General features: G+C 35.0%; 3 protein-coding genes and 1 long non-coding RNA gene across 4 annotated transcripts; 3 read left to right on the top strand and 1 right to left on the bottom strand.

The window, feature by feature from the left end:
- Positions 1–14,120: 14,120 nt before the first annotated feature.
- On the top strand, positions 14,121–23,100 carry LOC145571251 (F-box/FBD/LRR-repeat protein At5g53840-like). The gene is made up of 5 exons (XM_081630317.1): positions 14,121–14,255; positions 14,870–15,274; positions 15,376–15,825; positions 15,903–16,055; positions 22,900–23,100. The coding sequence occupies exons 1-5, from the start codon at positions 14,121–14,123 to the stop codon at positions 23,098–23,100; spliced, it is 1,344 nt and encodes a 447-aa protein (XP_081486443.1).
- A 1,354-nt stretch (positions 23,101–24,454) lies between these two features.
- LOC145571250 (uncharacterized) lies at positions 24,455–25,027 on the top strand. The gene has a single exon (XM_081630316.1). It carries the CDS (start codon positions 24,455–24,457, stop codon positions 25,025–25,027), a length of 573 nt encoding a protein of 190 aa, XP_081486442.1.
- Positions 25,028–36,431: 11,404 nt separating this feature from the next.
- LOC145572497 (uncharacterized) lies at positions 36,432–38,364 on the bottom strand. The gene is made up of 5 exons (XR_014096869.1): positions 38,149–38,364; positions 37,001–37,083; positions 36,869–36,920; positions 36,702–36,782; positions 36,432–36,612 (listed from the first exon to the last, which is right to left on the bottom strand). It is a non-coding gene; the product is annotated as an uncharacterized LOC145572497 (long non-coding RNA).
- A 1,612-nt stretch (positions 38,365–39,976) lies between these two features.
- Positions 39,977–44,875, top strand: LOC145570566 (GATA transcription factor 8-like). The gene is made up of 4 exons (XM_081629691.1): positions 39,977–40,203; positions 40,461–40,528; positions 41,355–41,654; positions 43,689–44,875. The coding sequence occupies exons 3-4, from the start codon at positions 41,424–41,426 to the stop codon at positions 44,424–44,426; spliced, it is 969 nt and encodes a 322-aa protein (XP_081485817.1). The 5' UTR covers positions 39,977–40,203; positions 40,461–40,528; positions 41,355–41,423; the 3' UTR covers positions 44,427–44,875.
- The last annotated feature ends 23,062 nt before the right edge of the window (positions 44,876–67,937 follow it).

Raw genomic sequence — 67,937 nt, 5'->3', positions numbered from 1 at the left:
CTGAATTCTCATTGGGGTTTTGCAGAGGGTTTTGCAGAGAGTTTTCCATAGTTTTATGCTAGATTCAATTCCATTATTGCTAAATATGGCTACCAAAGGTATTAGATGTTCATATTTCGGGTGCTTCTTGTTTCTTTTTTTAAGAATTGTATTCAATCCACATATCTAATTGATTTTTTTTCTCAGATGACCTACACAAGTCTTTAATCAAGCATAGAAAAGATTTATTCATATTCATGCGATCTTTGATAATTCATTTAGGAACGGAGAAAACGCAACAACTGTTGGATGGATGCGCTCGGGTACTGCCTACCATTGAAGCAGTATTTAAAAGGCAATGTTTTACTAGTGTGAAGATGGAAAAAGATGAGGATACCCCTAAAGAAATGTCGTCCAAGAAGAGAAAATCGATTTACCTTGATATAACCGGAGAGGAGCCTGTTGAAATAATAGATTAATTGTGTTAAGCTATGAATATATTTTTCTTTTCTAAGTTATTTATGTTCAATTTACCAATTTTCTTAATCTGTATTGGTAGCAATTGCAAGTTGTTATGGCATGAAATTTAATTTTTATTAGGTTGTTTCAAATGTACTTCCCTCCACCTGTTTTAAATGTTTTTAGTTATCATTTATTTAGACTATTCGAGCATCTCCATTATTTAATTTTTTCTTTTTACATTCATAATTTAATTTATTATTATATTGTTTGTTTTGAAGAAATATTAATGCTGTATTTTTTTTTTTTTGAATTAGGATGACACCACACAATATATATGTTTCTATCTATGTCTATGTTAATTATTAATATTTAATCTTAAAGAGAAGACCCTTCTTTGGTTGGGGAAATTTTCCTTTTTGAATATGTCCTTAAAAAAATTCATATTTACTAAAAATATTTAGTAATACAGTTAAGGAAGTAAACAATTATTCAAAAAAAAAAGGTTAAAAAATATCAATGAATGCTACTATTTGTTTCCCAGTAATTAGGCTAGATTGCATGCTACTATTATGATGTTATGTGGTATTAGGTGTCACTCAAACTATATATTGACTCTAATGACAATGATGAACTTTGAGGAAAATATTATTTCCACCAACGTTCATCCATGCAGAAAAAAGATAATAATTAGCCATTAATTTGTTTGCTTTAAAAAAAAAAAAAAAACACAAACCTAGCCCTTGACCGTGTTTTTTTTTTTTTTTTTTTTTTTTTGTCTTTTTCGTAATTTTTATCTTCATAATTTTTATTATCTCTTCATAAATTAATAAAATCTCTTCATAGTTTTGGCAAAAAGTATCAATATTTTTCAATACATGTATTATATAAATAAAAATATATATAAAAAGTATACCTCTTATTTTTATTTTTTGTAAATAATATGTCACTCAAACTATAATATACTTGTAGAAGATACGAAGGAATTACAAGTTGTATAAGTCTATAACACTAATATCCAAATCACTTATGATATGATTGATAATATCAAGTAAAAAAAAAAATTAAAATATATATATATATATATATATATATATATACATATACATATATATATATATACATATATATATATATATACACACACACACACACACACACACACATATATATATATATATATATATATATATATATATATATATATATATATATATATATATATATATATATATATATATATCAAGTGTTGGGATAATTACAAGTTGTATAAGTCTATAACACTAATATCCAAATCACTTATGATATGATTGATAATATCCCTACCTTATAAAAAGTAGGAAATTGTTCTTATGAACAGTGCATGGACCATTTTGCCCTTCAAAATGTTTATTTACCTTCTTATCCCTATTCATAAATGAGTTTTAAGCTTTATGCCTTTCTCCCTCCTTTTCAGTTTTCATCTTTGTTAACCGTGAGTAGAAGAAAACCCAAACAGTAGGAGACAAAAAAGATGAACAACCAAGAGTCTCCAGTCCCCTGCTTGCCGAAAATGTCGCAGGGCTCACATCTCAGTGCCATCGAACGTCCGTCGTGTAATTATGAGAACTCCACTCTCCGGCAACCGATGAAGTAAGCACAACTTCCGAACAATGCCTATGTGCAAAGACGATGAAGTCTTGGTTGTTCGTGATACCTCATGGTCGCTTCTTGGGAAGTCGATATTCAGGTATTTCTCGCTTTTCTTTCTAGATCTATCAATTTTTTTCTTTCATTTCGATGTCAAGTTCTAAAATTCTCTGTATTATTTTGATTATAATTGTTGATTCTTTGAACTTTGAGTTTTTGTAAATTTTCTAAAATTATAGATTAGGTATTTCGTGTTGTTGATTATTGATGAGTTAATTATGCTTTCAAAGCTTTTTAGAACCCTAATCACTGAAAACTTTGATCAATTATTAAGTTTATCTTTTGACCTCTCTTTTCTTTCTCCTCGGTTTTGTCTGGTTAATATCTTCTTGGTGAGTTTTGTTGATTATTGTTATTTTATTCAGAGAAATGAATAGTATGATGATTAAGTAGAGTATTTTTTATTAGAGAGGACATTTACCGAATGAAGGTGGACAATACAAGGAAGTATATATCTGATCTTTAATTTATTAAACATTTGCTGGAAGCTAAAAATGTAAGACTAATTAATGTCCACAAGGGTGTCCTTTCTAATGTTAAGGAAGTTGCTCGTTAGTCTCTTACATCTGGTAGTGGACAGAGAGGGTGCGAATTTCAGGCATAAGTTGGAATTGTTAGCCAAATCAATCACAAATCGTGTTTCTTTAGTTAGATATTGAAATAGTGGTGCACATAGGTTGCTAGATTACGAGTTCATTCCAAACGATACCATGGAGTTCTATCTTCATTGTAAGCTTATTGCCATTAGTTCTCTGCTTTTATATGTGTCTGCATTGTCTCTCTTTAAATGCAATCACTGCCAGCATAGTATAACACTCATTTTGGCTTTTATGCTTATAATTAGTGATTGACATTGATTAAACTGAAATTTTAAATGGTCTAATCATAGGTAAAGGGCAGCCCACCATGGAAAGGCCTGCAAGACTGAGGCTTGCCCTTGGAGCTGCAAAAGGATAAGCATATTTGCATGAGGATCTCAAGGGGCTAGCTTACATGGATGACAAGTTGGTTGATTGGGTATGCAATTTCTCCATACATTGAGTTGTTCATTGTATTCCTCTTGTTTTTAACTAATCAACCTAACAATTGATAAGATAAATCAGACAAGTAATATATTTTACCCTCACCTAATTTAAAGCAAAATACTCTCTTAAAAGTTCTTTAATGATGTTCTCTACTTAGTAAAATGGTCTCTTATAAATAAATTTGACCAGTTAGACGAGTCTATCTACAAGAGCTATAAACTGGAGGTTACTACATTTTCTCTTTAAAAACTCTTTTGTATTACCTTGGGTTTATTCTTAATGTATTGTTACTAGATTTTCTCTAACAATATGTTTTGCTATATTCAAAATTCAAAGTTATAATTGAGCTGCACTAAAGCTAAAGATGATCATTGTGGAAAGCTTTTAATCTTTAGAATGGAGGTTGTATTTAATTTATTGCACATCCTCTTAATTCTCAATACTAAATTTAAATAATTTCCAATAATTATTGCCATTCACAATTTATTGTAATTCTTTTAAAATTCTGTGCAATCATTTTCGGTCACAATTCAATTCAAATCAATTCTAATTAAAACCCACCCAACGCAAGAACTGCAGAGTTTATAACTGTATATTGCATTTACAACTTAAAACTGTTCTGTTCTCTATTAATCCCTTGAGGCTTTCCTATTTCTTCTTAAAAAAAAAAAAAGAAGAAGTTAGTATTGTTCATTAAGATTTGTCACTGTAAATATTGCCTGCTCATTTAGTGTATCAGGTTAGTTTTTTCCATATCATTTCTTAACTTATTCTTCCTTTATTTTCCATTGTATTTGTATTATTGTATATATATGTTGATGTATAGTTCAACCATGCCACTTCAGTTTCATATCACCGAATGAACATTGTGTAATAGTAGTAGCTTGTTAGCTAAACTCTTGTGACTTTTCCCCTAAAAAATGTTTTTAGCATTACCGGACAGGGTGATTGGCCAGAATTTGAAGCAATAGCTACTGGCTTGGTGACTAAGCCAATGTACTTGGAGATTGCTCCAATGTCCCTGATTAGAATTTGGGTTCTAAAATGGCAGAGGAAAGCCATTTTCTTTGCCTGAACGCAACTATAGCAGCAACATCAAGTGGCTTCTTACAAGAGCACTGACATAGACAACACCTTTTGGTTAGCTTTTGATACCAATGTAATTTGTACTAGCAAGATTAAACTACATTGATGGGCCATTGGTTGTAATTTTTGCTTCTGAAAATACACAAATCATCTTTGAACTATTTTCTGGTACTACCAATTGCAATTCATGTTGTTAATCAGCCCAAACCGTTTGGATAAATGCTATAGTTTAATGGTTATGTTTAAAAATTTCAAACCTCTAAATATTTTTGTTTTTGCATTACACATAATAACTATGGCCTAACTTCAAAAAGCTTCAACTAGAAAAACTTTTATTACAAAAACACAACTGTTGTACAGAGTACTTGGTTAGAACTTAAAATTGTTGGACTTTTAATTTATGTTTTTCGATAAGCAAGTATTGTTGGATGTATCACTTATGAAAAGTCATTTATTGTGCACCAACTTTGTGTAAGTAATTCATAATCACTAATGCGCCAATTTAAACACAAGTCAAGATAACTTCATCGTAACGGCTAGCCACTTCGCGCGCAACGCGCGCGTCGGCCGCCCTAGTCAAGTAAAAATTAAAAGAGTAGGATAATATATCAAGTGTTGGGATTTCTTAAAAAAAAAAAGAGTGTTGGGATAATTTGTCAACATAGGGTTGTCAAAGTTGTCAAATAAATAAAGATATCATTTTTTTAAAGATAGATATCATACTCTCTATACGACTGTACTTAATATTGGATTATACTTTATAGAGATGTCACTTTTTTGATAGAAGAAAACATTGAAAACTGATACACCAAAAATGAATGCTGAAGAGTGAAAACCAGTGAATTTATAGTAACAATACAACTCCGTAATAAATAATAGTACAAGGCTGTTTTCATGACTTAATAGAAGAAAGGCTACAAACTAATCTTGTAGAGAACCAAAAATAAAAGAACTATTTATTTGGCAATTTAAATAAGATTTATTACCAAAAGACAAAAAAACACCAGTACAAAGCCACAAGAAGCAAATAAAGGTTGGCTCAAACCAGCCTAAGATACATAAGCTGCTTCTGGACAGCATTAGCTCTACACGCTACTGTATAGGCTAATCTACGAAAACAGTAGCAGTGTCTTCATAATTACTGTGGAAAATTTTCTTGTTTCGTTGCAGACCAAACATGATAAAAAGGCTAATTCAAGATGGTTAGAGCTTGATATGGAAATAATCTGGACCAAAGTGATGTAACCTCACATAACCATCTTCACCTCCACTAGCAAAGCTGCATAAGTGCATAGCACAACAACAGAAATACTTGAGAAAATTTTCCATGAACCCTTATTATAATTTCCAAAGGAAAAAAAATATATAGATAAATAGATAAATAAAAAAAGCTCTGCTCCACCAAAAGCAAAATTTAGAGGTATCCTTAAATATCACCATCGCCCCTAATACCTCTTCTAAAAAGATTCCCACCTCAAGCATGATAATTAAAGTCGGATATAAGCATTCATAATCCCGTCCAGTTTAGGCTTAAAACTCATTATCATAGACTAATCTGCAAGACATTAACATACACACACAAAATAAAATAAAATTCAAAATTAAAAGAAACAGAGAAGAAATATCAAAGCCAAGAGGATTGCGAAATTCATCACAGATGTAGCTGCCACTGTAAATAATGATCCTGAAATTGGTGACCTTTTGAAGTTGTTCATTTACAAGTTGTTCATTTAGACACCACACAATATATATGTTTCTATCATTCATTATAAGTTGTTCATTTATTATTCCAATCATTCATTGTTTTTGTTCATTCTGCATATGCAGTCACATTATCATATAAACATTAGACAATTAGACACGCAGTACTTTTTAAAGCTCCCTGAACCTTGATACTTGTGGATTTTACAAGCTAGATCATGCAAGGGAGTTTTCAATAATCCTTGCCGCTTTAGCTTGTGAAAATGCTATATGCTACGGCATCCAAGGTCATAAATGACAAGTACATATTCATATTAATCTTATGAGTTTATTGGCCTGTGCTTTTGGATTATATGTAAATATTTAAAAATGGATCATTATAGTGTCCGTGCTTCTCTTTTTGGAGTAGTAGATGCACCATGTTTGACAGGTAAACTAGAAATAGCCTTACTACTATTACAGGGATGAATTATGCTCATCTGACCTTCCCTTCACCCAGCCCAAGGCAGAAGCCATTGGGATTTGGGATTTGGGATGATGTAGTATAATCTTGCACATTGGCAAACTGGCAGTTCAAAGTCAATAACATAATGGAAACAAGAGGAGGAAATCCAAAAAAAGGGTGGTGTGCTAGTGTAATAATTCAATATCTTAGCTGTACTTTTCATAAATACTTAACTCTCATTACTTACATAATGCAATTACAAGGAAAAATGTGAACGGATACAAATTATTGAGATTAGGGAAACTTCAAAAAAATGATACTATCTCCATCTAACAATAATTTTCACAAAGATAGTGTAACTTAATCAATAACAAAGCAAACGATGACGCAGGGTAATGTAATATTTCTCTTTTTGGGGATCAAATCAAAGATATATATTGAATACTATGTGGATGATTTCTGAACAAAGACTAACTGCATATGTCCAAAATCAAAACCCATAATCAGTGGAGTGAGGAAAATACACTGAACTCTTCAAATCAACCAAAAGAAAATTGACGCACAATGTTAGCGATTTATCTGAACTCTTCAAAACCCAAATAAATTCACATTAAAAAATTCTTGAATCAGACCATAGAAAAACAATGAAAGAGGAACCATTACTTGTTAATAAACCTCAAATTCAATTGATAACTCTTGAATCAGACCATAGAAAAACCCTTATAAATTATCACTTAAATTCTATAAGAATTAAACACCCAATTGAACAATTGATGTAGAAAAAGTGAAATTAAGAGCTATACAACACCGAGATCATAAAAATCTACAGTAACAATACTTTAAAACAATATTCGAATCATAAATTCAACCAAATTTGAGAGTTGAAATATCCTAAAATACGACATAAACTTACCGAATAAATTCCAACCGATTTGAAGAGATGCCATGCAAAGTGGATGAGAATTGAATTGAAGCAACACAAAATTCAGGAGAATGTACTGAAATCAATCAACAGTAGAGAAAGGATAAAGAAAACTATGAAATATGGAAACTGATTGATAGTGGGTTAGAACGTGGTTGGATTTTAATGCTTTTTTCTTTTTTAATGATCTCCAAAAATAAAATCCGAAAGTCAACTATATTAATGGTTCATATTAGTCAAAAAATATAAACGGCTGTGATTTAATCTAATACAATGGCCACAATTTTATTGTGGCTATTTGAAAACTGTCCCTTCTGATAATGGATTGATCAAGATCATGAATGGAAACTAAAACATGAGATATGATCAAGTTGATAAAGAGAAAGGAATTCCTTGAGGAAGCAGAGGTGTAGAACAAGAAAATGACACCATTTTACAGATTGGTTATATTTATTTTGCTTATGATGATTGTAATTACCTTAATGTAGTTGCTTAGTTTGTGATATTTGACCGATGAGTAGAATTAGTCTGACTTTGACTAATGAACTGCAAGCAATGAAAAAGATGTACGAACAATTCCTTGTGAAATAAATATGGTTTATGACAATTTTATGAAGAAGTGACTTACCATTATTGTAGCCATTTTTGTAAGTGTAAACTCCCATTCCTCTATATTGCATTGGTAAATTCACCAGAGTGTTGTATTCTGCCACTTGTTTTCCTTTGGATCTGTTTGCAGACATTGTTTTTTTTGTTGTTTCTTAGGAGGTTAGTGTGTTGTTGGTTAACTCGACTCTCCAATTTGTGTGGACTTAGGTGGCCTTCCTGTAGTAGTGAAAGTGTCTTGTAGTGGCACAGGAAGGGCCAGGCTGTCCACAATTTGTGCATTTGTGCAATTCACCCTACTTATACACTTTGCACCCTTCAACCTTAACAAGCTAAGAGAAGGTCAGGATTTCTCTTTGTAATTGGTTAGTTCCATGATTTTTTAACCACTAGTGGTGTATTTGGGCATAAGGAGATTATGGCCACTCTTAGGGACCATTTAATGGCTCAAGACTTAAGAGGATAGTTATATGCCTTTAAGTATGTTTCCTTATTAAACCAGGAAGAAACATAATGTTCTGGGTGCTCAACAACCTTCCATGTTCGGGTTTTTGGTTTTTCGAATAATTTTGCACAACCCTTAATTTTACCTGTAATATTAGTGAATATACTCTTAGAGAAAGAACCTAGAGAACTATATGACAAACAAAAAATCATTGAGCCATTACTCTCTATGGAAACAAAGCTAAAACCCCAATATAACACTAACCCAATTGATTTAATTACTTGTGTTGTGTTGTATCAAATAAACCCGTGTAATAATTAAATGTGTCATAATTCATAAACCTAGGGATATTAATGGGGCAGGACGAGGCGAATATTGGCTTTTGTTGGTCGGGGTAGGGGCGGCGGTGGTCGGGCTGGTTTTCCGGTGGTGTTGGTAGGTGTGAAGGTGGTGATGTGGTGGTGTGAAGGTGGGTAGGGAAAGGGAATGGGAAAGTCTAGGGGGGGGGGTGGGAAATGGAGTTGGAAGGATTTGGGGTAATGGGGAGGGTAATGGGAATGATTAAAAGTGCTAAACAAACATCAACAAAGGGAATGGGGCCAGTTGATTCCCATTCCCTTTCCTGATTACCCCCAACCAAACGGCCCCCAATTATATACATACAAATTTAAAACAAAATGATAAAAATCTAAAATAAAGTAAAAAAAAAAAAAATTCCGATGGTTGACCCGAACTCGACAACGATAGTGGGTTTGGTGAGTCGTGAAGCTTGAAACGACCGGTGGAGGTTTGTGAGCGTGAGATTGTGAGACGTTAAAGGAGATCTAAAACTCTAAGAAATCTGGTGAAGAAGATCTGAGAAAGTGAACCAAATATTATAAAATTTGAGAATTGAGATGATAAGAGGAGAGAGAAAGTTAGAGAGGATAGAGAAGGTGACAGAGGAGAGAGAAAGTGAGAAATTGAAATATGAGATGAGAAAGAGTGGTGTGGTGGGGCGTAGGGGTGAAAGTTCGGTGTTCGGTTTGGATTTTGTCCCAAACCGAACACGAACCGAAGTAATTTGGTTTTGAAATTATCAATCCAAATCCTAACCGAATTAGATTTCGGGTCAATCCAAACCAAACCGAAATTCAAAGTGTCAATCTGAAACCGAATCGAAAATCGATTTTTTTGCGAAAATTATATATCTGTAAAAAAAAAAAAAAATAAAAGAACAAGTTGTAAACTACAAGATTCAAGCCTTCACCAAGATTTTGGAACAGTTTTGCCATTGACGCCACATTAAAGAGCAAGAATGGGGAAGTATTTAAAAAAGAAAGAAAAAGGATACAAGTGTTTTTGAATACCAACAATCTCAAAGTATCACAATACCATGAACATTCTCACTTGTTTTTCTTAGAATCTACGAATGCACCTCTTATTCAAGAACTTTGAATCAATATAAACTTGATATTACCCTGAAAAAAGTTAAAAAATTTGAAAAATTACCACTTAAAGTAAATACAGTATATAGATAAAAGTTCATTGAAACAATTGAAAGGTGAAAGTTTGAAAGAGGAGAGAGATGACAAGGGAGTTGAGGGAGGAGAGAGAAAAACTTACATTAGAGGATAAACAAGGGGAAATGATGGCAGAGGGGAGAGAATAATAGGGTTTTAGGATTAAGTTAGTACTTGGGCTTTATTTTTGAGCCTGTCTTTTAAATTGGGGTATTGAACATGATTTTATTTCATATGGGAGGGGATAATTCGGTTTTCGATTTTTTAAAACCCAAAACTGAATCCAAACCGCAATTCGAACTTTTTTTATTTTTTAATCAAAACCAAACCGAATTATTAAAAAAATCCAATCTGAATTAATAATTCGGTTTGGATCGGTTTGGTTTACGGATTTAATCCATATTACTTTCACCCCTAGGTGGGGCTAGGGCGTGGGGTAGTTGAAAGAAAAAGATTTAGGGTTTGGTGACTTGGTGTATTGTGTCAGAAGTAACATTTTTAAGATTTAATGAATTTTTTCAAATACCATTCAGATATCGGATATACGAAACCCTAGAGTTAGATATCTGATCCGATAATCAAATTCAATTTTTTCGGATCGGATATCCATAATTTTCGAATCAGATGCAGATTAGATCTTCGGATTTTCATATATTTTTGCTCAGCCCTACCTACTACGGCTACTAGCTTAAGCTTTCACAGAGTACATACTTCTTTTACTGCTTCGCTTAAAAACATAAAGGAAAAAGCAAATATCAAGAGAGCGACGACTGTTCTAGTGTTCTCCAAAGTCCAAACCGGCCGGCCGAAGTAGCTGCTGGTCGCCTTTTCGCCTCGTGCTTCTCCCTCCAAAGTCCTTCCGGCCACCCTACAGTTGAAGGTCAGGCCACCGTTCAACCCATGTCCAGCAATTTAGTCTGAAATAAGCTTTTAAACTGCAATTTTTTATTTTCTAAATTTTAGTACTGAATATAATTAATTAATTTGTTGGTTGAAATTGTGTAAATTAGTCTAGTTGTAATCGAGCAGATGGATAAAACTTGAAAAGCATTGCAATTTTGCAGTTAGAGTGTTAGATACTTTGAATCCATTTTGGTTTGTTTAACTTAATGACTATGAAATTATCACAAGTTTAGTGTTGAATTATCACACAGATTATATGGTGTTGAATTATCACACATGTTTTATTGATTGACACAGTGGAATTGCAGGGCTTTTGTGAGAACCTGATTATGCCTTTCTCCCTGAAATTATCACACTTGTTTTATTGATTGACACAGTGGAATATGCCTTTCTCCCTGAAATTATGTGATTTTTCGAACCTGATTTAATAATTGAATCAAATTTGGTAGCTGATGTGTTGCAGAACCCGTTAATGTTAGGATTGAACTATAAAATTAGACTTATTACGTATGTATGTAGGTATGTTTCTTTATTTCTTTCGCTCCTCCTGCCTTGGCTCAGGGGCGTCCTGCTCATATATGCATATAGGTGTGTATGTATGTGTGTAGGTATGTTTCTTTGTTTGTTTCATGAGAAATCTAATACTATGTTACATCTGCTCGTGTGTGTTTCACTAAATCAAATCAATTTTTTGAAGTTTCTTATGTATTTTCTCCCTGTGTTGTTGTAGTTGCTGCAGTATCATGTTTTGAATTTGCTGTTTTTAATTAGTAATTCGTCTTCTGTAGTTGATACTTAAGCCAAGTAAATCTCAAATTTGAAATTATCTAAGACTACTTGATCTTGGTGCTTGAATTAAATTGTGATGATATCAAATTACTGTAATTTCTTTCGTTTCATATCTGGAAGGAGTGGAAGCAAATTTGAAGTAGAATGAAATTCTTAAATTGATAGAGAGTAGAGGAAAATGAAGGAATCATTAGCCCGTAATTAACCTTAACAATTAAATACACTCATGTGTTGAGGATGAGTTATTATTGGTTATTCTAGTATCAAAAGTTCATATCTTTATTAAAACCATGCTGTAACATCAATATGGAGTTTGGTAATCTACTACCCAAGTTTGTTGGAGCTGGAAGGAAAGGTTATCTTGTATGTATGTGCAATCGCTTATCGAGGGTTTCTTAATATTTATAAATGTGGTTAGGTCCATATTGAAAAAGTTAGAGAGGAATAACATTGGAGTAAAAGGGAAAGGATGGATAGGGGAGAATAGGGGAGAATGAGGTGACGGAATAATTTGGAATATGTGGCATACGCCATACCTTTAGTTCTAAATACTTAACACCTATTTGGAGAGTTATATAATAGGAATATTATCTACCATACTTTTTAAATCAAGCAAAGTTATACTTCCTCCGTTTCTATTTACTTGGCCCATAGCTTTTGGCACAATATTTAAGGAGAGGAGAGAGAAATTGCATTTGGTGCACATGCTTCACCTTATTACCCACACAAGTTATCCCCACATGCACTTTGTAAGGGTATATTAGAGAATTTGTTTAGTAAAAGCTTACTAAATATAGTATGGGTCAAGTAATGTGACATTTCCATTTTAGGAATGTTAGTCAAGTAATGAGGAAGTATAGTATAGCCACTTTCTTAAAAAATGTTTTCCTCTAAACCATATGCTTACTAGGGGCAATGTGTCATTAATGTTCAAGTTTCCAATCGTAGTTCGACCTAGTTATGAAGCTATCTATATTTTTTAATTCAGTAAATCTTGTTTAGTCACCAGTATTCCTCCATCATTATTCCATCCTCCAACATCATTATTCCATTAAGTATATAGGGTTGATGATAATCCTTGGTTTTATAGCTTCAAATCATGCATTACTTTACCTTAGATTGCATTGGTGTATGATAAATTATCCACAAGTAAGCTAATTTCTTACCATTAACCAAGCATCAAGTGTGAAATGAACTATCTCATAGATCATTACAGTCAAGTGGGGCAGAGTAGTATGCAATACTTACCCCCAAATACCCAAATTCATTTTATTTATTTATTTATTTATTTTTACACCATTGTTGATCTGATCCCATCATCCCAATGTGCATCATGCTCAGATTGAATTTTTCTTCTTGATCTAGCTATAAGTCACTTCTTTATGAGTTTCCTCTTTCAATCATCTTGCTTTAAGTAGTTTAGTTGACATAGAACTTTTGAAATTGTTTGATTCTTTTAAGTGAGAACAATTGAATACTCTTTGGCAATTGAAAACATAGCTCTAAGTATTATCAAAATAGTGTTATTTGCATATTGTTTACGATAAAAACTAGCATAACTTACACTACTTTATTTATCTATGCATATATATACTTTGTATAAAAGGTTCACCAAATCAAGTAGTACTATACTAAATGATAGGATTCATAGGAATATAACTATTAATCTATTATTATGGGAGAAAACTTTTATTCTTTTCTAATGTTTTCTTTTCTTTTTTAATAATCGGGTACATGGGTAGGAATAAGAATTATCATGAGTTTTTGATTCAATGAGGTATGTTTGGATACAATTACAAAGTATTTGGTCATATGCTCAAGTCTTTTGTCAATTAGGTTATTGTGATAAAATCTCACATCATTAGATTTAGACCATTTTTTTCAGTTTAGATTATTTTTAAGGAAAAAGATGGGGCTGGTAGGAGAACCATGTTTTAAATAAATCTATAGCATCCAAATTATACATTCTATGACATCAATCATAAATTTATTTATATTAGATTACATGCATTCTAAAATTCGGAAGGGTCGAAAGCTAGTTATATGTATAAGGGACTTTTGGGCTTCACTTCGCAACACACAATGAAGAAAGTGTAAAGAATATTGTGACAAATGGGGTATTATACTATAAAGAATGAAGATCTAAGCTTCACTGTATTTTGAGTTTCAGAATATTGGCTAATTCACCATGGAAATGATGCCAATGCTAATCATTGCTATAGCGGCTTGCCTGGATTCTTAGCCAAAAGGTTCAACTATTCTACACCGAGTCGTGTAAACCATTGCAAGGTGTGTTTCTTTGTTGCTTTTTGTTTAACAAATTTTGATGCATCTCTAAATAGTAATGTTTTCGTAAGATGATAGGAGCGTTTGTAGTTTGCTTTGAAAATCACAAATTTTACGCTTTGACATATTGCTAAATCAAAGCACATCGCTTTTTTGTTGGACAAGCTACATATCATTAATACAGCTTGGTGTGATTTATTAAGAATCATAACTTTGTTTTAGCACGCTATATATGTAATGCATTTGGCATGAACTCCTACAGAGAATTAGCTGATGACATATTATGGATATGATTAAAATTGTGAGGAAAGAGAAAGTGAAGAGAGAGAAACCATCATCTTCATCGCACCAATATATGCTTTTGGCACGAAGGGTGGGGTTTCAAATGGCAGTGACTTTGAAGGTGGAAGTGTTGCAAGTAATTTTGGAAATTTTGGCAGGTAATTACGGCAATCTTAGTGGGTGATTGTTTTGGAGTGGGGGTGATTTTGAATGGTGGAAGTGTTGTGGGTAATTATTATGAGAATGAAGGCTAAAATGAGAACTAGGAACTAATCTAGGCTCTTAGATAATGTTAATCGGACAGTCTATATGCTTCCCGTGTCATTAATGGCATTTTCGTAATATTTTAACTTACAAAGTAAATTCCAGTTTTATTTCTAAAAAGTAAATGAAAAATTAATAAAAGTAAATGAAATCAGTTATAAAGTAAATGAAAATAATATAAAATTGCCCCAAAAGTTAAAAAACTTTATACAAGTTTTAAAAGTTGCAAAATTACGAAAATGCCATTAATAAGGGCGGGTGAAACGTGAGCAATCAGATGAAACGCCATCAACAGCTTAGTTTGGTTCTTAGTTCTCATTACTCACCTAGGTTCTAACATTATATATATGTATGTATGTATATATATATATATATATATATATATATATATATATATATATATATATATATATATATATATATATATATATATATATAATATTTATTTTTTTCATCATTGAATTAGTTTGATGGTTTTTTTTGAAGGATAATCACAACACAATTGATGAGTTTCCTCTTTCACACAATGAGAAGGATTACATCAGTGAGTTACCGGATGAGATTTTGTCTTATATTATTTCACATTTGACATTGCGTGATGCAACAAAAATGAGCACATTGTCTAGAAGGTGGGCAAATGTGTTGTTACCAGGTATCGATCTCGATTGTCGCATAATATCTGGATTTTCTGGTCTCGCTCATGATAATAGGTGTAAATTGCTTACACAAGTATACATAAAGAGTGTGTATCAGGTTTTACAAAGGTATGTAGAGCATGATATCTCATCTTTTCGTCTTTTGTTTGGTTATGCTAAGGAATATGCTACTCATGTAAAGTTGTGGATGAACTTTGCAACTAAAAAGCGCTTGGCAAGTTTGGAGCTCCGATTTGTATGTAGAAATGATCGTATACCTATTCACCTAAAATATGATGAGTTATATACTTATATATTATCCGTAGCTCCTTTTTCTCCCATTTTCCTTATCTGAAGGACCTGCGATTGGACGCATGCATCTTGAAGCTTAATCATAATTTTAGGCTTAACAGATTAGTTACTCTGAATTTAAATTATGTTGTTCTGGAGGGGGCTCAATGGCAGTGCATTCTTTCAAGTTTTTCAACCATTAAATGGCTACAATTGAGAAGGTGTAATCTTCCTGAAAAATTATGCATTGGTGATAACTTAAAGTTTTTGAGCTTTTTGATGATCGACCATTGTCCAGATTTGCGTGAACTTGAACTTACTGCTAGAAACCTGCAGTCCTTGGAGTTCATAGGTACTGTAGCACCGAGATGCTCTTTTTTGAGCACTTCAACACTGGAAAATGTCTTCGTGTCTCTTAGGGAAAGGAAAGAAAATGGAGCAGAATGTCTCTTGAGCAATTTTGCTCATTCTCTCCCTGTTCTTAAAGTTCTATTCCTTAAAGGACATTATTCTCTGGTGCGTAAAGGACTTTGTTGCTTTAATCTATGAATCTGTTCACTATAGGCACTATTCAATACATTTTTTTTTTTCAGATACACAAACTACCTACTCATCCAGCCACAATATTTCAGTTCGTCTTGAAGTTAAACTTGTTCATGATATATCGTGTTCCTGAAGTTAATATGCTAAAGTTTCTTCCTTGCCTTCTCAAATCCTTTTCATTGTTGCAGAGTCTTTATGTGGAGGTGAGTATAGTTCTTTCTCCAGATAGCATTTAAATTTTTGCATTTTTTTATCACACCTTTGCTCAACATATTTTTTTTGTTGCCCTGGCTATCTATATAATTTCTATTTGTAACATTAGATCTATGTTGTTTTTTGCCTATTTATTTTCTTAGATATTTTGTTTTTTTTTTCCTTTGATTTCTTTTCTATTTATTAAAACAAAACAAAGGCACTTAAGAGACTTTCTTTTAGAGAAGTTATTATGTTCCAATTCTTGTCTTGTCCTCAAGTATGTCTTGTTGGACTCATCTTTTGTCTTCTTTTTACAAATTTGTTTTTCTATTTTTATATGTTGTTGCTCTTTACCAAATCTATCATTGGTGGTAACTTCTAATGTATCATTAGTAGCGGGGTTTTAGGTTTTGTTTGGTTCAATATTAGTAAAGGAAAAGAAGTGAAATGAAGGGAAGGGAAAAGAAAGAAAAAGAAGGGAAAGGAATGTGATTTTAATTTCCAATATTTAGTTAATGAAAGGAAAATGAAGGAAAGAGAAAGGCAATTTATAATATGTACTTCTTCTGTTTTTTCATAATTGCGACGCACACTTTATCATAGTATATAGGAAAAGTGGACCTCACATGATAATATACACTTAAAATGGGGTTAAGAGGTTATTAGAAGTATAATCAAGTGGGCCATGATGAGCTTTATATAAGGATATTAGTTACAATTTTCACCATAAAAACCTTTCTTTTATAGTGTGTTGCACCTATTGTGACATTTCCATTTAGAGAAGTGTTGCAACTATAAAGAAACGGATGAAGTAACTTTTTTTTTTTTGATTTTTTTTTATTTTTCCAATCGAATTCCTCCAATTTTGGGAGGAAACAAAAGCTAAAAATTTATATAAGGGACTTTCCTACTATTTCCCTTCTTTTCCTTTGAATTCTCATGTCATTAAATCAAACAAACATGGGAACATAATTAAAACCATGCCATGGACTATGCTCGAATTGCATCCACATAACAATAATTTAGTTATGTACCGGCTGTCATTTTTGTGGCCTGATGCTGGCAAAGTGGCTGGTCGTTGGTCGAGTTGCTGCCGGGCCGGCTGGCCGCCTAGGCATGCTACGTGGGCGATAATACCTGGGCGAGTTGCTTGGGCGATGCTGTATGGGCATGGCAATGCTGTCTAGTGAGCTGGTCTGGCCTGCTGCTGGGCACACACTAGCTTGGCTGGGCGATGATATGCGGCAGCACGCACACGCACAGCCTCGCTGGGCGATGATGTGCGGCAGCACGCACACGCACCAGCCTGGCTGGCCAAGCTAGTCAAGCTAGGGGATAACGTGCGGCAACACATACCAGCACACCAGCACGCACCAATCTTTGCTTCTTGGCTTGGGCGATGACTTGTTGTGCATTGCACCTCCTGGCGATGACTTAGCCTTCGGACAACGGCTCCGGACCTTTTTTATCGCGTTAGCACGTCTTTTCAACTTGAAATTAGAGGTGTTTTTGACATTCGTGTGTCTTGTGGGCGATGAAGTGTCTTGGGAATCTTCTATCATTATTAAGAATGCTTAAAAATGACCCACTTCGTCTTTTGCTGAAAGTAATGTTGCCCGTTACTTAGTAAATTTTGACAAAAACTTCGGAAGGTCATAGCAAAAATTGCCAATGAAATTGCGAAAAAAGGCCTCTGGCATGGTGAAAATGCCATTTTTCTAATTATGGTTTCACTTTGAGGCATGGTATGGAATGGTGTCGTGCTTGAACCACCCCATAATGAGCCCCTAAGATGGGCGATGACATAATTAATCCTTTCTTGGGACTAAGCATGGGTGGGCGACGATAAAAGTTATTATTTGTACTCTTCTGCATGAGTAACAAGTGTTTATGACATCCTCCTTCTGCATGAGTGACAAGTGTATGTGACACCTTTCTTCTGCATGAGTGACAAGTGTTTGTGACACACTTCTGCATGAATGACAAGTGTGTTTTTTTTTTTTTTTTTTTTTTTTTTTTTTAAATTCAAACATTTCTCTTTATATAGCCAACTTCTCGCACATTTCTCATCCACATTTTCATTCCCAAAAAATTTCTAGTGAGAGAAAGTAATGAGATAAAGTAGTGAGGGATGGAGCTTGGTAACGCGAGTTTGTAGAAGGAGGCTTGCACGCTCTTGTTCGGATGAGGCGGCGTTCATGGTTTAGCATTGGCAGGAGCTCCCTTTAGTTGAAAGACGCTTTCTTTTAAGGTACGCCCTTGTTCTTCTATGCTTTCTTTCTTTAATGGCTTCATTGTCAAGTTCTTCTACAATTAGATTGCCATGGTGGGTTGAGGAAGGCGAACTTACCGTGGAGGCAACGGAAGATTGCTTTGCTACTTTTGACATTCCTTATGTCGATGTGTTGCCGGATTTTCCTTGCGGGTCTCCATACTTGTTTTATGAGGAGGACTATGGCTTAGGTGAGGTGACCGTGGCCTTCTCTCAGAGGGAGATGGTTTATTTAATAGACACCTTGTAAATGGTGTAGTTACAATAATGGAGGCTGGGGAAGACCAAGACAATGAAAACCAAAATCACCGGGTGACGTACAACAATACTAGGTTACACTGATACGGATATGTGTACAAAAACGGGTACGGGGACGGGGACGGAATAAGGCAAAATCGTAATTTCAAAAAACAGGTATGGCATGGATACGGCAAAAAAAAAAAAAAAAAAAAAAGAAGAAAATTATAAATCCATAAATTGTTTCAAAAAAATCATACAACACAAATTAAAAGAAAAACTACAGAGTACTTAATTCAATGTCTTAAACAATACAAATAAGAAGGTCGATTCAATCTTCAACGATCAAACTGTTTTTCAAATCTGGCTTAGGTCGCAATCTCCAAATAAACTAAGAGCTAGGGTTCAAAATTAAAAAGAAAAAATAAAAAACCAAAATCACCTACTAACCTGTGGGCTGTGGCTACCACAAATTGAAACAAAAAAGAAAAACCATAAACTTAAAAGAGAAAGAAAAGAAGAAAAAACAAAAAAAAAAAACAAAACTTGTTTAAAAAAAAAAAACTTTCAATCAGATTTATAATGAAGAAAAGTAAAGGGGAAAAAAAAGTGAAAGAGGAGCTAGGAAGAGTGAGAACAAAACTTGGTTGCCGGTCTCCAGTCGCTAGTGTCGGCTTTAGGTGTCGCTGTTGGTCACTCCTCCAACGAATCGTTAACAGCCTTATTTAATTTTAGGGTTTTATTTCCAGACTAATCGAATTAGGTAAGTAAAAGAAGGTTTTTTTTAATGGGTTGGCTTTGATTTTTGGGTTGGGTACGTCAAAACGTCCCCGAAACGTCCTCAGATCTGCTCTTACTCGTATCCAAAAAGCATTCCCATACCCAAAATCAAGGGGACGCCATGGGGACGTATTTGGATCGTACCCGTACCGTACCCGTCCCCGGTACGGGGGACGGCTCTAGTCTGGCGTACCCGTGCATCATTGCAGCAATATTAGCCGATTGGAGGAGGCCTGCAGGCTTATGGGATGAGGGCGGTGTTTAGACACAACCTAGACCAATATAAAGTATGGTGTAACCGACCAATATAAGGGGTACTCTCTTAATGACTGAGACAGCCCAGCGACTCCACCTCCTAGGTGCACCGCCGTGTATTGGTTTTTATTGCAGTAGGGAATGCGCTTCCCCCCCCTCCCCACCTTTTTGTGAGGACTCTGCTAAGAGAGTACAACATAGCCATTTACAATTTGACGCCCAATTCTTGGCTAAAAGTGTACTCCTTTTTAATGGTGTGTTCCAAGATAGGACAATCTCCAACTCCGAGTCATTAGAGAAACTTGTTCACGTTGATCCCCTCCAAGGATAACTTTGGTCTCGGTTGGTGGGCATTTTGCATCCGCAACGGTTTCAAAGTAGTGCAGGACCAAAGATCAAACATCAACAACTAGTGAGGTTGCTAGTTGCTAACCTCGCTAGTTTTTGACGTTTGATCTTTGGTCCTGCACCACTTTGAAACCATTGCGGATGCGAAATGCCCGCGAACCGGGACCAAAATTATCCTCAGAGGGGATCAACGTGAATAAGTTTCTCTAAAGCCTCAGAGATTGTCTTATCATGGAACACACCACCATAAAGGAGTACATTTTTAGCCAAGAGTTGGATGTCAAATTGCAAATGGCTATGTTATACTCTCGTAACAGAGTCGTTATCTGCAATAAAACCAATACACGGCGGTGCACCCAGGAGGTGGAGGTGGAGTCGCTGAGGTGTCCAGTCATTAGGAGCGTACCCCACTTATTGGCCGGTTGCACCATACTTTTCAGCCATTGCCTGTGAATATTGGTCTAGGTTGTGTCTAAACACCGCCCTCAACCCATAAGCCTGCAGACCTCCAATCGATTGATACTGTTGTACGTCACCCTGGTTATTTTGGTTTTCATTGCCTTAATCTTCCCCCGCCTCCATTATTGTAACTACATCATTTACAAGGTGTCTATTAAATAAACCATCTCCCTCTGAGAAGGCCACAATTACCTCACTTGGGCCATAGTCCTCCTCATAATACGACTATGGAGACCCGAATCCAACAACACATCGGCATTAAGGAATGTCGGAGGTAGTAGAGCAATCTTTCGCTACCTCCACAGTGGGTTCGCCTTCCTCAACCCACATGGCAATCTAATGCTAGAAGAACTTAACGATGAAGCCATTATAGAAAGAAAGCATAGACGAACAAGGGCGTACCTTAAAAGAAAGCGTCTTTCAACTAAAGGGAGCCCCTACCAATGCTAAACCACGAACACCGCCTCGTCTACCTCTAAACAAGAGCGTGCAAGCCTCATTTTACCAACTTGCGTTACCAAGCTCCTTCCCTCACTAGAAATATTTTGAGAATGAAAATGTGGATGAGAAATGTGTGAGAAGTTGGCTATATTAAGAGAAATATTTGAATTAAAAAAAAAAAAAAACTAAAAGACACTTGTCATTCATGTAGAAGAAGTGTGTCACGGACACGTGTCACTCGTGCCGAAGAAGGGTGTCACAGACACTTGTCACTCATGTAGAAGGAGGATGTCATAGACACTTGTTACTCATGCAGTAGAGTATAAAGAATAACTCTTCTCATCGCCCACCCATGGGGCTCTTAGTCCCAAGAAAGCATCAATTATGTCATCGCCCATCTTAGGGGCTCATTATGGGGTGGTTCGAGCACGTCACCATTCCATACCATGCCTCAAAGTGAGACCATAATCAGAAAAATGGCATTTTTTCACCATGCTAGTGGCTTTTTTTCACAATTCTGTTAGGCCGATGCTTCTACAGATCTTCGTAGGTGCGTAGAGCTTGAAAAAATACACAAGTTTAAAAAAAATTTGCTCAATTTGGACACCTGAGGACCAAGTTATGACCTCTTGAAGTTTTTGTCAAAATTTACTAAGTAACGGACAACATTGCTTTCAGCAAAAGACGAAGCTGGTCATTTTTAAGTATTCTTAATAATGATAGAAGGTTTCCAAGACACTTCATCGCCTACAAGACACACGAATGCCAAAAACACCTCTATTTTCAAGTCGGAAAGACGTGCAAACGCGATCAAAAAGGTCCGGAGCTGTTGTCCGAAGGCTAAGTCATCGCCCAGGAGGACAAGGGACTGCAATGCACAACAAGTCATCGCCTAAGCAGCATGCCTAGGCACACAACCAGCCCGGGCAACAGCTGGACCAACGACTAGCCACTTCGCTAGCATTAGGCCACAAAAGAGAATAAAAATAAAAAATTATTGTTATGTGGATGCAATTCGAGCTTAGTCCATGATTCTAAATCGGTTAATTTCATTCAATCGATATTTTTTCGACAAACTCCTAAACCGCGGAGTGTACTTTACGACTTTCTCGTGGGGCTAAAGTTTAGACCCCTGTGGGCCCACGTTCATTAAATATGAAAATTACCAAAATACCCTTATTCCAAAATCGTGCACAGCACGCATCCCGAGAAGCCCTAATCCTAACCCTAATCGAGTTAGTTATCTTCTATAGATACTAATTTACACAAATTAGCGAGGTAATCAATTTTCTCCACTCTCTCTATGCAAACTTTCTCCCTAAACACAATTGACTGACTTGACCGTCGGAGGGGCTTTCTCGGGAACACCCCCTTGAGGCAGTTGACTTTCTTCGTTTTGCAGGACTCGGTTTGACCCGACGAGTAGGCTCCCCCGCAACTCAGATCCCGGAATTCTTTGCAAAAACACCTTTCTTTTCTATCCAAATTTGTATTTCTCATAGGAAGGCAGCGACGCAGCGTTCATTTTTCCTTTTAACTTATATGAACCTTTCAGCCTTTAATACATAAAATTTCTTATCCTAAAGCTAGGGAGATTCCTCTCTTGTTGGGCCTCTTGGTGAGACTCACCAGTGCTTATAATGAACAGATTGATAGATACAATGGCAGGAGCTCCTACCATTAGTGAGTTTGATAGAGTGTCTATCAATCTGTTCAGAACATGACAACTAAAGGCACTCTACTAGTTGTGGGTGAGTTGTGTCTATCAATCTGTTTAGAACACAACAATAGATGTCTAATAATAATTGCTTTATCTTATTAAGCTAATTGATAGTAGACCCAAATTCGACCCAAACCAAACATGAGACCAACCCAAACCAAACATGAGACCAACCCAAACGATTAATTCCTAGTGAATCTGATCTTGCATTGAGTGATAAAGATTTTGTGATGAGTAATAAATGGTCATTTTGTTTGTTTTGTAGAGTCAAAGATCTGTCTAGGAGTCGTGCTTGTGCATATTCTTTTGTTTGATATAATTTGTTTCCCTTTTGTTGCAGATGCCTTTTTATAATCCATTATACGATAAAGGATTTATGGATTCAGATAATACTCCAGCCCCTTTTGTACACACAAACTTGAAGGAGGCTGAATTAGGTTGTTTTGATACACAATATATAGCTTACTGTCACGGGTCATCTCCCACACCAAGGATGGGCGTCAAGAGGGTCACTAGGCAGCAAGGCAACAATCGGGGCTAGGGGTCTGCCTTGGTGCTCAAGTAAGCACTTCCCCCTAAAGAGCTTTATATTGAACCTACTTTATATTTCTAGTGAACACCCACTTGACAATAACACAATAATGGGCCATTTGGACGGGCTAATGGGCTCAAATTGTAGGGTCCACCATATTTTGGGCCAACGAAGACCATGGAGGTGCCGGTTTTCCAAACGGAGGCCCGAAATATGAGTTTGGGCAGCGAGCTTCCTGAAAACGTGAGATGCTTCTAGAAGGTTCCGGGCTTCTCTAAAGTGTTCTTTTGGTGGAGTATTCTAGAGGGGATGTCTCTAGAATATTCAAGGGTCATCTTGTACACAGTAGAAGTGTCTAGGGTCTTCTATGTATGTATATAAGAGTAGTGTGTTCTACAATGTTGTAGGGTGGTCTTGGACATTCTAGCTAGGAAAATACAACCTCCTTGTATGTATGTATGTTCCTTTGGAGGTGGGAACGTTCTAGAGTAGAGTAAAGGATTGTAGTCTAGAACCCTCCATTTGAGAAGGTTAGGAATTCTCTAGAAACTTAGGGGTAGAGCTTGGATGCCTATAAATAGGTCATCCTCATTCATTTATACATTCAGCCAACACATAGCCAACACTTAGCAACAATTGTAATTTCTCTCAAGCAATCAAAGTATTCATTTGAAATATCTTGTGAGCATCTTTCTTATCTTACTTAGCAAAATTCATAGCACACTTAGCCTAGCAAAACAAGGGGAGTCCTGACTAGGAGACTAACGGATACTGTCGACTAGTGGACCGCGTTCAAGGGGACTTAGGCAAATAAGTCAGCACGTGACAAGTGGTATCAAAGCAACGTCGACCGAAGGGCGGTCTGTTGCGTCGGGTGCTAGCTGTTGTGTGGACGAAATACTATGGCATCAGGTGTTGGTCAAACGGGGGTCGTCGATGATTCGACAAGGAAGAAGAAGCAATCGAATGCGGAGTTGGATGGTCGTATTGCTAAGTTGGAGGGTAGCATTGGGGCTATCTCCGACGACGTCGAGGGGATGAAGGGGATCACCTCGACAATGGGGCAAGACGTCGAAGCGGTGAAAATTCTTGCCAAGGATCTGGTGTGTGGTATCGATGGGATCGATAGCCGCATCCAGTCTTGGAGGTAGGGGCCGAGGCAGCGGCATCGGGAGCCTAGGAGGCGGCCCATGAGCTCGTCTCACAAGTGGCCAGCGCGTTCAAGGGAGAGTTGGCCAAACTCCAAGAAACCCTTCAGGGGCAGCTCCAAGCGATGAAGGAGCAAGTAGAGTCACTCAAGGGTGATGTGGCTTTATGTAGGGCGGCAGTGGCCGGGTGCGCCATATAGGGGTCGGGGCTCGGGATGAAGGTTCCGGAGCCGCCAAGATTCGAGGGGAAGCGTGACCCCAAGGCTCTTGACAACTTTCTATGGAGCGTCGAGAGATACTTTGAGGCCATGCACGTGGAAGATGATGCCTCCAAAATTTGCACCGCCACGATATACTTATCGGATGATGCTAACCTTTGGTGGAGAAGGCGACAAGAGGACATCAAGAAGGCGTTGTGCTCGATTGCAACATGGGACGAGTTCAAGAAAGATTTGAAGAGGCAATTCTACCCGGAAAATGCCGAGGAGCTAGCTATGAAGAAGCTACGTGGTCTAAGGCAAATAGGGTCGATTCGGGACTACATCAGTGCGTACTCGTTACTCATGCTCGAGATCCCCGACATGGAGGAGAAGACTCGCCTGATCTTTTTCATGGATGGCTTACAAAGGTGGGCCGAGCAGGAGTTAAGGAGACGTGGAGTCAAGACTCTTGCGGAAGGCATTGCTGTGGCGGAGTCCTTGGTCGAAGTTTCGAGTGGGTCGAGGCGCGACAGGGGCAAGACGGTCGAGGAGAGCGACCAAGAGTGGAGGAGGCATCACTCCAATTAAGGGTCAAATACGGCGCATATGGCAAGGACAAGGCCCAATCCAAGGGGGATAGTCGCAACGAGGAAGGTAAGTCTCGCAAGCCATTTTCTTGTTGGTTGTGCGGAGGGCCGCACACAGCGACAAAAATTAAGTGCCATCATCGTCAATTTCGGGGAGGAGCCCGCACCGGATAAGGCCCAACTAGCCAATATGCGGCTCCTCAATGCTGCGGTAGTCGAGGATGAAGTGCCCATGGGAGAAGCACACTCGACAAGTGAGGAGGCAAGCATGAAGCAACAAGGCAACTTTGTGTTTGTCAACGGTGAGGTGAACGGGGGTTATGCTAAGATACTTGTGGACACAGGGGCATCACATAACCTTGTGAGCTTAAAGGAAGCCAAGGACCTAGGCATAAAGTTCACCAAGGTAGATGGCGAATTGAAGGTCGTCAACACCGACTCCACGCCAGAGCATGGGAGAGCGTGGAAAGTCCCTATCCTCTTAGGGAAGTGGAAGGGAAAAATCGACTTCTTGGTAGTCGACTTGGACGACGTGGATGTGGTGCTGGGCATGGAGTTCATTGACAGCGTCGTGCCCGTCAAAATGGATCGTGATATGATGACCATCACACACAATGGGTGCAAGCGTGAGATCAAGCTTTCGAGGGGCGAGGAAATTGGAGCAAGGCTCACTTCCATGAAGGCATGGTGGGCGCTGGGCCATAAGCGTCAAGGGTCGGTCCGACGAAGGGTCGGAAACTCGGTGCCAAGGGTGAGGCATCAAGGTGCGTCTCAAGCATGGGACAAGGGGCTCAAGTGTGGAGTCCAATGGAGGGATGTAGCAGCGTTGCGCGGAAACATCAAAGGGACAGGTGGTGCGCTAGACCAGGACGCGGGTGCATATTCCAAGGGTCGATCTTGCCGAGATCGGCAAGAAATTGGGTGGGGGAGAATGTCACGGGTCATCTCCCACACCAAGGATGGGCGTCAAGAGGGTCACTAGGCAGCAAGGCAACAATCGAGGCTAGGGGGCCTGCCTTGGTGCTCAGGTAAGCACTTCCCCCTAAAGAGCTTTATATTGAACCTGCCTTGTATTTCTAGTGAACATCCACTTGACAGTAACACAATAATGGGCCATTTGGACGGGCTAATGGGCTCCAAATGGGCTCAAATTTTGGGGTCCACCATATTTTGGGCCAAGGAAGACCATGGAGGTGTCGGTTTTCCAAACGGAGGTCCCGAAATATGAGTTTGGACAGTGAGCAGTCTGGAAAACGTGAGATGCTTCTAGAAGGTTCCGGGCTTCTCTAAAGTGTTCTTTTGGTGGAGTATTCTAGAGGGGATGTCTCTAGAATATTCAAGGGTCATCTTGTACACAGTAGAAGTTTCTAGGGTCTTCTATGTATGTACATAAGAGTAGTGTGTTCTAGAATGTTCTAGGGTGGTCTTGGACATTCTAGCTAGGAAGTATGTACAACCTCCTTGTATGTATGTATGTTCCTTTGGAGGTGGGAACGTACTAGAGTAGTGTAAAGGATTGTAGTCTAGAACCCTCCATTTGAGGAGGTTAGGAATTCTCTAGAAACTTAGGGGTAGAGCTTGGATGCCTATAAATAGGCCATCCTCATTCATTTATACATTCAGCCAACACTTAGCAACAATTGTAATTTCTCTCAAGCAATCAAAGCATTCCTTTGAAATATCTTGTGAGCATCTTTCTTATCTTACTTAGCAAAATTCGTAGCACACTTAGCCTAGCAAAACAAGGGGAGTCCTGACTATGAGACTAACGGGTGCTGTCGACTAGTGGACCGCGTGCAAGGGGACTTAGGCAAATAAGTCAGCACGTGACATTACGCTAACTTATTGTTAAAAAGTGCTGTGAATCTGGAACGTATGGTTATTACTATGGCGTTGAAGTGTTATCAGGGATGCGGTGTAGTATGGCACAATTCTGATAAGTTGTTCACTAAGAAGGAAAGTGAATTTATTGGTCGTGCATTGCGAGGAGTTGTTGCAGCTTCTAATGTGGATTTGATTATCCCTTGTCAACCTTGATTATCTAGGCTCGTGTTATTGGCCATTCATTATTTTTGTCAATGGCAGATCCAGGGGTACACAGAGGTACAACTATATCCCTTTAAAAAAAATAAATAAATAAAATAAAATAACCTTGTTGAGACTTGAGAAAAGAGAGCGGCTGAAAAACTCTTAATCAAAAAGACCTATTATGTGTTACATGTCTCTTTTATTTATCAGTTTTTTTTTTTTTTTTTTTTTTTGAACAACAATATTTATCAGTTTTTTTTGCCCCTTTTTTAATACCCATTTTTATCTTTTTTGTTTTACCAAGTTTTGCCTCTTCACTTTTGTATTATATCCGAATATCAAACTATGTTTTTTTTTTTTTTTTTGAAGGGATATCAAACTATTTGTATAGTTGTATCAGAAAGACTTGTGTGGACCTGATCCACAATAATATTATTGTGGACCCGAGATTTATACACACGCAATTGACATTATATTGAACATAGTGACCCTTATTTTTAACATAGTAACCTTTATTAAAACTTGAATAACGTTTAATATTATTGTGAACTTGAATACGACGTTATGACCCTAATTTTAACATAGTGACCTTTATTTTTCATATTGACCAGTATATAAAATATTTCATTAAAAAAATTAACTACTTATAGCCTTGCTATTATTTCAACATAGTGACCTTATTTTTATTATAGTGACCTTTTTTTATTAATAAAACAACCATATTTTCTCTAATATTAGTGGTCCACGATAAATTAGTGTGAACTAGGTTCATTTAAGAATTTGTGTAGTTGTATTGTATATATTCTTTTAACAGGTTGGTACTCCGTATATAACATTTATGAGGTATTCTTTTATTTCTTTTCCTATGGTTCTTAAAATTTTGACTTTGATAAACTATGTTATGATGATCATCGGTAGACTATCAAGAATCTATACTTTTGATTGTAAATAATTTTATTTACAATATACTTCATATACATTACTTATTACAATGTACCATGTTAAAAAAAATAGGTATGTGATTAATCATCTGATTATTAAATTATTACAAGTATGTTAAATTTGTAAAAAAATCACTGTAATAATTATGAGTCTTATATTAAAGAAAAACTTTTATATACACCCGGTTTACACTAATATTATTGTACATTGAGCAGTATATGGGTAACTTTTAGCTAATTTTAGGGTAACTTTTTGCTTTTTTTTGGGTAACTTTAAGCATAATACAATATTTATAAAAATAGACAACAAGAAAAGTTTTATAAAGGTAATTTAAGTACATTCAATCACTAATAATTGATTTTTAGCCATTTAAAATGTGATTCTTTATTAATAAAGTGTAGATAATTTTTATTTGTATTGGGTTACTTTTATGCATATTGAGGAAACTTTTGTTCATTTTAGGGATAACTTTTGCTCATTTTAGGGTAACTTTATAGCGGATGTACAATATTTTATTGAACATCCGATTTTTTTAAAAGTTTGTCTATATTAAATTATTACAAGTATATCTCTAAAATATTCTTTTACATATTTGCCCCCATTGAATTCAAAAGACTTAAATTTGTCTCTTGAATCACCAAAGATATTAATTATTTGTGTTTATTTTAATATTTAGAGCATCTTTTAGTCTCTCCTTTTATTTTTATTTTTTTTTTCTATTTGGAATATCAACACTAAGGTCACGTTCACTTCACCGTATTTTTGCTGAACTGAAATTATTTTTACCGGAACAAAATTATATTTGCTGAACTTAAATTATTTTTACTGAACTTAAATTAATTTTACTAAACTAAAATTATTTTTGCCGAACTGAAATTATTTTTACTGATTTTCTATTATAATTTTTCTTTAAGAAAACTGAATTTTACTGAACTGAATTTATTTTTACTGAACTGAAATTATTTTTTACTTAATGTTATTTTTTTAAGGTGAAGTAAACAGGGCCTAATTAGTACAAAAGTATTCTAAATTAATTTAAATTAAAATACAAAAATTCCGAAGTATATAATTATATGATGACTTGTTTAATTTATTCAATTCGTCTTAAAAAGTGCTTAAAAGTTACAATAGATATAATAAAATACCATGTAAATATGCCTATAAGACATAAAGGTCACTAATAATAATTCTCCTCAAAGGACTAGTCATATTGCGCGCGTAAGAATCCCTATTCTTAATAGAAAATTGTTTAACAACAAAAGCTTAAATTTAAATTATATTATCCTGTCAAAAAACAAAATTATATTATTGGCTTTTATTTTATTTGCCTTAATATATATCGTGCTAATTATTATTAGAAATAAAAACTTATTTTATTTTATTTTTTTATTTTTCTTTTGGATAATTTGATTCTAATAATCCAACCTTTGTGAGGTTTGTTTTTATTAATCCCTTTTTGAATATTCCACAATAATCCAAGCTTTGGGGATGTTATATTCTAGGGGTGTCTATACGGTTTTCGGTTTGGATTTAGGCCAAATCCAATCCGATCCGAAATAAAATTCGATTTTTGATTTTCAAATCCAATCCGATCCGAATTTCTCATCAATCCAATCCGAATTATAATTCGGTTATTTGGATCCAATCCGAAAATCCGAATTGAAATACATTGCAAATATTTAGGGCCTAAAGTGATCATAAAAATAAAAAGTAATTATAAAATTTTAGTCTTGAAAACATAGTTGTACAAGATTAATACAGTATTGAAAACATAAATATACATAATTAATAGGAAAAATACACTTTAATAATCCCACCTATGGGCGATTTACTTTTAATAATCCCAACTAAGGTTTATTATCTAATAATCCCAACTATGGGGTCAGTTTACCTCAAATGGTCCCAATGACCGATGACCTACTGAAAAGGTATTTTTTTTATATTTTTTTATATTTTTTAAAAGACACGTGTCAGCACGTGATTGGTTTAATATAAAAAAATTAAAAAAGAAAAAAAAAAAGAAAACACAAAACACAAAACACAAAAAGAAAAAAGCAAAAAAAAACCATTCTCAGCCACCCCCTCCCCCACCGTGAAACCCTAAACCAACCCCCAACCCATCGAAAACCGGCGATTGACCATCTCTCACCTCCCTAACCCCCCAAAAACGACTGACCGTACCTTGCCACCCTCGAAACTCGCCATTCGACATTCTCGATCCCCGAAACTCCGGCCGTACGTCAAACCCAGTCAAGGGTTTCTTAGTCCCCAAAACTCCGGCCACGAGTCAAATGGGGGTGTTAGGGAGATAGAGGGGGCGAGAGGAAGAAAGGTCGAGGAGGGGGGTCTCGATGATCTTGCGATCGAGATGTTTTCGTCAGTATCCATTGGTGAAGATGGTAGCTGAAGTTGCGGGCTTGCGGCGGTAAGGGGTTGGGGAGAGGGATTACGTGCAGTGGGGCTACCGGTGGTCAGGTTGGGGGGTATAGCTGGCGACCGGGGAGGGGGGCGCCGACCGGCACCGAGGGCAAGGGGGTCAGGCTGTTGGGAGCGGTGGCAATGGGGTGGCTGGCGTGGGTGTTTGTTTTTATTTTTATTTTAAGTTTTTTTTTTTTAATATTTTCTAAGTTTTTTTAATTTTTTTTTAAAATTTTTTTTGGACCAATCACGTGTTGACACATGGCTTGGTAACCTATAATAACAGGTTGTTGACCGATTGGGACTACTATAGGAAAAATCACCTCATAGTTGGGATTATTAGATAATAAATCTTAGTTGGGATTATTAAAAGTAAATCGCCAACAGTTGGGATTATTAAAGTGTATTTTTCCTAATTAATATTGATATAATTATTAACATAATTTTACATGATTAATTTAAAAAATCCTTATTTTTAAAAAGCATGGTTTTATATTTCGATTAATTCAATTTTTTGGATCCAAACAAGGTCAATCCGATCCGAAAATCCGAATTTTCGAAAAATTCTAATCCGATTTAAAGTTTGGATCTGAACCGAATTAATATTTCGCTTTGGATTGGATTGGATTTCGATTTTTATTCGAATAATGGACACCCCTATTCTATTCACTTAACTAACCTAAGATTAGTTTTTGTTTTTCATTTTATCATAAAATGAAAAATAATCATCAAAATGAGAACAAATAATCATGGGTGTATGGTACACCCGGGTGTATATAACAAACTCTCGTATTCTATTAAGTCAAGCAGGTAATTTAACCTAAAACAATAGGTCACTTGTCATGTGTTGCTTTTTCATTTGTCCAAAAAATATTTTTGATTTTTTTTATAAAAAACCTTTAAAATTAAAGAAATACCTAAAACACAGAGGGAGTAATTTTTTTTTTTTTTTTTTTTTTTTTTTTTTTTTTTTTTTTGTGTGTAAAATCATATTTTGTTTGTTATAATATAACTATATAATAATGTATAGTTTGTTGTGGACTTAACGTAATTATAATAATTTTTTTTATTTTGCTTAAGTTTCGTTAAAGAATCGCTAACGGTGATAGCAATTATATACGGAGTACATTAAAACTGCAAACGTTGTTAGTGGTTCTATACATTGAATTTTGTACACTTTTTTTTTTTAGTTTATCATCATGGAAATGCAATGTTAAAGGTTCTGAGATACAATACAAGTGTAATATGATAATCTAGAAGTAGAGGATATCTGAAGTGTTATTGCCAATGTCACTTGATATTCTGTCTAATGAAACTTTACTTGTGGGTCGGCGTTTGGTCAGTGGGGTCAATTAGGGCGGATTGGTGCCTTTTTTCCACTTATTTTTTTAAACATATTTCACCTCACTGCATAATGTATGATGCTAATTACTGTAATTATTTATGATTGAATTAGCAGAATTCTTTTTGAAAGCTAGTATCTTATCCTGTTAATTTTACCCTTACTATTCGTGAATATACACTTAACATCTACTCTCTTTGTCCCCAATTGTTTACCCAAAACCATAAATTCACTTTATTAAGGCTTTGGGCAAAAAATAGTGCACATGGGTTGACACAAATATCAATGAGGAGAGAGATAGAGAGAGTGCAAGTGGGAAAACATGCCAAAAGTAGTATTGGGCAATCTTTTGAGAATACCTTAAAAAGATAAGTGGAGCAAACAATTAGGGATAGAGGAAGTATATGACAAAAAAAAAATAGGTTAGTTATTATATTCCCTTACTACAATTAAATGACAAAAAAAGTTAGAAGTAGCTAGCTCATTACTCTTCTGTGGAAAGAGATAGTAGCTTCAACTATCTCCGTTTCCCGCCAGTTAAATGACAAAAATATGTTAGGTCTAATTAAAAGAACCGCTAATAGTGTTTGCGGTTTTAATGTATAGAATTGCTATCATCGTTAATGTTCTTTGTTGAATTAGAATTAAAAAAAATAACGAAGCTTCCATCTATTCTACGTGCATAACATGGTGGGAATAAGTTTTCATACGGTCCGAATCCTCTATCCCACTATGGTGTTTCATTCCATGTACCACTCAACATTATTGGTCCACATCATTTTAGTTACTATTTATTTTTTTATTTAACTTTTAATAGCAAATAGAATTAACTAGAATTTCCATAATTTATATTTAAGTACTAATCTTTCTTTCTTTTCTATACAATAAAGTTTAATTCAACCTCATTAAAAAAAAAAAATAATTGTTTCTTCAAAATTTAACGTAATTTTTCTACCTATAATTCTAATGGCGGCTTCTAATAAGACATTCCCTCACTATTATACTGAACCAAGTACAATGGAGTCACGAGATCACCCACAATATATATAATTGCCACAACTCTTGTACTCTCAAATTATGAATATGACAACATAACAAAATTACTTCTCAACATGTAGTATATATTTATTAAATTGAAATTTTGGTACTTTGATATTCATGGATGCAATTAGAGAAAAGAATGAATGAATTGAGGTAATTAAACACAAAAATTAGAATTCTTGTAGAGTTATGGAGGTAGTACAAAAGAAAAAATAATAGAGTTGAATTTTGTATACAAAAAAAGAAAGAGAGCTAAGAACTAGAATATAAATTATGATTGCTACTATAAGTTAAATCAAGAAAAGGGGATAATTAAAATGATGTGAACCAATAATGTTGAGTGGTAAATGGAATGGGACACAATAGTGGGATAGAGGATTCGGACCCGTTTTCATACCAACATAAATAGGGAATTAATGTTTATTTAAGCAATTTTTAAGGAAATTGTTTTTTTTTTAATCTTTTCCTTAAATTGTGTGTCAAAGGGCTATGAGTCAAGTATAAAAGCAAAGGAAGTACAAATATTATAAATCTAATCAAAGTTGGACTGGTCTAATAAAATATCTGGGTTGTGTAAATTTTTTGGACAAAATTTTGAACCCAACCCACTCCTTAAAAAAAACCTAGCCTGATCTGATAATTGCGGGTTTGGACACATTTTTGGGCAATAGTTAATAGCTGGACTCGAGACCAGCTACTTATTTATGAACCCTCTACAAAACGATGCGTTTCATTGCTTAGACATGAGGGCTGCGCGTGACATGACGTTAGCAGAGAGACGTCCTGTCAAATCAGGTATAAATACCTGTTTTAAAAGAAAAAAAAACCCAATTTTCATTTTAGGAAGCTGCCATACAATTTTTTCTCTCTATCCGCAACTTTCTCTCTCTAGTTCCTTAGAAACCTCCATAAACATTCTCAGAAAGCTTAGTAATCACAAATTTTATGCGTAATCATGACTATTAGAGAAGAAATTGGTGGTGTTAACACAGTTTTTGGAAATCAACGTAAAAAATCAAGGTTATTTTCAATTTTTTGTAAATTTGAGCAACGAATTTCACTCTAAAACGTAAAATTATGAGCAATTGCACTCTAGATTTTGTTAATTTACCATTTTCTCTCTCTAATTATCAATTTCACTAACTACTAGTTCAATTTTAGTTGATTCATTTAGATTTTTTGTACATTTTAAATTTTGGTTGGTTTATTACATTTTTGTACATTTTGTGCGGAGGAGCACGAATTTCATCTTCAATGCTTTAATTAAAGACAAAAAATGACGAGATTCAAGGGCCGTAAGTTATTTCTTACCTGATTTTATGTTTTGTTTAAAAATATTGAAAAAAAAAATTAGAGAGAAAAAAGCAAATTCACAGATCAATAGAACAACCAAGTAAGTTATATAATGTCATTTTGATATTAAAGAATATTTAATTTAGTTTAAGAAAAAATCAGAGAAAATATTGATGTTCATTCTCATAGTGGATGATGTTCTTTTTGGTTTGATGTTCATTCTCATAGTCGACGATGCTCTTTTTGGTTTAATGTTCATTCTCATAGTTGATGATGTTATTTTTTGTTTGAGATGTTCATTCTCATAGTTGATGATGTTCTTTTTGTTTTGATGTTCATTCTCATAGTTGATGATGTTCTTTTTGGTTTGAAATAAAAGTATGCTCAATTACTTTTAGTACTGCTTGTTGATATGATGTTCAAAATAAAATGTTCATTTTCTTTTAGTACATTATTTGGTGTTGAATGATGCTCAATTACTTTTAGTACCTTGTTGATATGATGTTCAAAATAAAAATAGTTAATGTTCATTTTCTTATGGTACCTTGTTTGGTGTTGAATGTGTGCTCAATAACTTTTAATATTTTGATGATATGATGTTCAAAATAAAAATACTTGATATGATGCTCAATTACTTATAGTACCTTGTTTGGTGTTGAACGGCACCGTTTTGGAAATGTAGGAGGAGGTGTTTGTCCTTGGAGTTGGTGGAGGGGCACCATGCGTGAATAGGTCGTGGTAAATCTGGTTGGAAAATGTTAAGAAAAAACAATGTCAAACTAAATATTTGAGGTTGGGATTTGGTAGTGAAAGCCATAATTGCCAGTATTATGATCATTAAGAGTAAACTCACCATACTACTTAATGTTCATTTTAATAGGCAAGAAAAGTGAAATGATCAAAGTATAAATAGTTAATGTTCATTTTCTTATAATGAGATGATCGAAATACATTTTGTTCATTCTTTATTTGAACTATGTTCATTAACAGATAATTATAAGTTCATTTCTAAAGAGTGAGGGGACTTCAAAAATATATATGTCATTCTTTTAATGTCCACTTCCTTAATGTTTTAAATATATATGTCAAATGATCAAAATGATAACGAATAATGTTCAATTACAAAATGATTAATGTTCAGTGTCACAGTAGGTATGGAAAAAAGAATTAAATCTTTCATAACCAGATGAACAGTGAAATGAAGGACAACAAAGTGAAGAAAATTAATCAATTGTAACAGGTAAATGTAAATTATGATGTGATTGTTTTTCTTTTAATTAAAATGTTCAGTTTTATATCACCTAATGATCATATTTGAACCAGATATTCTTCCCTGCTTCAGCCTTCAAACATTGTTAAATTTTGTGCATCAATCATTTCGAAGGAACAATTGATATAATAGACAATCAAAAACTAGTACAAAATGTAAGCAAGAAAGAGAAATACAAAGATTTTCCACAACTTATAGTAAGTGAAATTTATTGAAGATTTTTGTATCTATTATTACATTTACTAATCAAATACACATTATTTGAAATTACAGGTAAAAGCATATGCATCATTCCGATATGAAGGTGGTGGGGAAATTAAAAAGAAAATTCGGTGAAGATGAGCTAGAGAAGCAATATTGATCGCACAAATTGTAGTTTGTATCTAATGAAACACATGGAAACATATATAGCTGACCCTAAGGAGAATTGAATTTGTGACTAAAAAGTAAATGATGAAAGTGTTATTTATGTTCATTTTTCTTTACCTAAATGTTCATTTAATAATTTTGATACTTATGTTTAATCATCTTATTGCAAGTTTTGGTTCTTCATTAGTATTTTATTAAATAGTTTGAGCAAATGAGGAAGTTACGGGTAACATATTGTGCACAACTTATGCTTTTGAGGGAAACAAGTACCAACAAATGATCAAATTGGCAACAAAAAAGAAGACAGAGAGAAAGTGATTAATTGTTGATTTGCAAAACCATATTTGTTATTCATAATCTACAATGTTTTTTTTTTTTTCTTTCCAAAAAGTATATCAGGTTCATGTCAAAGTATGAAAGGATTTTAATATTCTCTTTGTGATGTTAGATAAATTTGATAATACAATTTCTATTGAATATATTCATTGTATATTGAAAAGTTCATTTTATTATTATTAAATATTCATTTTTAAAATCACCTATTCTAACAACACATGTTTTTGAAGATGTTCATTTATATGTGATTAGTTGTTCACTTTTTTTTTCACAATATGTTCATTTGTATTTTTTGATATAAAATTCTAGTTTCGATGTAGGTTATAGAACTAATAAATCGAACTGTTAATAAAATGATACCAGAAAAGCTATAATACTGAATATATATAACTTTGTTCTTAACATCAATATGAATATCAAGTATACTTTACTCAAATATTTTCTTTACAAGTAAAAATTTATTGTATGCTAAAAATAAATTCCAATATCTTGAAGTATAGTATGCTTCAAACCAAGTACACCATGCTTCAATAATTGGCGGAAATTCCTTCAAAAAAAATCAAATAAAGATCATAATATGTTCAATAAGAAATAATAGGAAGATCATAACACATAGCAAAATTACTATAAACTTACTAAATAAAGTATTATTCATTGATCAAACTTTGATTGAATTTCATTGAAATATGCATCTTTACCACCTCCAGCCTTAAAATGCTTCAAGAATTAAAAAAAAAAATGTCAAGATATATACTTTATATGTACATTAGTTAATTTATAATGTTTAATTACATTTATCTTACTATTCTTATCCTGAGTTGCATCTTTTGATTGAGTAGCAATTCCATCACCAACCTTCATATAAAAAATATGAAATGTTCATAACATTCAAATGAAATGTTCATAACAGAAATTTGAAATGTTCATATACTTACCTTATCCTTTTGAAATTTGTTTCCTTCACTTGATTTAGTAATTAATAGCCTTGTTTAAAACAACCAATCCTGATCCTTCAATGCTAGAATTTGAATAAATCAAAGGAGCACAATTATTATCGAAGTTTTGTAAAAACTAAAAAAGTTGTTCAAAAAAAATTGATCAATCATATGAATTCATAAATTGTTCATATGTAATATCATATATATTCAATAATTTCTGAGCATATGTCTGAACATTAAGCCTAACCATTTCAGATTAGTATATTGCTCTATTATCTTCTTCCAACCCTTAGCTTTATTACACTCTTTCTCCATAGTACTCTTTGGCCTCTCATTTCTACCTCCCTTTTTCCTTTTCGATCTTGGATTTTTTATTTTATTTTTATTTTTTTTATTTTTATGTTGGAATCATCTTCACTTGAAATATCATCATCAAGGTTGGTAAAATCAATATCTCCTATCATGTACTCAATTGTTTCTTTAAGCAAATCAAAGGCCATGTCAATTTGAACCCTTGCTTGCATACTCATTGTATAAATCGTAAGCCTCTAGATCACCCTTAACAGTCTTTAGCATTAATTCATATTTGTCTGACTCATGAACAATTATTGGATCTTTACTCACAGAAAATAGAAAATGTACATAATATAGTCACATAATATTCAATTATAATCAACTTATAATGTGTCTATTAAAAATGTTCATCATATCAAAAACATAAATGTTCATTTATATTAGAAAAATATGAAAATGACAAAAAAAGCGATTCATTATTAAAATATTGTTCATAATCAAAATATGAAATGTTCAATTAAAAAAATTATAATATGATTATAAAGCCAAAAACCTATAGCATGTACAATCAAAGCAAAAAAAAAAAAAAAAGAAATATAGTGAAAAAAAAGAAAAAAAAAATCAAAGTTTAAATTATACAATAAATAAAAATTAAACAATAAGCAATTATTCAATCTGCGAAATAATCAATTAACAAAATTAAACATCATAATCATGCATCAATTAAGGTACTCATGATCATCCATTAAAAACATTATAAACTCCATTGAATCAAAAAGCAAAAAAATCATTCAATAAAAAAAGCACTAAATTCAATCAAAAATCAAACAAAAGTACTAAAATAAACTTACATTCATCCATTAAGGAAGGAAGAATTCTAGATGACAAACAGCAGCAAACTCCATTGTTATTCATAACCAAAAGAATCGAAAATCTTGATTTATTCAAAAGAATCAAAAATCGAATTTGAACAACAAGTAAAAAAAATGTGGTAAGATCAAGAAGAGAAAGAAATTCTAAATTAAATGGAATGAAATTAAATGATTTGTATACTCAATTATGGGAACAAAAATTGCGAAACAAATTGAATTTATGAGCTACGAAGAACAACGTCGTTTAGAGGAAGAAGCAAAATACAGCTGGGCTCTCCACAAAACGACGTCGTTTTGCCGCGGGACCAGCCAGTATTAGCTGGGCACAGGTCCAGGTAATAAATTTGTCATTTTTGGCCCATTGTTGGGCCTGGCCTGACCCAAGCACTGGCCTAAAATGGGTCACTTTTTTTTAACCAAAGCATTGCTTGTGTATTTGTGATCACATCTAAATATTATTACGTGTGATGGAGTGAGTATATCGAGAGATAACATGGAACATCTTTAAATATAGAACAATAGAAATGGTAAAACCCCTATCAAGGCTATCATCATAAACATAAATGTCGGTTCATCGAGTCACTAAATGAGTTAAATACAATCTAAAAATTACTCAACCCAATTGGACCCAAATGTTGACTTAAACATAAGTTCAGACGTTCAGTTCCGGTATGGTAGCAATAACACACGGTTTAACGTTTAAACTTAAAACTTGCAACAAATATAAAAACGCCATTTTCACAACCGTTGACGGTGTCAATTATTTGTTTGAATCAATATCAGAAGAGAAGTGCGGTGGGGTGAGGGTCGCATGGGCTGTGGGTCCCTCTACTGGATCTACATCTGCCTTCTTTTCGCATGTTCATGTGATCCGGTTGGAACTAATTTATCAATATTTTCTTTTTTTAAAAACAAAAACTATTTTAATTTTTGTTGAACTTTTGAGTGGAGTACTACAATACTACATTCATTAACCGAGTACTTTTTGTATTTTAATTTAGTTACTATGTACTCCCTCCGTCTCATAATACACGAGATATTGAAGTTTTTTATTATTCATGCACTAGTTTTGAATATAATTTTTATTAACATAATAAAAATATATTTTATTATAAATATGTTGTTAAAAATATTTTAATATAAAATTTTATAATATAATTTTTAAAAGAAAAATGATAAACATAGCCCTAAGGGCTATAAATAAGAAGCTAAAAAAGGAAATATTGAGGATAAAATAACATTAATTACACCGATGTGCGATGAATTCCCAACTTAATTCCATTTTAAGAAGTATATTAAATGCTTATGTATTAATTCCATTTTTATTAATATTTAATTGTATTAAAATAAAGTCAAATTAGTGCATCGATATGTCTGCAATGTTTGAATGTGTTATGCATTATGGGACTGAGAAAGTATGACGATTTGGCTATTGTGTGTGTTTTCTGTGAGGCTAGTCAGACCGTGTGACTGTTTATATAAAACAAATTGACCTCAACAACACTTATAGATTAGCCTAATTATACTAACATATTAACCCCTTATTATAATTATCTTAACACAAACCAAATTCTATATGATGGCTGACCAAGCGTATAAAAGTTTGTGTTTATTACACAACGACAAGCGTAAAAATCAAACAGTTGCAAATAAAACATAACGAGAAGTATAATAATACAGAATAGTTATTAAAATAAATTTTTTATTTATTTTAAAAAGAGACTTCAACATCAAGACAACTTAGAAGAGAGGTGAAGGCAAATTGGTACTAGTCCGTAAAAAAAATACAGCTAGCAATTATATCAACTCACTCGTATTTTGAGTAGAAAGGAAGGAACACACCTACCTTCCCTTTTCCCCACTGCACTCCCTCTACCTCTACCTTACTTCCTTTGTTTTTATTTTCTTTCATCTATTTTACTTCAACTCCGTACCTTTTTCTTTACAATCCTCATTCTCTCTTTTCTCTTTCTTCTCTAAACTATACACCACCACTATTACTCTCTCATTACTACAAGTCCACAACTTCATAAGGTCAGTAATTTAATTTCATTTTTAATTCAAATTCATATTTTTCAGTTTGAGTTTAGAAGTTTATTTAAATTTGTATACTGTCGGTGCATTTGAATTGACACCATTGTTTTCTATCTTCAATTTTTCAAAATAATTGTTGAAATTTGCAAATTTATTTCTCAAAATTGGGGTATTTTTCTAATTTCTAGCACATTTTTACATTGCTTTTAATTCTAATTATTTAAATTAATTTGTTAATTCTTCTCTTATTTTTGCAGGAATTTGATTCAATTAGTGAGGTACTTCAGCTGCAATTCTGCTAAGAAGACAAAAAAAAGTGATAAAGGTTCGCTTAATTTTTCTTCTCTTTTTAATTTTCGTAATAAAATGCTAGGAGTAGTATAGTTGTGATTATTATTATTTTTTTTTTTAAAAAAAACTGTTGAATTCTGAAAAAGAATTTTGAAAATAGGGGTTGGAATATTAAGAGACAGCGAAAAAGAAAATGTAGTCCGCAAAAGATGTTAACACTCGGGATAAAATCATGGGGACCAGCTTGCTCTTAGCGTGCATTTTCTCTCTTTTGTCTCACGTTATATGTAGACTCTTCTTTTAAATTGTCGGTTTTTATTTTTCCATAACCATTTGATTAAGTGAATTACATATTCCCTTGGTTTTTAATTGTTGTGTCGTTTTTTAAAGACTGAGAATCCATAATTTTGTTCATTAAAAAAAAAAAACACTGCATTTCAGTTTTGTAAAACGGTTCCATATTTTATTTGAAAAATGTATTATTGAATGAATTAACAAATAATTACGAACTGAAGGAGTCATGTTACGGGTTTAAGAGTCAACATTGCCTAGACGAGTGAACATGTCTTAACGGGTTTTTTTTTTTTTTTGTGTTTGTTTTGTTTTTTTAATTACTTTTTCAATTAAAAAGTAAAAAGAAAAAAAATCCAAAATGACTAACGTGCGCCACTAGTGGTGACACGCTGGACGAAATGATTAATTTCATTGGCTACTTATACGTCACTAACGCCAATCTCATTGGTTCAGTAAACGTATATGGCGCACTTTAGAATTTGCTTTATTTATGTTTTTTTTCGTAAACTTTAATAAAAATAAACTGCTACTAACACTAAATTTCACATCTATTTTGAATTTTACAGTACAGAAGAATAGCAAGAGAAACTAAAGACGAAGGAGAAAAAGAATAAAAAAATAAAAAGAAAAAGAAAATGAGCGGGATTACAATGATGGAGGAAATAGACAGTGGAAATTTCTTCGACCAAATTGATGACCTTCTTGAGTTTCCAAACGAGGACGTTGAGAAAGGTTTGGGTGATAATGGTGTTGCAATTAACCAGTACAATGATTTTCCGCCGGTTTTTTGGTCGGACAATTCACCGGGTTTCTCTGTCTCCCACAGTAACACAGCGTCTGACCTCTCCGCTGAACTCTCTGTTCCTGTGAGTGTCCCTTCTCTCACAAATTTTTATATTTTTAATTTTTCATAAATTAACCTATTTTATTATAATTTTTTTAATTACTGTATTTCGTTACGTTCCGCACTATAGTAAAAAATATTGCACTCGGGAGTTTTCATAGAATATTCATGGACTTGTACTCTGTATTATTTTGGAATAATTCACTTAATAAAAGTATAAAACTATTTTTTAAATTTTGCATCATATTACAGTACATACAAAAATTAATTTTGGGCATCATATATTTTTTTTTGGCTGAAGTGCATCATCTATTAATATTTACAAAATAATATATAATTTATATTAATATTTACAAAATAATGTATAATTTATACAAAGTAACATTTTCATCTAAATTATTCCATCTACAATCACATCATCTAAATTATTCAATGGATGAATGGTAAAGGTAAATAATAAAAAAAAAAAAAATCTAATATTTATTCTTACAATCCCATCATCTAAAAATATACTTTGTATATTTATTCTTTATTCTTTATGTGATTTTGTATGAATTACGTTCTTTTATAACTACTCGTATTAAGATTAATTATTGGACATTAACTTTGATTCATATAAAGTTAGAGTATTTAGAATAATCACGTGGTAGGAGGATATTTTGAAATTATAATATTGTACATCATGTGAGGTGCTATTCCACCGACAGCATTATTTTCAATTTAGCTGTCATTTAGTGGTGTTTTGTTTTTGTTTACCACAATATTTCACATCAAAGGTTTATGGTGCCAGCTGGCAATTTGTATTTTTTTGATGCTTATTAAAATTTTAAATAATTATACTGTCAACTTTGCCACAACTTTGCCGCCACGAAATTACTTAAAGACGTGGGGAGTATAACATGGTAACATGAACACATTTATCACTTAAACTCATCATTGAATTAGTGAATATAAAAAAGGGAGATGTTGTGTTTGTGCAGTAAAATAAATGTATGGATAATTATTAAGTTAGTTGTGATCATGACCCGTTAATACTATTCCACAAGTAAGTGCATAGTGCTTAAGTAAAGGTTACTACTTTCACGTTTGAATTTGACTATGATTATTGATTATATAAACCTAAAGTTTAAAGTTTTAATGACTAACTATCAGTTGAGTAAAAAAATCACATAAAATTGTAGTTTGCATTGTAGAATATACACTATTGTATGGGGTATCTTTTCTTTTGGTTTCATTCTTAATTTGAAAAGATGGAAGAAACACAAAATTGCTAATTGACAATGGACAAGAAAAAGAAATGTTTTCTTTTTAAGAAAGATACTCTAGTTGATATAGTTGGTTCTAGTTTGATGGTGGTTGTCTCACTAAATAGTCCAGAACAACATTTAGAGATGGAGGGAGTAGTTGAAGGTTGTTCTCAATTGAGAATCAAATAAATTGATTTATGCAAGGCATTGGTTTGAAGTGTTGGAACAGGGTTTGCTCCTAAGTTTGCCATTTGGAACAAAGTTGTATCTAGTACGGAGTATAATTTTATCGGCAGAGTAGATATTTTTAAATTTTTAACATTTTCCTATAGGGCTAACTACGAAAATTACTGGGTTGTAAGGTTGGGTTGTGGGGGGCCTGGTCTTCACCAGCTCCCATGTGGATTCACCAAGGAAATCCAGCTAATTGTCTAAAAAAGTTAAACAACCAGTCTTTCAAAAAAAAAAAAAAAAAAAAAAAGTTAACCAATATTCTTTTAACCAAAAATTAATAAAATAACTAATTGAGGTAGGACTTCAGAAATTTACGCTGCTTGTTTGCTTGATTACATTACTTTCCAAGTTCTGTTTTGTATGTTGGTAAAGTGTAATTCAGTGTTTGATATCTACGGTATAATTTAAGCAATCATTGGCTTTGCGTTTCTGCTAACTCACTTGTTTAAGTTTGTCATATTTTTTTATGCTGATGCATCATGGCTTCATGGGTTTAATTTGCAATTGCAGTTCTAGTCAATCTTTGTAGTGTTAACTCAAATTATAAAACTAATGTTACGTTACTTATGATGCAGTATGAGGACATTGTTCAGCTCGAGTGGCTGTCGAACTTTGTTGAGGATTCCTTTGCTGGTTCAGGCCTGACAGTCGAGAAAAGTCAGTCTACTTCCTATACTAAGGACTCCTCCCGTAATCAGTTCCAAACTTCCAGTCCTATTTCGGTCCTTGAGAGCAGCAGCACTTGCTCTAGAGGAAAAACACTCCCTGTCAGTCATGAAAAACGTGCTCGCAGCAAACGCCCTCGCCCTGCTACTTTCAACCCTCGTGCTCACCTCATTTCACCGACACCCTCCATTTCCAAAACACCTCGGCTATTGTTTGCCCCCAGTGCTTCCTTGTCTAAGTCAGAGAATTTTGCTGACTCTCGTCCCCTAAAGAAGAAAAAGAAGATCAAGATTCTACCTCCCTCAGGCAGAATAAGTCACAATCAAAATGATAATCCTAATGCTAACACCACATCACAGGCATTAAGGAAGTGCATGCATTGCGAGATTACAAAAACACCACAATGGAGAGCTGGCCCAATGGGGCCAAAAACCCTTTGCAATGCATGTGGCGTCCGTTACAAGTCAGGTCGTCTCTACCCTGAGTATCGCCCTGCAGCAAGCCCAACTTTCGTCCCATCCTTGCACTCCAATTCTCACAAGAAAGTCCTTGAGATGAGGACCAAGACCCCTGATGAGAATCCTGCAAGAATCTCCCAGGAGCATGAGCTTATACCAAAAAGCGGTCTCCCCCCAGCATATATCTGATCAAGGAGGTAGAGATCACAACGTTATTTGCTTGCTGGAATGGTTGCGTTCTCCTGCCAGCGTCGCATTTGAGTGTCATTTGTTATTGTTTCTCAATTATTATTGCTACATATATCTTGGTTCATTGGTTTTTTTGTGCAGAGGGGGGCGGTGTTATAAGAAATAGCAGCGATAGATGTTTAGGTGTAGCTAATTTTTAGCTTAAAATTAGTCGAGATTAAGATAAGGGGGGAAAGAGAAGCTGAGAGATCAGAAAATACAGAGTTTGTAGACCTAAGATGTTTAGATGTAGCTAATTTTTATTTAGTTTACAAGGTCATTAGGTAATACTTAGTATGAGTCTGTTTTACTTTCCCATTGTATTGATCCTCTTTTTTTTTACTTTCAAATTCTTTTTACAGTTAGTTTGTCAGGCAGGAAATTTCTGAAATGAAGTTCTTTTTTACCTATGAAGTTATTCTGATTAATTGTTCTTTATTGCTGTTTGTTCTTTCATGATGACTGAGTTATGACTTATATCTTCTTCAATAGCTGCATTCCTTCAAAGACAATTCACTATATTATATCTCCCTTCTAATGTGGAATGTCGCGATAGCTAAGACATTTTAATTGTCTTATGCACGACGATTGTCATTTTCGATCATTTGATGGGTGGTTCACCAGGACTATTCTGTCATGATGACTGAGTAATGATTTTCATCCTCTTTAGAAGTTGCATTCCTTTAGAGGCAATTCACAATCTACACTATTGATAATGAGAAAACATAATCATGATTAAGAAGGGTGGCTTGATAGATGATGCTAATACTTTACCTTATAATAAAATTAGGAGAATTGTATAAATCATAATGAAGGGAAAATGAAATTTGGTCAGTGTCAGATAACCGACGGTGTTGAAAAGTCTTTATCACTCAACAATTATCAGAATTAATAGCACTGTCGGTGATACATGGGATAGTTTTGACTCACTTTAAATAGTAGTTGTTGTTGCTGTGTACTAGAAGAGATTATTCATCTTTCCAATGACCACAATTTGAGTACTATGGCCCATTTTTTTTTATATGCCTTTTTTTAGAGGGCAAGGAATGGTCTGAAGTGAAGGGGGGTGAGAGTGAGAGTGAGAGTGAGAGTGAGAGTGGGGAGTGGGGATAAGGGAGGAGATATGCTTAGCACTTAATTTCATGGGAGACTGTGTTGTTGCTCATCAATGGATGTGTGTGGCCACGGGCGCCTAGGAAACCATGCATGATGTCTCGTTTAATAAGCTTGAAAAGAACGTGCATGATATTTGTCGGTTTGTTAGCGATGTCTTGATTAAACTTGACATAGAGCGTGCATGACATTCGTCGGTTAGGTAACGATGAGTTATTAGGGTTAAGAATTGATTGGAGGGGTGACATGACGTGACAAGTTGAGTCGAATCCAAATGCGTGGATAGTAACTAAGTTGTCACTAAGTTTTACGGTCTTATTTAAATTTACTTTGCCTTAAATTATTTATTTTTGAAAAAAATTATATTACCTATGTTTCTTATTATTTGCAACAACAGGGTTGTTTGTTAGTATAAAAAACTCCTTTGTTGCAAATACTGTAATAAGAATCGAAGGTAGTATTAAGATCATTTATATCAGAGTAGATTTAATAATCAACTCCATATAAGTAAACAATTATTTGTGCTCTTGATTGCTCAACATAACATATTTGATATGTACTACATTGTATGATAAGGGGCAACAATGCAACATAGTTAATTCATGCCAATACTTTTTGCAAAATAATTGTTATAATAAAAAATTTGTCTGCTAACTTATGAGCCATCTAGGTATACCAATGACATGCATAATATTACAGGAGATCTTAGAAGTTATCTCAAAATCAAAAATATTTGAAGGAAATCCATTCTCGAGTTGTGTTGTACTATACGAGTGGAACTTAGGAGAAATTGTAAATTTTGGACGATTTAAAATAATATTGTTCCAAAATGATAGAGTAATATAAATCGATCTTGGGCTTTAAACATAAGGTTAAGCTTTTGGTTGATTTGATCCTTTAACATGGTATCACAACTAAGGTTTTGATCCAACCTAATTTCCGTAATTTTATTTTTTTCCGATTTTTTTTTTCTAGCCCTAGAACTAGCCGCCACCCCCTCTTCACCGTCCATCCCATCTAGCCGACCACCATGACCAAAGATGGTGAAACCTCTTCGTCTTCCGATTTTCACCCTGCTTTTGGGGTAAACAACATAAAAAATATCATCCCTCTCATTCTTGGCCGTGAGAAAGTACAGTATTCGAATTGGGTCGAGTTGTTTGAGTGTCATGCTCATGCATTCAACGTTCTTGATCATATACATCCGAAAACTAAGCGACCAGAGGCTTATCTGACCGGAGGGTTTCTCCCATTCGCGCAGGGTATGCGGGAGACACATGTTGCGTCCACATTTCAAACCCAAAAGGGCTCTCATGTAAGGGAGCGTGATAGAGTATAAAACATATTCTTGGGTCTCAACCATCATCTTAAGCTTTTGGTTGAGTTGGTGCTTTAACATGGTATCAAGAGACAGTGTGACACAAAGGTCACGGGTTCAAACCTCATCCACCCCTCCTTTCACTAGTAGAAAATTGCAATTCTCCACCGGTTCAAAACCCCCCTATGCCACCGGTTTTGAACCACTGGCATTTGGGGGGTGGCAAAACTCCCTTGACAAGCCACCGGTTCAAAACCGGTGGCAAAAACAAGTATTGCAAAAACAAAGACTCTACTGAGACAAAACAAAGATGGGCCGTCAAGAATGTAGAGGAGGTAGGATGGGCAGTTGGTCAGATCTAGTATGGATCGTACATGGACAGTAGTTGGAGTCGGCAGCTCTCCTAGGGTTCCCTAATCTTGGATCTTGGGGAAGAGGATCAAGTTAGCCCTTGCGAACAACTTGATGCACTATCTCCCTTCAACCCTTTGAGCGAAATGCGGCAAAAGGAAGGAAAATCCATGGACCGACCCCATCGTCTCCACCCCGTAGGAACTACGAGATCACCCCAAGGACGCCTTCGGCATCCAGGGGAAACGGGCCGACCATAGAACCCTGTTCAATTCAATAAGCGGAATGCATCAGTTGTCCGCTCCCAGGTTGGGCAGTTAGGGTCGGAGAAGGGCAATCACTCATTTTTAAAACCTTAAAATCAGCATTCTTAAGACCAGGGGTTAGACGGATTTTTTTTTTTTGGGCATTAAATATAAATGCCACCAGTTAACCAGTGGCAATGTACATATAATATTTTTTTTTTCTTTTGTTTTGTCTTTTTCACTTGAAATATAATCGAACCATTAAATAAAAAAAAAAGTTCCAACATCAAAATATAAATCGAACAATATCAATCAATATAATCGAAAAATTACAACATATAATCAAAAAAAAAAAAAATTACAATATAAAATCAATATAATCCAACAATTACAACATGTAAATAAAAAAAAATTACAATATAAATAAAAAAAAAATTACAACATTAAAAAAAAAAAAAAAACCCATACAACATCTAAATCAATATTCCTGCATCTTGATTCTTCGATTTAACATCTAAGGGCATGTTCTCATTGACTGAACTCAGCTAAACTGAAGTGAATTGAACTGAACTGAACTGAACTTATTAATTAGTGATTTTTAACTACGGATTAGTGATATTTGATTATTTATTATTATACATATGTGTATATACAAATATACATATTAAAATATTTAAGAAAAATATACTATATAATTAAAATATTTATGGAAAATATATTAAAAATATGAAACCCCAAAACATTTTAAAAACATATATTATTTAATTAAAAAATAAAATATTATTATGACAAAAGAACACAAAACACTTTGTAAAAAAATTATCACAATTAAAAAAAAAATTAAAAAAAAAGAAAAAGTTGGAACGAAATTAAACAGAGCCAACCCCCCCCCCCCCCCCAACTGTATACCACTCTCTTTATTATTCTATTTAATACAATGTTATTATTAATTATTATTATTAATTTATTATTATTATTATTATTATTGTCGTTATTGTAATAAGAGCTTAAAAGAATGAAATTTGGCTTTATATCATTAGCAATATCATTAGACATAAACTGAACTGAACTGATCAGAGCTGAACTGAACTGAACTGAAAATAAACGTATGAGAACAGACCCTAAATCAATATACATGCATCAATTAAAACAAAAAAAATAAATCGATTAAAATAAATAAGCTGCGAAAAAAAACTAGACCACTATGCATGTACCCATAAATCGATTAAAATCAGTTAAAAAAACCCACAAAATAAAAACAAAAACCTAGAAATTAAACAAAAACCCAACCAAAAAGAACCCAAAAAACAAAAATCAAGAAAAAAACCCAGAAAACAAAAACCTAGAAAAAAACCCAGAAAAAAAATTAAACAAAAATAAAAACAAAAACCCAGAAATTAGTTAAAAAGCCAGAAAAAAAACCCCAGAAATTGAATTTCAAGAACTTAAAAAAGATTAAAAAAAAACCAGAATTAAAATCGAATTAAACCCAGAAGGAGATCGAATTAAAATCGATTAAAATTAAATAAAAATTGAATTAAAATCGATTAAAAAACTCAGAAAATTCCAAAATCGATTAATTAAACCCAGAAAAATCAATTTATTAAACCCAAAAAAATCCAATAATCGATTAATTAAACCCAGAAAAATTGATTAAAATCCAAAATCGATTAATTAAACCCAAAATTAAATCTAAAAAAATCGATTAAAATCGAATTAAACCCAGAAATTTAAACCCTTACCTCGAATTATTTTGGATTAAAATCAAATTAAACCCTAACCTCAATTAAAGTCGGTGTTGCTCATGCATGTCTTCGTGGTGTTATTGTTGCGGTGGTGGTCTTGGTGGTGGTGGAAATGAAAGAGAAGGAGAAGGAGACGAGAAGGAGATCGAAGGAGAAGAGAGAGAAGGAGATGAGAAAGAGAAGGAGATCGAAGGAGAAGAGAGAGAAGGAGGAGAGGGGATAGAGGAGAGAGAAAGAGAGGGGAGATCAGAACGAGATGAGAACAGAAGAAGGAGAGGGGAGAATAGGAAAGAGAAAGAGAAAGAGAAAGAGGAGAGGGGAGAGAGGAGAGCGGCTGAGAAGAGGAGAGGAGAGAGTTAGGGTTAGGGGTTTATAAGGGGGGCGGTTCTTTTTTTTTTAATAATGTAGGCGTCGCTCGAAATGTGCCTACGTTAAAGCATGTTGTGAATATGCTTGGCACTCATAGGAAGTAGATTTGACATAATACGATTAGGGACAAATAAAGTAGGGAGTCGCCAACAAGTTTTTAAGGAACTTGTAAACCGTTCACGGATCATAAAAGGCAACCACGTATAAGGGACAACGATAGGCAACAACGATTGACCCGTGAAAGTTACACCCCATTCATAATCCATGAGATTACTAACTCCATATGGTTCGGAACCACGAAAGGAGGATCGGGGATGATGGTACGAAGTGAGTCATGGATTCACGTTCGCCCGTATTGGCCTCTACTCGATTCTTATAGTGAAAAGTGATTCCTGCGATCTCAAAGGCATGCAAACAAAGATTCAATTCGTTCCAAACTATTATTAAGCTAAATTGGTTGAATATTAATGCATCATATAATTCTAAAATATTAGTGATCACTTGATTTAATAACAAGATTAAAAAGGAACCTAAACTGGTTGTCCAAATTATCTTATTAGGCGTGATTTTCAATTAAATATTCCCTTTAACATGCAATATGGTGATTAGAAATAATAATAGAACAAACATTAATATTGGAAGCAATTTAACAATAATAGCGTTAGTCAAATCGAATATAAAATAACCTAATCATGATACTAGCAATATTAAAATAAAATAAGAGTAGCTAAATTAATTAATTACTCACATTCCGCGCGTTCCTTTAAATTGCTACATCATGAATAAACTGTTAGTAACTTCAATATCAAATGGAAATTAAATAAATGTAGATTTGAACTGGTCCAAACCCTCAGTTATTTGTACCTTTCACGCCTTGGTTTAAGGACGGAACCTCGGGTTAAGTATGGACTCCTTGGAGTGCTTAAGGGAAGAATGGTGTAATTAGGAATATAGGTTTAAGGCTTAGAATATGAGAGAGAGAGAATCGAATGATTTTTGGTGTAAAAGAGAGGAAGAGAGAATGATTTTGTGCCCCGAACTGCAGAAAGGAGGGGGGTAATTATAGGAAAAATGAGTAGAGGGAACACACGGAACCCTAAAAAGATAAAAACCCTAAAAAATAACACCGCGACACGGCAGAGAACACCGCGACACGGTGCCAGGCACCGTCAGACGGGGGAAAATCCCATGACATGGAGGAATAATTAGGTTACGGGAGATAATACGCGTGAAGGGTTTACGCGGAAAAGACACGGAACAGCCCCGTGTCACGGAATGGGCACCGTGACACGGGAAATTGTACCGTGACGCGGTTCAAAATCCCGTGGCGCGGCAACTATTCCCATGACACGGTGGATTTTCACGTGGAAAAAAATGGAAAAAAGCACCGTGACATGTTGGGAATTACCGTGTCACGGCACCAGGCACCGTGCCACGTCAGCAGGCACCGTGACACGGTGCTTTTATATTGTGCGCGGTAATTCCAGTTTTTTACCCGTTTTTAAAATCATCATAACTTTTGATCCGTAACTCGGAATAAGGCATATAATATATCATTGGAAAGCTTATCAAGTATAATTTCCAACCCAATTATAATCAGGTCAAAATGATTTGTATATTTTAAGATATGGCCATTTTAGTGGAAGGGTGTCGGTTTTGGGCAGTGTTTAGTGTTTTGCTCATATCTTTTTCATTATAGCTCAGAATTGGGCTTATAATATATGGTTGGAAATCTTATTTCAAGGCCTATTCAACCAAATAATAATTAAATCAAAATTATAATACCAAAAAATCAATTTCACTCGGTTTTGTGATGTGGACACGAAATGTGGATAACAAGTTATGGTTTAGGGAAATGAGCTAGGAAATGGATTGGTTTATGAAATGTATTAGATAGAACATGGATTTAAGAAATCCAAAGATTAAATACTCAACCCGACCAATAATGGCGGTGAAAGGTGTTTATCATCGGGTTTGGTTTTGGGGAGACATTTTTAGGTGTCTACAGAAGCCCCCACTTTGACTGAGTTTGTAGAAACGTCAGTTTCGAAAATGATAGTCAAAGTAATCGATAGGGACGGAGAATGATTTAAGACGTTATGCAATCCTAAATCACTCTGTATACGCCGATACCTGTAGAAAAGTGTTAGTTCCGCAGATAAAAGAGTAAAGGGATATAATGCTTATCTGACACCAGTGTATCGGTGACAAATGTGTTTGGTAGCTTCCTATGCTTGAAGGAATCCACCGGATGGAGTTTTGTTGAAATACATTCCATGTATGAGGAAAGTCGACTGATGAGTTCGGTAGCTTTCTAAGCCTGAAGAAACCTACCGGATGATACTTTCCATGCTTGAGGAAAGTCGACATATGAATTTGGCATTTTTCTATGCTTGAAGAAACCCACCGATAATACTTTCCATGCTTGAGGAAAGCCAACAGATGAATTTGGCGGTTTTCTATGCTTGAAGAAATCCATCGGATAATACTTTCCATGCTTGAGGAAAGTCGACAGATGATTTTGGTAGATTTCTATGCTTGAAGAAATCCACCGGATAACACTTTCCATGCTTGAGGAAAGTCGATAGATGATTTTGGCAGGTTTCTATGCTTGAAGAAATCAACCGGATAACACTTTCCATGCTTGAGGAAAGACTTGTCTGATGATGAGATTGCAAGTCTCTATGTATCGAGAACCTTGCGCTGTGAATCGTCTTCGCTTGGGAGATGATGAGAATGGTTCGTTTGTCCCCGAACGTGGCCTGTAGATGGTTCACTTGTCCCCGAACGTGGGCTGTAGATGGTCCGCTTGTCCCCGGACGTGGGTTGTAGATTGTCCGCTTGTCCCCGAACGTGGGCTGTAAATGGTTCGCTTGTTCCTGAACGTGGGATGTAAATGGTCCGCTTGTCCCCGGACGTGGGCTGTAGATGGTCCGCTTGTCCCCGGACGTAGGCTGTAATTGAGACCTGCAAAATAAAATTTGCCAAGGGACTCGTATAGACTATGATTGACTTGACCAACTGACTTGACCAAGTTTGACTTGACACGACATGACATGTATATAACTTGTGGTTGTGTGTGTATATGGTGTGTGTGCAGACACAAGCAACAGAAAATGCAAAAGCAAAAATTTTCCGTCATTTTTGTCATGAGACGAGTGTAAGGTACCGACTTTCTCCTGAAAAAGAAAGACGTGAAAAATGAAGTTTTTTTTTCGAACTTCCCTCGATAAAAAAATTTGAAAAAGTTTTTGAACTTCCCCAAAAGAAAAGACATGAAAAAGGGAAGAAGTTTTGAACATCCTCGTTGAGCAAGATAAAAATGAATCGCATGAGTTAAATTGCTTGTCTTGAAAATAATGTATGCATGATGCATGTTCTTAGGCCAGGAGGCTAAGGACAATTAAATCATGTGACACGATAGACGAATGAACTTAGGTCATGGAGCTAAGCGTCATATATGGTGTAAAGAAGCGATCTTGAACGTTACTTAGGTCTGGAAGCTAAGCACGTATATAGATGAAGTGATTGATGAGTGTTGCATAATGAATGTTGCTTAGGTCAAGGAGATAAGCACGATATGCTTTGTATGATTAAAAATCATTGATATATAAATGTTGCTTAGCACATTATGCAATGCGTGAAACAATGAACATTGCTCAGGTCAAGAAGCTAAGCAAGTATACAATGTTTCTTATAATGAATGTTGTCTTGAAAGACAATGAAACATGCACAGTGTTGAAACAAGATTCCATGATAAAGGGTCCCTAAGGGAAAGATGATATGGCTATGTATGTGTGAAAGAAGTGTGTGAAAGTGATACCAAAGTGATGCTGCAAAGGCTATGGTGAGGGAAATAGATGTGAGAAGAGTCGAAATGGTGACCTTTTAGGCTAGGTAGGCTAAATGATAGGGTCATAGGGGTAAGCATTGGATATTCTTCAATTCGATCATGCACATGAATGTGAATGTGGCCGCACCTCGATGTGAGGTTGCCTACGTATCCGTTAGGAATCAGGCCGAACGTAGCTCTAACCGAACTTTGCACAAGTGTATGTACACCTCAAAGAGGTCTTTCAAGGGTTGTAATGGTTAAGCTTATGGTTTAAAGAAGAAAAGGGTATAAGGCTCAAGACCCGAGAGAATCTCCAAGATGTGTAATTGTGAATTTGAAAATTTTGAATTTTGCAAGTTTATTTTCATTTTTTTTATTCTTTTGAATCAATGCAGGCAATCTCAGATCATGCGGTCCATCACTCACTTAGCATTCATGTTTCTCAGGCACGGTACCAAGCACTCGATAAGAGACGCAATTCGAGACGTGTCCGTATCAAAGACATTGGAACACTTGCCTTTAGACATTGTTTTATTGTTGCTTTGCTGCCTTTTTTTTTACTTGCTTTTTGAATGTTATACAATTACACATCTTCCAATCCCAGGGTTAAGTGAATGTGGGTTGAAGAAATGAAGGCCAAACGTTAGACGAGGCTCAAAGTGGTTAATGAAGAAATGGAATGTGATTGAACGGTTAACAGGGAATGACAGGGTTGCAAAGGTGACTCAAGTCACTGGTGTACCTTGTGTTTAATTCGGTAATTGATTTTGATTTTTTTTTTAATTTTTTTTTAAAAATGAATGAATGAAAAATGCTATAAAGGAAATTTGCTCATTTTATTAATGGAAAAGGTGAACGAAACACATGAAACATATAAAAATTCAAAATGGAAAACCTATACTAGACATGAATGGGGGAATGGAGATGAATGATAAAGAAAAAAAAAAGAAATCATGAAATCTTGTACGAAGGATTTGCTGTGCGCCTTGTGTTCATTACTTCTTGCCGCATGGAGGGACAGGAAGTTTGTTTGCATCCACCAAGTCTTGAATGACGTCCTTCAAATTCCAACATTACTCAGTAGTATGGCCCCTTCCTTGATGGTACTTGCAATGGGCATTGCGATTCCATTTGGCGTTCCTTTCTTCAGGTTTTGGCTCTGGAAATGGCCCAATAGGTGTGATCAAGCCTTAACCGTAAAGGCGATCAAAGGCCGCATCATAAGTCATTCCTAAAGGAGCGGAAGTTCTTTTCTTCTTGGGCAATGGAGCATCAAGAGCTAATACTTCATTGAGATCAACTTGGCTTATATTGTTGGTAGTATTTTCGTGCTTAGAAGACGAAGAAGAAGGATGGTCGTTCTTCTTGTTTTTCCAAGTGTTATTATTGTTACTACTAGCAGTCTTTATTAGCTCATCCTCGATATTGATACAGATGTCGTATATAGCTTTGAAAGTGTTCAGTGGAAGAAATTTGAGATGTTCTCTATACTTGTGAGTCAGATTTTGAATAAAGAGGTGAACTATCTCTCTTTCTTTGGGAGGATCTACCAAGAGTGAAGTCGTTTCCCTTCACCTGTTCAGATAAGCGGTGAATCCTTCATTCTCTTTCTGTTTGAGAATGGAGAGTTCACATTCAGAAGTTTTAGTTTGAATGTTACACTTGTAACGATTCATGAAACTGTCGGTGACATCTTGCCAAGTCGCAGTACGCTTGGCATCTAGGAAATAAACCATTGTTGGCAAGCATGTTCTAAGGAGAGAGGGAACACCGTAGGGAAGAGTGTTACGTCCAATCCCTTACGAGCCATGGTTGCAGAGAACGCCTTCAAATGGAATATTGGATTGTCAGTAGGTTTGAACTTTGGAATATCAGTAGTGGAGAACTTTTCAGGTTGCCTGTCTTTCATATCCAAAGGAGTAGGAGGCTGTTCCACATAAGTGAAATCCTCAGAAATCTTACTCATTTGTTCCCTCAATTTGTCAAGGGTAGAAACAGTGACCTTGTTTTGTTCCATGGTAGTGACCCTAGTGGTAAGGGTTTCCATCATGGCAGACAGTGCCTCGATGGATTTGTTGATGTTCTCAATATATTCCTTAGTGGCCATTGAAAGGTGATAAGTAGTGTGGAAATGGCGAAGTTCTCTTTGAACGCCTCTTGGATTTAAGAGATTGTTGCGGTAATGACTCAAACCGTATTAATCTACCCCTGCTCCTTGACCACGTACTGTGAAATAAAAGAATTCACTTAATTGTTTGACTCATTGCTCAAGATAGGAAAGGAAGGGAAAAAATAGACATTTGAAAATAGGTGACAAAAACTCCACTCATTTTTTTATATGACGAATAAAAAGGTGCATGAACCTAGTATACGATCATAAACGACCTGGTGCACGACTCGAGTCGGAACATAAAGAAAGTGTATGGACTATACTTGACTCGTGAGTGATTAAGTGATGTTATAAGACTTGTGGTATGATCGTATGGCTAGACATGTGAACAGTAACCAAAATGACTGACACGCGGACCAAAATTAGCACGAAAGACCAAAATAAGGGCTGACTAGACTTAAAACTTGGGCACCGTATCGCGGCGCAACTGTCGTGTCATGGCAAACCTGCATCGTGATGCGGTACAGGCCGCCGTGACACGGTACTGATTGCCGTGACGCGGGAGTTTTTTGTCGTGTCACGGTAATCAGTTCCAATTTTATTATTATTTTTTTTTATTTTTTTTTCAATTTTAGAGTTTGTGCTAATTACTAAGTGAGTACGGTCCATTGGCAATTGTTAGTCATAAAATAATCCACCAAAGACAAAGAAAGATCGTTAAGGTTAGGATTAAAACGACCAAATATACACACATAGGACACGTAGGCACAATGATGCAAAGAATAGTTCGCAATCTAAGGCCCAGTTCTATATTCCACTATGGTCAGGTTTTATTTGGTGTCAAAAGGGTACCATGGTTAAGAGTTTGGACGCGTTAGCAAGGCAGCCTCCCTTGAGGGTGTATGCCAACGGGCGGCTCCGCGAGTTCGTGATGAAATTGAACTCAACTCCATGGTTTGGGTGGATTTAATAACTCGGATGAACCCTTATTGCCATGAGCGTTTTTGGGTTGATAAAGCTTAAACCCCCCGGGGCTAAGACGTATGTAGAACACACACGTTTTTTCAGAAAAACCGAAGGAAGTTGACTGTGAGAAGAGAAAATAAGCCACTGGACTGATTTAAGGATTGTCGTGACACGGCAGAGTGCACCATGTCAAAGTGTACGGCACCGTGACACGGCGGTATCTGCTGTGGCGCGGCAGTCAGAAAATCTGATTGGTGCCCTGTTTTCCTTCGTTCGCAATCAAGTTATTCAATTTTTCCTACGGGACAGACCTAAATGCGACGTTAAAACGTCTATGCATATGCAAAAATGCCAACTTAATCACAGGAATATTTTTCAAGAATCTTTCAAGTCTCATCCACTCATCTTAATTAAATACCGATCACTCAAATCGGTAAATAACCAAGAATCCTCCTTAGTGGAGTCGCCAAATTGTAGACGTCGCTCGAAATGCGCCTACGTTAAAGCATGTTGTCAATATGCTTGACACTCATAGGAAGTGGAATTGACATAATACGATTAGGGGCAAATAAAGTAGGGAGTCGCCAACAAGTTTTTAAGGAACTTGTAAACCGTTCATGGATCATAAAAGGCAACCACGAATAAGGGACAACGATAGGTAACAACGATTGACCCGTGAAAGTTACACCCCATTCATAATCCATGAGATTACTAACTCCATATGGTTCGGAACCACGAAAGGAGGATCGGGGATGATGGTACGAAGTGAGTCATGGATTCACGTTCGCCCGTATTGGCCTCTACTCGATTCTTATAGTGAAAAGTGATTCCTGCGATCTCAAAGGCATACAAACAAAGATTCAATTCGCTCCAAACTATTAAGCTAAATTGGTTGAATATTAATGCAGCATATAATTCTAAAATATTAGTGATCACTTGATTTAATAACAAGATTAAAAAGGAACCTAAACCGGTTGTCCAAATTATCTTATTAGGCGTGATTTTCAATTAAATATTCCCTTTAACATGCAATATGGTGATCAGAAATAATAATAGAACAAACATTAATATTGGAAGCAATTTAACAATAATAGCGTTAGTCAAATCGAATATAAAATAACCTAATCATGATACTAGCAATATTAAAATAAAATAAGAGTAGCTAAATTAATAAATTACTCACATTCCGCGCGTTCCTTTAAATTGCTACATCATGAATAAACTGTTTGTAACTTCAATAAATAATAAATCAAATGGAAATTAAATAAATGTAGATTTGAATTGGTCCAAACCCTCAGTTATTTGTACCTTTCACGCCTTGGTTTAAGGACGGAACCTCGGGTTAAGTATGGACTCCTTGGAGTGCTTAAGGGAAGAATGGTGTAATTAGGAATATAGGTTTAAGGCTTAGAATATGGGAGAGAGAGAATAGAATGATTTTTGGTGTGAAAGAGAGGAAGAGAGAATGATTTTACGCCCCGAACTGCAGAAAGGAGGGGGGTATTTATAGGGAAAATGAGTAGAGGGAACACACGGAACTCTAAAAAGATAAAAACCCTAAAAAATAACCGCGACACGACATAGAACACCGCGACACGGTGCCAGGCACCGTCAGACGGGGGAAAATCTCGTGACACGGGGGAATAATTAGGTTACGGGAGATAAAACGAGTGAAGGTTTTATGCGGAAAAGACACGGAACAGCCCCGTGTCACGGAATGGGCACCGTGACATGGGAAATTGTACCGTGACGCGGTGTAAAATCCCGTGGCGCGGCAACTATTCCCGTGACACGGTGGATTTTCACGCGGAAAAAAATGGAAAAAAGCACCGTGACACGTTGGGAATTACCGTGTCACGGCACCAAGCACCGTGCCACGTCAGCAGGCACCGTGACACGGTGCTTTTATATTGTGCGCGGTAATTCCAGTTTTTTACCCTTTTTTAAAATCATCATAACTTTTGATCCGTAACTCGGAATATGGCATATAATATATCATTGGAAAGCTTGTCAAGTATACTTTTCAACCCAATTAGAATTAGGTCAAAATGATTTGCTTATTTTACGATATTGCCGTTTTAGTGGAAGGGTGTCGGTTTTGGGCTGAGTTTAGTGTTTTGCTCATATCTTTTTCGTTATAGCTCGGAATTGGGCTTATGATATATGGTTGGAAAGCTTATTTCAAGGACTATCCAACCAAATAATAATTGGATCAAAATTTAAGACGAAAAAATCAGTTTCTCTCGGCTTTGTGATGTAGACACGAAATGTGGATAACAAGTTATGGTTTAGGGAAATGAGCTAGGAAATGGATTGGTTTATGAAATGTATTGGATAGAACATGGATTTAAGCACTCTAAATATTAAATACTCAACCCGACCAATAATGGCGGTGAAAGGTGTTCATCATCGGGTTTGGTTTTGGGGAGACATTTTTAGGTGTCTACAAATAACAAAGTCACCGGTTCAAAACCGGTGGGAATAATATTTTCCCCACCGATTCGGTTTGAACCGGTGGCAATACCATTCCCTCATTTTTCCCCCTTTTTTCCCCACCGATTTTTAAAAATCGGTGGGCATTACTCGGTGCCAATCTTCTTTTTTCACCTAGTGTTTCAAAGTGGAATATTAAACGCCGGTCTTTTAACACAAAAGTTAAAAATGAAAAGGTTTATTTGAAAATCTAGCAGTATTATTATTATTATTATTATTATTATTTATTATTTATTTATTTATTATTTTTTTAATAACTGATGCCAAGTGTTTCTACAAAAATCTTGCTATACATAATACCATATTTAAGTTATTGCACTTTGCAAGAACAAACATCCATTAACCCGTTTAAATTCCGTTTATAACCCAGAGAGTGAAGGTCCATAATGTGTTTAACATCATATGTAGGTCTAATACTAATTAATAGGAACATCTAACCATACTAGCAAGACAAAAACATGAAGCAAATGTTGGAAGTTCTTGATATAAAACAAGAGGGTTGGAAGAAAACAAGAAAAGAGAAACACAAATGAAAGGAAAAAGTCCCACATTGGTTGGGAGGAGAGGTTTTTCCTTGTTTATATGTTGTAGTGTCTTAGCACTACTTAGTTGAGTGATTTGGAGGTGGGTGTTGTACCCCACACATGCTCGTGCCGTGCCGGGCTGGGCTCGGGTCTTGGGGAATGTGATGCGCGGGCATGGGTGTAATACCCTAGAAATTCCCTTCTTTTAAAATACTCTTTACTAACTTTTAAAAACTCAAATAAAATAAAGTTTAATAAAATCAAACACTAACTTTAAAACCAACTTACATTAAACCAATAACTTGGAACCATAAAAGACCCTTTTAAAACCAAACTAAAATATAAATAATAATAAATGTTAGTGTCAACAATTACATAAATAATTCAATGAATAAATAATAAATAATACATATAACCTTCTTCGCTCAATCCCATCATACTTGATATGCTCCTTCTACATGTATTTCTCTTTATTTTAACCTCACTACTCGCCATATAAAATGGCTCATAGTAGGGCAATACAAAGAAAAGACAAACACAAACAACGAAGTACGAATCAGCAAAAGCTTAGTACATATGCACCAATAGGAATAAACACACTAATATGAATATCTTAGCAATGGAAAATAAATAAATAAATAAAACATGCTTGTCATACAACACAAGTCAACTTACCTTTGACTCATAACTAACAATATTAATTATTAAATAATAGCTCATCGAACAGGTTTCCTTGCCTTAACTATCCCTTAATAATAATGGACCCCTCACTTGGGAGCTAACCAAGTGAGTACCAACTAGTGTCACCTTGTGACGGAATTCCAGCGCATAATAATAAATCACAAAAGTATAGCGTCCTGCACCCCTGTAGAAGCTATGGTTAAATATAAAACCCCATAACTCCCCCATATGTTCATACTCAAGGTATATGCGTTCCAAGAGTTTTGGTGCGTATCCTCTTACACTTGACGTGATTTACCAATTTAACTTGTGATGACTCCAACCAATCAATCAAGAATAAACATCACAACAAACAACACATACTTTCATTTCATTCTTGAATCAAATAGTGAGCACATACTATTTATTTTAATTAGGGTTCCTTGCCTAGTTTTGTGCACAAAATTGCACGATTACTACCTTGGTGCATAAAATGCACTAATAACTTCCGTGACCCAATCTCAACTTATGTGTGTGAGTAATAAACTAACTTCTTGACTCGACCTCAACATATGTGGGTGAGTAAATAAATAAACTAATTTTCTTGACTCAACTCCAATAATAAATGGGTGAGGATAAAATCATGGATCATGTTCAATAAATATAACTTTAGCTCTTTTCAATAAACATAAGCCTTGTTTTTTTAATTACATGCCTTCTTGATAATGAATAATAAATAATATAACATGATTCAATAACTTTCAACTTGTATCAAGCTCATAATAATTATTCCAATATATTCACGTGCTTACATATAATACATGGATAATCAATCAATCAATCCAAGTATCACAACACAACTTAACATGATACTAATCTCATACTTGACATCAAATTTAACTTCCTAACATGGTTCTACACATAATTACAACATCCTACGCGCATACATACCTTGAATATTGCCTAAAATTGGCCACACTCGCTAGAAATCACCTTCCTCGAATCTTTCTACAAATAAAAATACATAACTATAATTAATCCACTATTCACACAAATTTCCAGCAACTATAATACTCTTTAAACCTTACTAATCAACCCAATTTAATTAATGACATAAAAGCCATAAAATCTTTTCTTTAAGTGGGTATTTTAAATTCTTTCAAAAAGACTTAGTTTTCCCGACTTAAATAAAATTCCAGCATATTTATTTAATATAAAACATCACTTTTAGACTAGGAAATCATATTTAAATCATTAAAACCTTTTTTCCTTTTTATGGGTAATCAAACCCTAACGCAATAATTAAAAAATAGTGTGTATAATTAACTTACAGCATTAAATTGAAGGCTTTAAACTCATTAAAAACATGTTTAAACTATGAATTAATCAATAACAACAACCTAACATCAATCCTTAACCAATTATATAAAATCCACAATTTCTAGGGTTCTTGATTAAATAAAAATCTGAAATTTATATAAATAATTTAACAACATCATAATCCCAAAATCAATACCAAAACATAATTAAAATCATGCTTTTAAAAACATTAAAACCATAGAATTAAATTAGGAAGAGAAATAGTTACACACACACACACACACACATACACACACACACACACACACACACACACACACACACACACAATACCGGACCAAAGAAGGATGAGAGAGAGAGAGAGAGGGTGGCCGCCGGTTGCTGCTGCTGGCCGTCGGTGGTCGGTGGTGGTTGCCGGTGGGAGAGAAAAGAGGAGAGAGAGAGGCGTGGGAGAAGAGAGAAAAAGAAGAAGAAAAATAAGAGAAAAAAGGAGAGAGAAAATAAAGAGAGAATTTTTGGGATTTTTGTGAAATATGGCAATTATGAATATTGAGTAGAAAAATCTTGAGGTTTTAAAGTATTTATACTCCCCTTTTAAAACAAAAACTCATAATTACAAATCTACCATTACTAAATCCTACTCCCCATTAACTTTTCCTTTGGGGCCAACTTATTGGGCTTCTAAGTTTCCTTAACTTTCCAATAAGTTTGTCCAATATTTAAATAAAATTTGACCTAATTCAAAAAAACTTTTATTGCCTCAATTCACGACTCATTTAATTTATACATACTTACATATTATTTAAACAATTAATTTCTTTTAAAAAGAAATGAATCATTTTAATAAATAAGATAAATAATTTATATATAAAAAATATTATAAAAACACAGAGTATTTAGTGGGTCCTTTTATCTTTTTGGAGAAAATTTTATTTCTTTTTGGCTTACCTTGTTTTGGAATATTGTAATCAGTTACAATATTTACTCCGTTTGACTGCTCGAATTCTCCATTAATCGTGGAGATCAAGGGCTGACTGTTATAGTCATTTCCCTTGATATTTGCTAGCTGTTTTCCCTAATTTCTGCCGGCTGTTACCTTTTTCTGTGCTGGCCGTAGTTCTTCTTCACTTTATAAATACTCGGTTCTTCTTCACCTAAAAACATAAGCAATTTACAGTCTTCTCTCTTCTCTAAAATACAATCTAAACATGTTTACCCTTTTCTATTTTCTGGAAAGTATTATGAATTCCAGTCGGGTTTGTAAGTGCACATAAACTCCGGCGTCGTGCTTATCTTGGAGGCCGACTGCTTCTTGTCTACTGCACCGAGAGGTAACGCGGAATCGTCTTTTAGGTCAGTGGACACGGCTACTGTCAGTTTTGGTTCACGCATTGAGAGATAAGTAATTTATGTTTTATTGCTTATAGTATAACAATCTGAAAGACGAATATGGCTTCCGAATTTTTGATTCCTAATATGTCTAAGTTAGAACCTCATTATAAGCATTGCGCTGTTAGGATGCGTTTTATTTGGAACAAATTGATGTTGCATATGTTCTTGATGAAATTGTTAAACCTTTTGATAAAGGATGCTTTGTTTGAAACTGATGTTAAGTTTGCTAAGGATGATAGAACTTGTAAGGGCATGTTGTTGCATTATATGTCAAATAATCTGTTGGATAATTATATGGGTTTTTATCATGCAAAGGATATTTAAGATGCTTTAGAGAAAAAATATGGGACTGATGATGCTGGTACTAAACGTTATTGTGTTAGTAAGTGGTTGATTTTTCAAGTTGTGGATGATAAGCCTATTACTGATCAGATTCATGCTTATGAGAATGTGTGTATTAATATGGCTGTTGAAGGTCTGTCAATTTGTGATATTACCCTTGTTATTGTTTTGATTGAGAAACTTCCTCCTTCTCGGAAGGATTTTCGTAACCAATTGATGCACAAAAACAAAGACCTAATCTTGGAGGAGCTTGTAGGACACCTCAAAATTGAGGAGGAAAACCGTATTAAAGACAAAGGCCCTTCTGTTTTTCCTTCCTCTTCTTCTGCCAAAGCCAATCTTGTTGAACCCAAACCTAATAGCTAGTCCAAAGCCAAAAATAATTCTCTTAAGCCTAAAGGGAAGGTTTAGAATTACAAGTTTAAGGGTACTTATTTTGAGTGTGGTCCGACTGGTCCAAGGCTAAGGATTGCAGGGTTAAGAAGAAGAATGGGCAGAGTCACGCGAATCTTATTGAGGATTCTAATGTTATTATTGCTGTTGTTTTAGAAGCTAACTTTACAAGTAATGCTGCTGATTGGATTGTTGACACTGGGGCCACCAGGCACATCTACACCAACAAGGACATGTTCATCACCTATGACAGGGTTGAAGGTGAAAATGTCTTCATGGGAAATTCAGCTTTTGCTTCTATCTAAGGCAAAGGGAAGATCATTCTCACTCTCATTTCTGGAAAATTGCTTACTCTCACTGATGTTTCACATGTTCTAGAAATGCGCAGGAATTTAATTTCTAGCAGTTTGCTTATGAAAGTTGGACTGAAGCTCTTCTTTGATTTTGATAGATTAGCTCTTACTTGCAACAGGGGATTTGTAGGGAAGGGCTTTTGTAACGGGGGGGGGGGGGATTTTAATCTTAATGTTAAAGTTGACACTATAAATGAGAATGCTAGTACTTCTTCTGCTTATATTGCCGAGTCTATTGATTTACGGCGTGCTAGATTAGGTCACGTTAATGTTGATTCGATTACAAGGCTTAAACATTTAAATTTGATTCCACGTTTTTCTAACACTGATTTTTCGAAATGTCAAATTTGTGTTGAAGCCAAATTCACAAAGAAGCCATTTAAATCAGTGGATAGATAGACTGAAGTACTAGAAATTGTTCATAGTGACTTAGGTGATTTTAATAATCACGAGAGCAGAGGGGATAAAAAGTATTACATTACGTTTATTGATGATTGTTCACGTTTTTGCATGGTTTATCTTCTCAAGTCTAAGGACGAAGCTGAGGAAATGTTCTTTAAATATAAAGCTGAGGTAGAAAACCAATTGAACAAGAAGATTAAGAGGGTTAGGAGTGATAGGGGTGTTAATATAGCCCTGACACTCTTAAGGCATTTTGTGAGCAACTTGGCATTGTACATGAGACGACAACTCCCTATTCACCCGAACAAAACGGTATAGCTGAAAGAAAAAATAGAACTTTAATGAATATGATGAATTCTATGCTTATTAGTTTTGGGCTTCCTAATAACATGTGGGGGGAGGCTATTCTTTCTGCTTGTCATGTTTTGAACAGGGTTCCTCACAAGAAGCTTGACAAGACTCCAAACGAAATATGGAAGGGTCGAGCGCCAAACCTTAAATACTTGAAAGTGTGGGGTGCCTAGCAAAAGTAGGCATACCTAGCTTCAAGAGGGACAAAATTGGTCCTAAAATTGTTGATGTTATTTTTATTGGCTATGCTTATCAAAATTCAGCTTATCATTTCTTTGTTAAGGGTGCTAACAACTCTTATGCAGGTGGCCATATCATTGAGGCAAGAGATGCTGAATTCTTTGAGAATATTTTTCCTCGGAAAATGTCTCCTTCTAATGATAGTGAATTACCTGCTAGTAGTTCTGTTAGTTTACCTATTGCTAATGCTCCTAATACTAACGATGATTCTGTTTTAGAGCCAAGGAGAAGCAAAAGAGCACGAAAGGACAACAATTTTGGTCCTGATTTTATTACTTCCTTTTTATCCGAATCTTCCTAAATTGATGATGATTTTGTGAATATCTTTGTTTTGGAAGATGATCCAAGAACCTATGATGAGGCAATGAGGTCAGTTGATGCTGTTTTTTGGAAATAAGCAATTGATAGTGAGTTACAATTAATTCTCAACAATAACACTTGGGAATTGGTTTAACTTCCTAGAGGTTGTAAGCCATTACTGGTAAATGGATCTTTAGGAAAATATTGAAAGCTGATGGATCCATAGACAAGTATAAGGCAAGGATAGTGGTAAGGGGTTTTACTCAAAATTTTGGCATTGATTATTTTAATACTTACTCCCCTGTCACTAAAATTGCAACCATTAGGACTTTAATTGCTCTTTTATTGCTTGCATTTTTTATCTTGTTGTTCACCAATGGATGTCAAAACTGCATTTTTGAATGGTGACTTAGATGAGGAGATTTACGTGGTCTAACCTGAAGGGTTCGTTGTTCCGGGCCAAGAAAACAAGTTTTGTAAGTTGGTTAAGTCATTGTATGGGCTTAAGCAAGCTCTAAAGCAGTGGCATGACAATTTTTATAAGACTATGAGTGGTAATGGTTTTCATGTTAATGAAGGTGACTCTTATGTTTATTATAAGCATGATAGTCTTATTTGTGTGACTATTTGTCTTTATGTGGATGATATGTTGATTTTTCGGACTAACTTGGGTCGAGTAAATGAGACAAAGCAGTTTTTGAGTTCGAATTTTGAACTGAAAGACATGGGTGAGGCAGATGTGATTTTGGGAGTAAAAACCAAATGGAATCCAAATAGTATCTGTCTGAATTAGTCACATTATGTTGAAAAACTTCTTAAAAAGTTGTACTCATTTAATGTCGATTTAGTTAAGACTCCATATGACCCAAGTTTCCACCTAAAGAAAAATAATGGTGATCCAGTTGATCAGTTTGAGTATGCTAGAATTATTGGTAGTGTTATGTTTCTTATGAACTACACTAGGCCTGACATTGCTTATTCTGTTAGTAGGTTGAGCAGGTACACTCATAAGCCAAGCAATGTTCATTAGATTTCTCTAAGGAGATTGCTTAGGTACCTTAAGGGTACTATGGATTGGGGTTTGCACTACTTCAAATTTCCTGGAGTTTTGGAGAGTTTTTGTGATTCTAACTGGGTATCCGACAATGATGAAGTTAACTCCACCAGTGGCTATGTCTTCACCCTTGGGGGCGGAGCTGTATCCTGGACATTTTGTAAGCAATCTTGTATTGCTATATCTACTATTGAATCTGAGTTTATTGCTCTTGAATTGGCAGGTCATGAGGCAGAATGGTTGAGGAACATGCTTATTGATATTCCACTGTAAGGGAAGCCAGCTCCTTCAATTGCACTTCATTGTGATTCGCAACCTGCGATTGCTGTTGCACACAACCATGCCTATAATGGGAAGAAGAGACACATTTGTCTGAGGCATAAGGCCGTCAGAAATTTGTTGTCTGAAGGGATGATATCACTGGACTATGTTAAGTCCGAAAAGAACATCGCAGATCCATTGACTAAATGCCTATGTAGAAAATAGTTTTGGAAACATCGAAAGAGATGGGACTAAAGCCCGTTGTATGAATTGTGAAGTAATGAACTCCTACTCACTATGAGTTCAAAGGGGAACATTATATAATAATTGGAAAGCACAATTTTTATTTTTTGTCCATCTCTAGATGTTTGTTTTGTGCTTAGCAACAAATGAGAAAGAGATTGAGCATATGGCTCTTAATGAACCTATATCCATATTTTTGGAAGTGTGTTGTAGCTCACACTTGATGGGATTCACCTACTTAGGTGTGGAAGTGTGGCCTCTTCCTATGAGTATTTTGTGGGCTTATACTCTAGAGCACTTATAAGCATCCAGGCTTGGACATATAGCCAGTATAATGCGTCACTTTTATTCGTGGAATTTCAGAATATTATAAATGGTCAATTGTGTGGCTAAAAGTGACGGGTCCCTAACTCCCTATTAAGTTCAAGACGAAGGTCACTTGGTAGGTGAGGGATCATAGCTTGATGTCCATTATGTGTTAATTCAAGTCGCGAGACATTAACACTTATGCAATTGTTTTGTTTTGCCCATAATTCTTTCTTTTTTTTCCTTTCTTTTTCATATCTTCGAACCTATGGGGGATTGTTGGAATTCTTAATAAAAAAACAGAAAACAAGAGAGAGAGAGAAACACAAATGAAAGGAAAAAGTCCCACATTGCTTGGGGGAGAGAGGTTTTGCCTTGTTTATGTGTTGTAGTGTCCTAGCACTACTTAGTTGAGTGACTTGGAGGTGGGTATTGTACCACACACACACGCGCACGCCCCAAGCCGGGTCGGGTCGGGCTCGAGCCTCGGGTCTTGGGGAATACAATGCGCGGGCGTGGGTCCCTCTATCTTTTTGGAGAAAATTTTATTTCTTTTTTGGCTCACCTTATTTTGGAATATTGTAATCAGTTACAATATTTACTCCGTTTGACTGTTCGGATTCTCCATTATTCATGGAGATTAAGGGCTGACTATATATATATATATGCCAAGATTATGAATATAACTCAAGCTTTTATCTCACAAATATTTTACAAATGGGTTTTTTGAAATTAGCTAAAAAAAAAAGTGAAAAGGTAAAAGAGGAAGAAGACAAGGAAATAAAT

This window comes from Chenopodium album, chromosome 12 (genome assembly GCF_948465745.1).
Source record: "Chenopodium album chromosome 12, dcCheAlbu1.1, whole genome shotgun sequence".
NCBI lineage: Eukaryota > Viridiplantae > Streptophyta > Magnoliopsida > Caryophyllales > Amaranthaceae > Chenopodium > Chenopodium album.
The sequence above is the reverse complement of the archived record's forward strand: the minus strand, read 5'-3'. Positions and strand labels throughout refer to the sequence as shown.

Excerpts from the sequence above, each read along its gene's own strand:
- LOC145571251 (XM_081630317.1), top strand. The coding sequence starts at position 14,121 with ATGGATATGATTAAAATTGTGAGGAAAGAGAAAGTGAAGAGAGAGAAA. Across the intron at positions 15,275-15,375 it reads CAAGTTTGGAGCTCCGATTT|GACCTGCGATTGGACGCATG; the intron begins GTATGTAGAAAT and ends CCTTATCTGAAG. Across the intron at positions 15,826-15,902 it reads TTAAAGGACATTATTCTCTG|ATACACAAACTACCTACTCA; the intron begins GTGCGTAAAGGA and ends TTTTTTTTTCAG.
- LOC145571250 (XM_081630316.1), top strand. The coding sequence starts at position 24,455 with ATGAAGGTTCCGGAGCCGCCAAGATTCGAGGGGAAGCGTGACCCCAAG.
- LOC145570566 (XM_081629691.1), top strand. The coding sequence starts at position 41,424 with ATGAGCGGGATTACAATGATGGAGGAAATAGACAGTGGAAATTTCTTC. Across the intron at positions 41,655-43,688 it reads CCGCTGAACTCTCTGTTCCT|TATGAGGACATTGTTCAGCT; the intron begins GTGAGTGTCCCT and ends CTTATGATGCAG.